Here is a 72089-nt window from a genome sequence, read left to right as displayed (position 1 = left end):
TAGGCGATTCAGGTTCCTCCCCCAACCCTAATATGTGGCCCGGCCCTAATTCTTTGCATACCTGTCTTCATGGTTTCATAAAACTCAAGAGCTCTCTCCACCTTTCTCCCTCTCTCCCTCTCCCTCCCTCCAGCTTTGGCTGGCACAGCCGAGAGGTATTTGAAAAGAACAGTAGCATAATTTGAACAGGCAAATTTGAAGCACCGCGATCAGGGTATGAAACCTATGCTAAGTTCTGCTTGTTTATTTGAGAACGGCTCTGCTGGTGTCACTTTTCATCACTCGACAATACCCAGGTGCTGTCCAGCTGAGCACCAACTGTTCTTTGCAAATCTTTGTGCAGAATTTCTCAGGGTGGTTTGGTTGCCAGGGTTCAAATAGCGCTGTGTTGAGCCCAGATGACACACAGTGGCTGTTCTAACCCACTTCATGAGACAGATTTCATCATGGGCTGAGCATCTGTCCCAGGCGAGGCAAGTCTGTGAGGAGCTGTACATGGATTTACAGCTGTAAGGGGGGGTGTGACACCCCATTTTCTGGTTTGAGGATCTTCTTGTTCCTGTTTTGGTTCAGCCCTCCTCACCTCTTTGTCCGAATGCCTTGACATTCTCTTCCACATATACCATGCTGACCTCTCCTTCTCCATACGACCTGCACTTCCTTTGTCATGCACTTCTCTGCCTCCTGGTCCAGAACTGATTAAGTGACCAGCCAATAACCCCGTATCTGAACAAGGAGAAGAAAAGCAATGGCGAGGACGTACTTTTCCACAGCCTTGTATTGGGAGTAGGAGCCCCAGAGCAACCGAGTTCACGCTGAATGCTTCACTGACTGATGTTAATGAGAGTTTCCTCATATTTTCACACTCCATGAAATCTGATTAGCTTATATTGGGGCTTCCCGGGGCCAGTTTCCTGATGCAGAAAAGCAATAAACAAAAAGGGCAAGGTGGGAGATTGGTAAAGTTCACTCCTGATTTTTACAGCAACTGAACTGAAGCAAGACCTGATTTCACATTACTTCTTAGGCCTCTTCTCACAATCCTTCCCTATGAGAATGGCAATCTCTCACTCTCCCCGCCCCCCCAACTCTGGTCTTGTTGAGAAGATAGGAGTGGTTGAGGCAGACCACAGAGTTTTCAAAATTAAAGTCTATTCTCTGCTAGCGTAACAGGTGCAGGGTCAGCACAAGAAATTATTCCCCCCTCAATCTCTTCCTGTCAGTTTAACTCCACTCATACCCACACACAGAACCATAGAACTGTAGAGTTGGAAGAGACCTCAAGAATCACCTAGTCCAACCCCCTTGCAATGCAGTAATCTTTTGTCCAACGTGGAGCTCAAACCCATGATCCTGAGATTAAGAGTCTCATGCTCTACCAACCAGGCCATCCCAGTAGCTCGATAAATTGAAATTGAAATACTTTATTGTCACTTGTACAACTCGTATACAGTGAGATTACATGAGCATTCCCCACTTAGCTCTCTTAGTCTTAATTCCCCTTGTTTACTGACGCACACCAACCAAACCCGAAAGTCAGTTGCCCTGTTGCTATCTTTTCCTTCAGCAGCCTAACAGCCCATGGATAGAAGCTGTTCTTTACCCTATTGGTGCAACAAATCATGCTTCTACATCTTCTGCCCGAGTGCAGGAGATCAAGAAAGTGCCGGTCAGGGTGTGAATCATCCCTGAGAATTTTCCTCACTCTCCTGAGGCAACGTTCTTCCGCTATTTCATCCAGTGGATTCACGGGACAGCCCATAATATCCTGTGCTGTGTTCACCACTCTCTGTAGGCACTACCTATCAGTTGATGTCAAACCAGCGTACCACACCGTGATGCAGTATGAAAGGACATTTTCTATTGTAGACCGGTAGAAGGAGATAATCAAATGTTGATTGACATCATTCTTTCACAATACTCTGAGGAGATGGAGTCTCTGTTGGGCTATCTTAACCACTGGGTTGTATTGATTTTCCAAGTAAGGTCTTCACCTTAATAATAAATAAATAAATAAATAAATAAATAAATAAATAAATAATACAAAGAGTCTGCTGGATCAGGCCATGAATTTGCCACCCATACGGCTTTAGGAATAGGTTCTTCAAACACACATTTATGGACTTCACTTATTCCATTTAATTTTGTTAATTTTGTATCCCACCTTTCCATTATTATGTATGCTCAGAGAGAAATCACCATTGCAGAAAATGGTCCCAGCAACTCAGCACAAAGCTATAACAAATGCAAAGATTTTAATGAGGAAAACCTGGGAGAGCTGATGGAATCTAGCAGAGCTGGATTTGGCCCCCAGTAGCTGAAGCACTAGTGTTGGAAAACTGAGCACTGGGTTTCACCATTCATTGTTTTGATGACAATGGGTGGTCTGTGCAGCAGCTGCAGCGATTGCAAATTGAGGACTGGGTTGGCTCCCTCCCTCCCTCTCCTCCCTCCCTCCCTCTTGATGGTGATATTTCATTTTCTTTTGTGCCAACTGCTCCTAATCCAATTAGTACTGTTTATTGCAAAATCAAAATGCTGTAATGGAAACCAGGTAATAAAATAGTGTCTAAATGATGAGGTATATCTAATCAGCTTTCCAAGGCTAAGAGCCAGATCCATTCCCTTCACACCGAGTAGCAGTAAAACTTTCTCAGATCTATGCAAAATGTCTGAAATTTGTGTACAGCAAAAACGACGCTTTTAGAATCATAGAATTGTAAGGGAGCCTGAGGATCATCCAGCCCAACCCGCTACAATGCAGGAATATGCAGCTGTCCCATACGGGGATAGAACCTGCAACCTTGCTGTTATCAGCACCACACTCTAACCAACTGAGCTATCATATGAACATTTTCCCCATTGCCTATTTTCTTTCGATAGGTATGGAAGATAGATGATAGTAGATAGAGAGACGTGTCTCTCTGTGTGAATTTTTCAGTATATTGTTTGGTTGGAGAACATCTCAAAATCCCAAAGAAGTGCATTTTTTGAAAACTAGCTGCATTTTTGTTGCTACGATGGTTTCGGAAGTGCAAATTAGGTAGCATCTGACTAAAATGCAAATGAAATTGATTTTCCCTCCATACCTACTTAGTAGTGTATTTGATTGTACTGTGGGAGCTTGTGGTTCAGATCCTCATGGAGGTTTGTTAGCCCTTTTAGCCAGGACTACCACATAGGGCTATGGAAAGAATGAGAGCTCAGAGTGTAGGTTTCAAGCAGTGGGCATGCAATAAAATGTCCTAAAACCAGGATAAAAGCAAAACAAGTCAATATTTCAAAACCAAACAGCTTGTACAACAGAAATGTAAAATAAAGAATCACCGTTTGCAAAATCTTGGGTAAACAGAAAGGTCTCATGTTAAATGTTCGGAAGAAGCTCAAGGCAGTATAAGTTCCTCAACTAAGTTTATTCAACATTTGTCAGTGACAACAGCTCACTCATAGGAACACAAGAACCAAACAAACTGGACAACACGATAATAATCCCAAGCATGAACTGACTGTTGACAGTTGACAGAGCATGTGTGTGCTGGTCCCGAGGGTTAACCATGCAGCGAGGTCCGAGTCCAGTCCGAGGTTGAGGGTGCGGTATGGAGGCTGTCCATCAAAGCTGAAGCGGGGTCCAAGGCACGAAGTCGGGTGAGGTCAGGAACTCCGGCAGAAGAGCAGGACAGGGTGCAGGCAGGAACAGGCTACCAACAATGTTGCTCCTGCAACCTGGGACTGGGGCTGGCTGGCTTTTATCTGCCCCAAGGCATAGGGTGGCCCCAGTCCACAGGTGACTCGCCTCTCCTGGCCTGGAGGTGAGCACTCCTCCTGCAGGAACTTAGTTCCCTCCGCCTCTCTGCCCTGAGCCTCTGCAGCTCAGGAGAGGCTGGAGGATTACCGGACCCAGAGGCAACCTCAGCTTCCTCTGACGGGGCTGAGAGTGGAGCACCTGCAGGCAATGGGTCCTCCATCATCTCAGGAGCCAGAGCAGACTCAGCTGGTGCCTGCACCTGAGGATCCAGCACAGATGAGGACCCTTCAGGCTCAAGCCCCAGCCCCGGCTCAGCTGGTTCTGGAGGCGGGGACTCCTGTGCAGGCTGGGATTCCTCAGGTTCAGCCACCGAGTCCGAATCCCAGGCCATCACAATGTGCTTACTTGCCATTAGAACGTTCATCTACCAACGCTTCTAGGATTGGTTAGAATGTGCCTTTTAACAAAAAAATGTGTTAAACCCAATACATAAGGTCTCAGAAAATATCCTTTCAAGCAATCTATAATATTTGCTACAGTGTGGTGTAGTGGTTAAGAGCGATAGACTCGTAATCGGGGGAACCGGGTTCACATCTCCGCTCCTCCACATGCAGCTGCTGGGTGACCTTGGGCTAGTCACACTTCTTTGAAGTCTCTCAGCCCCACTCACCTCACAGAATGTTTGTTGTGGGGGAGGAAGGGAAAGGAGAATGTTAGCTGCTTTGAGACTCCTTCGGGTAGTGATAAAACGGGATATCAAATCCAAACTCTTCTTCTCCTTCTACTGCTCAGCTCCTGCTTGCACAGTCTCAGACACTCTTACCTTGAACATTTCATTGGGATTGAAACCCTCCCTCACTTCTATTCTAAGTAGAGGACCAGTGCATATTTCCATGAACCTGCTGGGAGCTGATGTAGGTACGTTCCCTCACTGATTAGAGGCTGATATGACAACAGGTCCTGTCTCTTTTTCTGCTACTATGGGTGTGGCAGCCATTTTGTGTTATGCCACACTAGCCACGGTGGCCATTTTGTGACTGGCGCCCATGACGCTTTCTCAAAAAGGTTGGCCACAGATGCCTCGTTCCCTTGCTTGCTTCATGCCTTGTGAGATGTTCCAGCAACCTCCGGCTGGGTGCTATACTTTGGAGAAAACGCTGAAGTAAGCAACTCTTGGTCTGATCCAGCACAGCTTCCATTCTTACAATTCCTTTCACATAGTTTGCTTCTTCTTCTGCCTGAATCTTTTATTCAGTTTTTCTTTAATGCTCCCATCCATATGAATGCTGGAAGCGATTTTGCTTCATAGGTTCAGGCATTAGTCCAAGAACCCATCAAGGCCAAAGTTCTTGATAATAGTGTTGACTTGCCCCGGGAAGCAAGTTTCTAAATGGAACACTTGGGAATCCTACTGTGTAAATAATTTAAACTTGATCTGGGCAAATTGTTGGAAAAATACAGAATAGGGCATATTCACACAATGGAAACAGACAATCTGACCCAACAAGGTCTCATCTCTGCTTATCTTCTGCAATTTCCCCCCCTGCTACCACTCCAAAATAGAAATGAGAAAAGTGACAAGGGAAAGACCTTATGTTTTATTTTATTTCTCCTCCACTTAAAGGAAAAGGCCAGAGGAACCCATCTATTAGCTGAAAAGACAAAAAAAGAGCCTAGCGTGTCATCTTAAAGTGAGGCAGGAAGATCAAACAGACAATTTTAGCACCGCGGCAGCCAAGTCCCTTCAGAGGCTTCTACGTATAATGTATGTTTAATAAAGTGAAGGAAAATTTCTTCTTGTTAAGAAGTGCTTTGAATTGCTAATTTGCGAGGTATGGAATTTTACTATTAAAACCAAGGCCACTTCTCGCTCTTTCATATGCCACCCTTATTTCCCCCCCCCCCAAGTGAATATTTACACAGCTGTGTATATTTTGATTAAAGTTACTGCCAGTTCAAAGGCTCCCCATTGATTAATCATATGCATGCTATCAATGCATTGATTAATCCTATGAACACTTACCTTGGAGCAAATCTCCCACTGAATTCAAGGGGATTTCCTTCTGAGAATGAACCATGATTGATTGACCCATAGAGCTGGGGTGGTGTGCTGGTTGCTAAAGTGTTGAGACAGACCCCACCTGGAATACTGTGTCCAATTCTGGGCACCACAATTTATGAAGGATGTTGACAAGCTGGAAGGTGTGCAGAGGATGGGCTACCAAGGTGATCAAGGGTCTGGAAACCAAGCCTTACGAGGAACGGTTGAAGGAGCTGGGTATGTTTAGCCTGGAAAAGAGGAGACTGAGAGGAGATGGGATAGCCACCTTCAAATATCTCAAGGGCTGTCACATGGAAGAGGGAGCAAGCTTGGTTTCTCCTCCTGTGGAGGGTAGGACTCAAACCAATGGCTTCAAGTCACAAGAAAGGAGATTCCGACTAAACTCTCTAGAAGAACTTTTTGACAGTGAGAGCTGTTCGACAGTGGAACGGTCTCTCTTGAGAGGTAATGGGCTCTCCTTCCTTGGAGGTCTTTAAGCAGAGGTTGGATGGTCATCTGCCATGGATGCTGTAGCTGAGATTCCTGCATTGTGTGGGGTTGGACTAGATGACCCTTGGGGTCCCTTCCAACTCTACAGTTCTGTGATTCTATGAGCCTGGTCTGGAGACAACTTGCTTCAAATCCCCACTGACTCAGTCAGTGGATTGGACATTGCATACCCTCCAACATGTCACACGTGACACATGTCTTGAGCTGTCGTGCTCCCATGTGACTCATGTGAGAGCATAGTCCCCCAAAATAGATGTCTTTGGGGACTCTTGCAGAAGCCAAAAAGGGGCATCCCAGGATCCATTCAGAAGCTGTGATGGCTTCTGTAATTCTGGGATGTCCCACTTAAAGCAGTTGAGAGGTACCTCATTGCCATTGAGCCTAGCCAACCTATGATTTGAGGAGAACAGGAAGTGGAGAGAGGCCAAGCATTTGAAGGTGTTTTCTTCTGATATTTTGTAATATGTATTTTGCATCTGGCACTCTTTGTTTATTTCCAAAAGTACGTAAGTGATGTCTTTGGATGCCAGCACTAAATGCATAGCAAATCACTTCTGTAGATATGCACGGTGTTTCTGATATACTAAGATGTATTTTCACAGACCAGAAAATATGCCAACTTGCTGATTATACAGACCACGTTTGCTACACAGCTGATTATACAGCCTGTAGTCTATCGTTAGGGTGAGTCATTCTTCACAGCTGCTGTAGGGAACTTAGTTTTCAAAACAAAACAAATTCCTTCCAGTAGCACCTTAAAGACCAACTAAGTCAGTTCTTTAAGGTGCTACTGGAAGGAATTTGTTTTGTTTTGACTATGGCAGACCAACACGGCTACCTATCTGTAACTTAGTTTTCAAAAGCATCTTAGAGTCAATAAGGTCTCCACGATAGGATATCAGAAGGAATTTGTACATTAATATGGTGCACCGGAAAAGAAGAACTAGATCTATGCTTATTGTTGGTATATATATATATATATATATATATATAAAAGAATAGACTTCAATAATGCATCAAAGAGGGAGAAAATGATGCTGCAAACAGAGAGGCTTAATTTCTAGACTGAGAGTGGGAAACAGTGAAATTGTATATTGCAGAAAATGATAGAAAATGAATTATTTGGTAGAGCATCTTGCGGTCTTGCTGATAAATGTGAAAGCTTTGCATATGTAATTAATAAGAACCATTATGTGGCCAGAAGCCAATTAAGCCAAAACTCTTGTGTAGAAAGTGCATAGACTGTGGAACTCACTCCCACAAGAGGCAGTGATGTCCAGCAACCTAGATGGCTTTAAAAGAGGACTGGACAAATTCATGGAGCAGAGGGTGATCAAAAGTTACTAGCCACGATGGCTATGTTCTGCCTTCCCAGTTGGAGCCTTCTGAATACCAGTTGCCAGAAACTACAAGAGGGTTTCTTCTTCTTCTTCTTTTGCTCAAATCCTGCTTGCTAGTTTCCAACAGGGGTCAGCCACTGTGAGAACAGGATGCTGATCTAGATGAGCCATTGGCCCGATCCAGCATGCTCCTCTTATGTTCTTATGAAAACTAGGTCCATGACTGTTGCTTGATATATTACATAGGAGTAATATATCAAGCAACAGTCATGATATATCAATAGGAGTATAGCATCTAGATCAAGGGAAGTAATAGTGCCACTGTATTCTGCTCTGGTCAGACCTCACCTGGAGTACTGTGTCCAGTTCTGGGCACCACAGTTCAAGAAGGACACTGACAAACTGGAACGTGTCCAGAGGAGGGCAACCAAAATGGTCAAAGGCCTGGAAACGATGCCTTATGAGGAACGGCTAAGGAGCTGGGCATGTTTAGCCTGGAGAAGAGGAGGTTAAGGGGTGATATGATAGCCATGTTCAAATATATAAAAGGATGTCACATAGAGGAGGGAGAAAGGTTGTTTTCTGCTGCTCCAGAGAAGCGGACATGGAGCAATGGTTCCAAACTACAAGAAAAAAGATTCCACCTAAATATTAGGAAGAACTTCCTGACAGTAAGAGCTGTTCGACAGTGGAATTTGCTGCCAAGGAGTGTGGTGGAGTCTCCTTCTTTGGAGGTCTTTAAGCAGAGGCTTGACAACCATATGTCAGGAGTGCTCTGATGGTGTTTCCTGCCTGGCAGAGGGTTGGACTCGATGGCCCTTGTGGTCTCTTCCAACTCTATGATTCTATGATTCTATGATTCTACATTATCACTTTCATGGGCTTGTTAGGAGACAGATTACTGCATTTATTTTTTTTACATCAGATTTCCTTAAGGGAAGCCCCAAAGGTGTAAGTAGGCGGGGGGAACTCTCTTGTAGGTACAATAGATCTTTGCCTCCTCCTTTGATCACACTCTTTTAACACTGTTCTGTTCTGTTTGAGCCTATGGCCCTTTAGAAGATGTGGAGTAATCAAGGGGAAGTCTCTAGGAGCTTGTACAAAACACAATGGCCCTTTAAAGTGCAACAGCTTCCCTCTGAGGGGATGGAGCCAGAGGCAATCCCTTAGCTGCAGGGCTATTGAAGCTCACAGTTGGCTCCAGGCAGTTGCTGAAGCAACATCGTTTGCTAGTGCTCTGAATGGTTTGAATTCAGGCTCTGCTTCACACAGAGCTGACCAGGGTCCTGAACCCCAGCGGCTAGCATGCCCTGAAGGATGCCACTCCATATTCAACAGGACCTGATCACATTTACCCACTGCAATGATCATGTTACCATAGTCCAAGTTACTTAAAAGATATATACATCTATACACCAGTATATGTCATTTCAAACATCTCTGCAATGCTGCTCATTGCTGCAAACGATCACTATGGCGTACATGGGCTACTAAACTTTTTTAGTTTGTTAATACTTAATTTGTATCACTGCAATGCTTCATTTTCAGTGCATTGAAGACACGTAGTTTGAAAAGATATTTGATACAGGTTTCAAATATGTGATCTCAGCTTGAATGACATTCTAGTTTCATTTCATATTATTTGCAAGACTAAAACTGGAGGATGATTTCTACCAGATAGCTGAAGAGTGTGTGTGTGTATGTTTGTGTATTTTCCCCTTCTATAACTAAGATGATTCAATTGATTTAGCTTTAAGTTCAAAACGATGGAAATAATGCGCAGTTATAGTTTTTGGCAGCTGCATCAACTTTAGGGCGTCAAATAACTTGCACAAATTATTTTACTCTTTTCACAGACCATATATAATGCAAAAATGGCAGGAAAGGTTGCACACACAAACTAATTTCAATTGACAATATATGAGGCAGACAACTCTAGAACGAACCAATGGGTAATTGAAAAAATTGTGGATCTAGAAAGGTCTAGCTATGAAGTATTTCTTTTTATAAAAATATTGTTACATTTCAGAAGGGGGAAATCCTATGGGAAGAACGTCTGGGATGAACAGCTTAGTGTGCAGTGGATCTCTGTCTGAGCCAGGAGGTTCCTTGCTCAGTTGAGCTAGCTCAGCCGGTAGAGCACCAGACGCTCAATCTTAAGGTTGTGGGTTTGAGCCCCATGTTGGGTGAAAGATTCCTGCACTACAGGGAATTGGACTAGAAGACCCTCATGGTCCCTTCCAACTTCCTTGATTCCACGATTCCATGATTTTAAGTTCCTGACCCTGGCTCAGCTGCAGATATGACCAAGTAACTTGCCAAATCTCAGCCAAAGCTGGTTCAGTCGAGACTGAGGGGTGTTGCAGGGCTGGGACCAGGCAGAGGGACTTAAGCAAGCTCCTAACTCAGTTCAGGTCGGTCATGTGACCTGGCAAAGAAATGTATGCCACAACAGCAGCAAGGATACTCATCGCTAAAGGCTGGAAAACCCAAGATTTGCCCACACTGGAAGAATGGCAGATGCAACTGATGGACTATATGGAACTGGCAGAAATGACGGGCAGGATCCGAGACCTCGGAGAGGAACTGGTGGAGGAGGACTGGAAGAAATTTAAGGACTATTTACAAAAATACAGTAAATTGTACGAATGTTAAGAAAGATGTAAGATTTGTGAGGAGAACGTGAGCTTACAGGGTTAAACAGCTCAGAGTGTACGCACTGCCCACTGTTGGGAGGAGGGAGACCCTGCGTCATTTCCGAGTGTCTCCAGTCTTTGTTTTTTTTCTCTACTTTCGCTTTTGAGGAGAGAGGACGTGTTTTTCACGATGCTGTTCGCTGTGATAGATAATGGATAGTCTGCTGTAAATAAACTGCTTCTAGCTGCTAATATCCTGAGTGGACTTTATTTTAGCACACTGAAGAAGCTTTGCAGCTTTCTCTTGCTGCTGCGTAAACTCTGCGTTTTTTGCTCAGAGCCTTTGGAATGTGGCCTTTGAAGTCCAGCAGAGCTGCGTAGCCGAAGTGGGCTGGACGCCAGGACTTATCTGAGCAATAAATCTACTATCCAAAAGATTTGTAACAATATGGCTCCAATAAATTAGTAACAAGGGATATAAATTTAAATGTAATTGAAAGATAAGACAAATTTTGGATAAAAAATATCCTAGAATTAATTTTTAAAGAATAAGAGTAATTTAAACTCTAAAATTTGAGATTCAATATTGGACAATTATATAATATAAATTGAACTAAGTAAATAATTTGCTAGAAAAATTTATGTGTTTAGAGTGCAGGAACAAGAGATGTGAGGAAGTCCAAAGATGAGAATGAAATGTGGTTATTGGAAAAGAACATGTTTTTATGTATGTTGTTGTTTATTGTTTAAAAATTTAATAATATATATATATATATATAAAAAGAAATGGTAGTGTTAAGTCAAACTCTTTTCAGAGGCTTGTTTTCCCTCTGACAGGCTTGGGCTGGCTTAGTTGGCAGTAACATTGCTCCTGAACAGGGTTTGGAGCTGATGTTATTTTATGCCTGCTTAATTTATGCCAGCTTGCTTGTGTATAGGAATGCTTCCTCAAGAACAGTCTCAGATAATCTTCAGCACATTTTCTGGAAGGATGGTCAAGGAAGGAAGGAAGAAAGGAAGCTCAAAAATTCATCAATCCTGCTGGGAAATTTATTGGCAGTCCTCTTCTGTAGTCTCCTTCTATCATCCCCCCCCCCTTTAACTTACTATGCCAGGGAGGAGGGAAATTGGTCATGAGGAGGGATGGGGGAGATATTTGGTGCAGTGTGCATTTTAACAGAAACCAAATTTGCCCTTCCTGAAACAATATGCAAACTGAAATGCATATTCACTTCTTTCGGAATCCACACTTCTCCCAACTTTGTGATGCCGTTTTCCAACCAAAAAACGTGCACAAGAATGTAAAGTGGTACCTTGGTTGTCGAATTGCTTGGCTCCTGAACAAATTGCTTGGCTCCTGAATGCCGCAAACCCGAAAGTAAGTGTTCCGGTTTGCAGACATTTTTGGGAAGCTGAATGTCCGACACGGCTTCCGCTTGAGTGCAGGAAGCTCCTGCAGCCAATCGCAAGCCATGCCTTGGTTTTCAAACAGTTCTGGGAGTCAAGCGGGCTCCTGGAGCAGATTACGTTCGACAACCAAGGTACCTTTGTATATGTTAGGTCATAGGAAGCATGCATTAATGAAAATAACACTCAAATGCATTGCATTAAGAGGAAATTGATTGCAAAAATATGTACATTATGAGAAATCTGCACTAAAACGCTGACAGTTATAAACATATGTTGCAAACTGGTGCAGAATGTGGCAAATTGAATTTGAGACTGGAAAAATGAGAAATTGAGAGAAACTGAGATTACCAGATTCAGTAATTCCTGGCAGTGTCAGGGCTGGAATCAAACGCAGGCCAGAAAGCAAGACGCAGAGTTGGTCAGTGACGTTAACTCTTTATTCAAGAAATGGCATACAACTAAGCAACCCTTCCCAGTAAGTCCTGCCTCTACATAGTGGTTGTCAGAACAGTCCTTTCACCTACTTCTGCCAGATGCTTCCCAAGCAGTCTCAAACTGTGACTGGGGCACCTCTTATCTCTGTCCTGCTCTATGCAACGCTCTGTGTGTCCTTGGAGAGGCAGGCTCCCTGGATTCTTGAAACCACCCCCTCTGCTTCAGCCTTGGAGTCTGAACTGCTCTCTGTCACAAGCTCTTCCTGTTCACTAAATCCTGTTGTCCCTTCAACATTCAACAACTGCTCCCACTCTTCTCCCTCTGACCTCTCCTTGGTGTCCCACCACCATTCGCCTGGCTCTGAGCCTTCCTTCTCTGGGGGTTCCCTTGGGGGTTCCCCAGCTGATGCCTCCCACGACTCCAGTCCCTGGCAGATTGCAAGGAGGGTTGGCAATGTTGGAGGTTTTGTCCTTTAGATCCCCAGCCACAGATGCTTCTGCAGATATGTCCATTCTTGCCACAAGCTCTGGGAGTGGTTGCTCTTCAGTACTTCCTGACATATTGTAAATTGCAGCTTTCAGGATGTATTGACATGGAGGCCTCCACTACTACAAGGTCTTGCCAAAAGTGACATTCCTCATTGCAAGGGTGGGTTTGATATATGGAAGGAATGTTCTGGCACAGAACTGAGCCCATTGGCAACCGAGCCCAGCCTTTGCCTTGAACAAAGGGGCAATAAAATAATGTTGAAATGCACTGCGGTTTTCATTGGGGGGTCGGGGGGTGGCATTGTTTTGCTTAGTGAATTCAGTCTGCCAACAATCAATGTGTTGCCATTTTAATTCTACCTTGGTTTGAATCTGCTGAAAACCATGGTTTTCTGGAAACTTCAAAGTGACTTAAAGCTACTTTGAAATGAATGGGCGTTGTTAACAAGCCCTGCAAGCAAATATCCTAAAGCAGCATTCCCCAACCTGGAGCTCTGCATCTGTTTTGGACTACAACTTCCATCACCCCTGACCCTTAGCAATGCTGGCTTGAACTAATGGAAGTTGTAGTGTCAGGATCTGGAAGGCTGTTTTAATGGATTGAATATTAGAGAGTTGTGGCTTTAAATGTGGGCACTGAGAATAGACACTTTTATCTATATAAAAGACAAATGAAGGTGTTAGCTAAATGATAGTTTCTTGCGTAATTTAATTATACAAAGAAATGATCTTCTCCCTTTTGTTGTTTGCATTCAGATTTGAAACTGCCTTGCTATAAATCTGACTTTAATATTGGAGCAAGTGCACCTTCTGCATAGCTACCCAGATAATTCAAAAGCCTATCTCTTCAAAGTCATTGAGGCTGTCACCACTGGTTGACAAATGTTCAGATCTGCCTTTAACGGAAGGGCGGCATGATATGTGCCACCCCGAGAAGATAGCCAAACATTCGGGAAGGTCAACAGAAGCATCTGGATTTTGCTTGTGAAGTTTTAAGTGGATAGAGATAGAACTCAAACAGATGTCTTCAGAGACTTATAAGTATGGAAGGGATTTCAGAGGTCCTCTAGTCCAAGACCCCCTTGATGCAGGAAACTCACCCCACCATAGACCAGGCTAGGAAGGCCTGAACACATTGAAACTAGAGAAGCAAAACTGAAGTAGAAGAAAGAATAGAGGAGCCCCTGATGTTAGGTTTTCTTGTCTGCAGCCCTAATCATCTTTAGTTGGAAGTAAGAAGCCATGGCAATAGCTCACCTCACCAACCAGCTCTGTCCTAGTCTAAATCATGCATGCAGAAGTCCCAGATTCAGACCCTAGTGGACCTGAAACAGACTCTTGTCTGAAATCCTGGAGAATTGCTGCTGGTCACTGTAGACCAGCAGTGGACAGACTTCAAGTTTGTCATTCTGTTTTGCTTTTTGCTAGGACCCCCAGATCCGCCATCCTGAATCAGGTGCAAAGCACATACAGTTAGAATAGGATTCTTCTGAGCGATGTCTGAGCCTGGCATTTGTCTTCATGTACCAGAACTGAGCTCACAGTCTTTTCACAGATGTCAATTACTGGTAGCTTTCTTCATTTCAGCAGTCTACTATAGGTGGGGAAACTTCCTATTGTTGGACAGTTGGGAGTCTGAAACCCTTGCAGATTTAGTACAAGTCAGCCATTCATCTACAAGTAGATTCCAGTCTACCTTCTCCCCACCTCTCCTGGCTTAGACAAGCCTGTATGGAGTTGGGCCTCACCATCAGCTTGATGAAGACCAACATCCTGGGTCAGGACGTTGTCAGCACTCCACACATCAGCATTGTTGACACATGCTTGAGGTGGTAGACAATTTTGTCTACCTGGGTTCCACCATAACCAGCAAGCTCTCCATCGATGCTGAGCTGAATAAACTTATTGGCTACAGCAATGGCTTGCCTTTTCATAAGTGGGTGGGAGAATGATTGCTAACAACCAGTACCAAGATGAAGATCTACCAGGCTTGTCAGTTTGCATTTCTTAGTGCAGAAAGTATTGATCTGATGTGTAGAGATCTTTCCTATTCTAATTAATTCAAGAGGGTTCTGGAAGCTTCTCCATGTGAAAGAAACAAGCAGGAGGTTCATGAAGTTTGGGTTATTCCTTCAGAGAAGCTGAGTACAGCTGGCTTAAACTGGTTCTGTTATCTCTTCTTCAAGGTCATGCTGACTATAAGAAGAGGCCAGAAGGAGCCTGGGTTTCACTTTCTCTTTCTATCTCTTTTCCTTTTGGTGTGGTGTATATAGTGCTATGGTTTAGACTTTTTATAAGTTATTGTAAGTTTAAGTAAAGTCTGCTGCAACTGGATTTCTTATGGACAGTGGAAGTACTGAATGTATTGGATTTGTGACCATTAAGCTCATTTGCCTTCAGTAGCAGTAAAGTTCTGCTGGATGAAATATTAATGGCCTCTGGTCTATGTTTTGGGAATCCTGCAATGTGTTTAGGTTTTTACTCTATTAACTGTATGCTGGAATCTGCTCTGTCTCCACCCCCATCGTTCTACCCGGACACTGAGGTCCAGCACCGAGGGCCTTCTGGCGGTTCCCTCACTGCGAGAAGCCAAGTTACAGGGAACCAGGCAGAGGGCCTTCTTGGTAGTGGTGCCCTCCCTGTGGAACGCCTTCCCATCAGATGTCAAAGAGAACAACAACTACCAGACTTTTAGAAGACATCTAAAGGCAGCCCTGTTTAGGGAAGCTTTTAATGTTTGATGTATTACACTACAGTGGTACCTCAGGTTAGATACGCTTCAGGTTACATACACTTCAGGTTACAGACTCCGCTAACCCAGAAATAGTGCTTCAGGTTAAGAACTTTGCTGCAGGATGAGAACAGAAATCGGGCTCCAGCAGCGCGGTAGCAGTGGGAGGTCCCATTAGCTAAAGTGGCGCTTCAGGTTAAGAACAGTTTCAGGTTAAGTACAGACCTCCGGAACGAATTAACCTGAGGTACCACTGCATTTTAATATTTTTCTGGAAGCCGCCCAGAGTGGCTGGGGAAGCCCAACCAGATGGGCAGGGTATAAATAATAAATTATTATTATTATTATTATTATTATTATTATTATTATTATTATTATTTATTATTATTATTATTATTATTATTATTATTATTATTATTATTATCAATATTGAGTAGAATTTCAATCACAGCTTTATGGTAGTGAGATGTGGGCAACTTTCACCTGCCAGGAGCAACCCCTCAGCGCCTTCCACTTGTGTAGCGTCAGGAAGACTTTGGGCACCACATAGCAGGATAGAGTCTCAAACAAAGATATGCTCTCACAGCAGGTCTTTGCTGGCATCACTCTGTAGGTGGACGCTGGCAGGGTTGGGTGGAGGTGGGGCTTCTGCATCGTCCAAAACTCCCAGACTGACATAAAGGGGTTTGGATTCCAGTTCCAGTGTTCTAGACAATATACGAATTGAAAGAGGCTTTATCTATTAAAGATGCTTAATGTCAGGCTCGGGAATTCTGTTCCTCCACCGGTGGCAGCAAGAAGCAGAGAAAACAAGGTAGAGTCCTTTTAAATGAGTTTATTCCTTCATAATAGCGAGAGACAAAAAGAAAGCATTATGTCCTAACCATGGCGTTGCTCCAGCTGAGCTTCTCTTTCCTCCTTCCTGGCAACAGTATTTCCCCTTACGGTGGCTGCTTGTGGCCAATGGTCTCTGAGTCCTTTGTTCCTGCACTCTTGACGCACACTGAGTTTTGGGAGAAGGAGGGTCAGAAATACTTTCCAGTGACAATGTGCCAGCTGGCTGCTCTGCTTCTGTCTGCCCTCCTCCTTCTCCTAACACTTCCCAACTCTTCCATTCGTCTGTCTCTGAGCTGTGACCTTCCTCAAGCCCCTACTGTAAATCAATGCTGCGTTCCTCTTCCCCCCATCTTGTCCCCTTTAGTTCAGTCCCTGACACTTACTCTATTGTGCTGGGCCCAGGGGTTAAGGCTAGCAATGCGGTCCAGGTCCGGTCCCGAATCCAGGGATTCCATGAGGCGTCTGTCTGATAGGGCCAAGGCAGGTCACAAGGCAGGAAACCAGGCTAGGTCAGGCACAGGGTCACAGGCAGGTTCTAGAAAACAGCAATGTTGCTCCCGCAACCTGGGGTGGTGCCTGACAGCCTTTTATCTCTGTTGGGGTAATGGCTGGTCCTGATCTCCCGGTGACTTACCTCCCTGCCTCACCCGAAGGCGAGCAATCCTCCTGCGAGTAGTCAGGTCTCTCCTTCTCTCAGATCTTAGTCTCTGCAGCTCGGGAGACGTCGGTGTGTTACCAGACCCAGAGGCTGCCTCAGCCTTCCCTGACCCAACTGGTAGCGGAGCAGCTGTAAGTGATGGCCCAGCTGAAGGCAACGAGGTAATCCCCGCATCTGGAGCCAGGGCAAGCTCAGGCCCCTGACTCGGCCTGGCTGGTGCTTGTTGCAGGGGAACCTGTGCAGACTGGGGCTCTTCAGAATCAGGCCCCAGACTTGGTTCCGACACTGCCTGAGGCAAAGGATCTGGGGTGGACTGAGACTCCTCTGGTTTCGAGTCCGAGCCTGAGTCCCAAGCCATCACATTTATTAAACAGCAAGAAACATGGGATGGAATCTTAGGGGGCAATCCTACTGTAAGATCCACAGGGATGAGCAGTTTTGGATGCTGTGCATCTCTGGTTTTATTCCAGCTCAGCAAGGAAAACCCCAGCTCACACAAAGACAGACTGGCACAGCTTGTTCACCCTGGCTCAAATGTATTCTGGTATCATGGCAAAACCATGTTTTCCTTCTGTCAGGCTGTAGTGCAGCAGTAACAGCTGCTGAAAGGCAGTGTAGAAATGGTTCAGTAAAGATAATGAATAGCTAAACAGAATGCAGTGGTACCTCTGGTTGTGTACTTAATTCGTTCCGGAGGTCCATTCTTAACCTGAAACTGTTCTTAACCTGAAGCACCACTTTAGCTAATGGGGCCTCCCACTGACGCGCGATTTCTGTTCTCATCCTGAAGCCAAGTTCTTAACCCGAGGTACTATTTCTGGGTTAGCGGAGTCTGTAACCTGAAGTGTATGTAACCTGAGGTACCACTGTAATGCCAGTCTATGAATAAATAAATAAATTGGGAGTTCACCTAGAAAGGATTCTCTTTCAAAAACTGATCTAAATGGTTTCAAACTAGGTCTGACCATAAGTGAGGCCTTCGTGCTCAGAAGCTATGCCCCAGATACGTTGCTTTAAATTCATAGTTAAATTTGGATATTGAAAGAAGGTAAAACTCAGAATTTGAATGAACAAAGGAGACCCTGGGCTCTGAGGCAAGACCTTTGCCTTCTACAGAAGTGTGGAGGGGGGGAAGATAGAGAAAAGCATTTGGGCATTGAAGTCTTCAAACTTTGCCAAAGTTTCAACCTGTTCCACTGCACTAATTTTGTTAAGGAATTTAAGGCTGTAATCCAATGAGGCTTACCAGGGAGTAAACCCCATTGAACACAGTGGCACGTGGCACCCAAGTAAACCTGCAGACCACATTGTAAGCAGGAGGAGAAACTGGATTCCAGTTTGCAAACTAATATGCAAACTGAAGCACGACCAGCCTTCAAAATTCACACTCCAGAATTTAAATTTTGCCATGCTGATCTCCATCCATGTAATGTGTACAAAAATGAGCGCACTGGGGCAAAGTGTGCATGGAAATGCACATCTTTCAGAAAATAAGATATGAGAATGCATTATGCCGTGGCAAAAATGTGTACGTTAAGCATAATTGCATAGAAGAAATCTGCACTAAAAAGTTATGAACTTCCATGAGGACAATGCTATATTTTGCTGAAATTGGCTCAACATTGGTTTTAAAGTTGATGTTTTGATATATATATAGAGAGAGAGCTACTCTTGCAAAGGATGCATTCACATACTTATCTACTCAGAAGTAAGACCCACTGAGTCCAATGAGACTAACTTCGCCAGTTAAGCATGTTCAGGACTGCAACCTTAGCTGCAAGAATTGCCATCTATTACTCCTTCAATTTCTGGTTGTCAGGCGGTGAGTGCTGTTGCTTATGTAGACAAAACAGCATCATCCATGCACAAGAGGGTGATACCAGCATGCTTGGGGAAACCACCAAGGTCTGCATAAACATGGAAAATCTTAAGGGAAAAACCCTAAGGGTGAGACACAAAAACAGCCTGTTCAGGACTGAGCAAGCTCAGTGTTGACTCACTGTTGAGAGTGGGGACGGAGAACAGAGAAGAGTAATGGATGGGAGCAGTCCACATTGAAATATTTTGATGATGTTGTTGTTGTTGTTTATTAATTTATATGCCAAAATGACATCTATGTGCTTTACAGCTATAAAATCAATACCTAATACACAGCAACCTGGTATGCCCCGGGGAGGACATTAAGGTCCACAAATGACATTTTGGAGGTCCCAAGTCACAAGGTGGTTAGATTGGTCTCAGCTAGGGCCAGGGCCTTTTCAGTACTGGCCCCGACTTGGTGGAACGCTCTGTCACAAGAGACTAGGGCCCTGCGGGACTTGACAACTTTCCGCAGGGCCTGCAAGACAGAGCTGTCCGGCCTGGCCTTTGGTTTGGATTCAGTCTGACCCTTATGTTTGCCTCCCCTTATGGTTTTGATCTATGGGCTATTATTAAAATGAGGCTGCATTTTAAATTGTATCTTTAGTCTGTATTTTAAATTGTCCCCCCCCCATTATGCTTTTATTGTAATTTTACTGGTGTTAGCTGCCCTGAGCCCGGCTCTGGCCAGGGTATAAATTATTTTTTTATTATTATATTATTATTAACAAATCCACTGTTGTGTTAAAACGCTCTTCATTAAAATAGACAATAAAGCAATAAATTAAAAAGCATAACAAAACAGTCACAAAATAAAATATAATAAATCCAGTAGAAACAATAAAACCAGAAGTTCAGTTCAAGGAAGTGCTTACTTAAATGGGTTGTGTCTTCAGGAACCGGCGGAATGCCAGTACTGATGGAGTATTTCAGCAGGGAGGGGTATTACAAAACACTGGTGCCAACAGTGAAAAAGCCCTGCTTGTCTGATCTTATTAGCAATAAAGGAGAGCATCTCAATAATGTCCTCACAGGGTTCCTGCAGCTACCATGTCCAGCCAGTGTTTTATCCAAGAAAACTTCCAGAAGATTAAACTGTGTGCATATGATCTTATTAGTTCTTGACAGCATAGTCTGTTACTCTCTAATCATCATTATCCTTCATAGAAGTCTCACACCCTGCACCCCCAGTCTTTTTCCTTCAAGGGGTACACCACAGTTTTATCTAGCGCCACAGTTCGATAATCACAATCAATAGCTAAAATCAATGGGCCTATTGTTTGTGGCTGCAAGACAGCTAATTAAAATTTATCCAAAAGGCCATTGTTTTCCTTTAAAAAAGCAGTATTTGCTGAGAAGTGGCTTTGTGCTGCTATAGTTCAACTATACTAAACACCAACATATACTGGCCTGGTCCACTGGGATAAACAGCTTTGGGACTTAAGCTGGATCCTAAGCCTTCTTAGCTCAGTCACGAGACCTGCCAGCCTGGTGCAGAACACTATTTTAAAAGGCTTCTTTTCCCTTTGCCAGGCTTAGACAGAACAGCACTCTCCCTGCTCAACAGGTTTTTAGCTTGTGCAGCTTAACTCCAGCTTAACTTCCACAGCTGTGCCTCATGCTCACTTTTTGGGGGCATAGGATCTCTCCCTTGCAGTGCTGTTCTCTTGACTTCACTGAACAGGCATAATTTAGAGCTGTGTGTGAACTCCTTTTGGTTAATATAGTCTCTAGTCAACTCTAGAGGGTTGATTTCACGGCTTGGAAATATATGTTGCCAGTCACCCTTGGCTTTCAGGACAGGTTAACAACCTTGGGGATTTATTAACGCTTATGGCAGAGCAATAGAACATAGAGAGCCCTCTTGCAGAGATGGTAGCCACAGGCAGCCCAACAGATCCCAACTTCCCATAAGCAAGTGCATCATTTGTACCTGCAACAATTTACATGCGCAGAGGATCATGACCTGTGGTTATCTACATGCAAGATTTGCTGCATGGTAATGACACATTACCATGTGGGATGCGGCTGGCGCTGTGGGTTAAACCACAGAGCCTAGAACTTGCTGATCAGAAGGTAGGTGGTTCGAATCCCCGTGACGGGGTGAGCTCCCGTTGCTCGGTCCCTGCTCCTGCCAACCTAGCAGTTCGAAATCATGTCAAAGTGCAAGTAGATATATAGGTACCGCTCCGGCGGGAAGGTAAACGGCATTTCCGTGCGCTGCTCTGGTTTGCCAGAAGCGGCTTAGTCATGCTGGCCACATGACCCGGAAGCTGTACGCCGGCTCCCTCGGCCAGTAAAGCGAGATGAGTGCCGCAACCCTAGAGTCGGCCACGACTAGACCTAATGGTCAGGGATCCCTTTACCTTTTAATGACACAGCACTACCGACTTGTGATGTATTTTGTGTTTGTTTTACGAAAACAAGTTTATTGTTGATTTTCTGTTGTTCACCACCTTGATATTTCTTCTCAGTGTTGGCAGTACAGACATCTTTGCAAATAAAAAATTTGCATGTTCGCAATGTGTGGGGTGGATTCAACACTATGGTGATAGGCAATGTGTATGTGTTGTTTTCTGATAGTTCCCTGTTTTTAAATCCAGGGACTGCTCCAAGTTTGAGGGAAACATCAGCTGTCTCCTATGCCTGGGATGGGCTCATAGCTGCGGTCTAGCTATGAAGTGCCATTTAAAATTTCCCACAATGCCTCTGGCATAGCACTGCTCCAGAGCACTATGGAAAAATACAAATTGTAGCTTGCAGAGTCAGGGAAAGCATTGATGTCAGAAGGTTCTGCCAGGACACTGGCAGCTGCCTGAGAGTGCCAGCAGTAGGCAACAGACTTGGGTAAGTTGCTGGTGTCGATGTTGTTGTTGTTGTTGTTGTTGCTGCTGCTGCTGCTGGCATCCATATGCCTCAAGAGAGAATGGAATATGCCTCTTCTCTGTGGTACAAGCCTGGGCAGTGTGTATGGAGGTCCTGGGCTCCCCAGGCAACAAGACCCCCTCTTGGCCTCACTGATGTGGGCCAAGAGATAGCAGAGCAATAAGTTTGGCACCAGCTTGGCTGCAAGTGTTGCCAGAAGGAGACATACAAGGCACCATCCAACCATCTTACATGGGATTGGTGTAGGGTTTCAGCCTGGACACTGAGGTCCAGCTCCAAAGGCCTTCAGGTGGTTCCCTCACTGTGAGAAGTGAAGTTACAGGGAACCAGGCAGAGGGCCTTCTCAGCAGTGGCACCCACCCTGTGGAACACCCTCCCATCAGATGTCAAGGAGATAAAAAACTACACAACTTTTAGAAGACATCTGAAGGCAGCCATGTATCAGGAAGTTTTTTAATGTCTGCTGTATTATTATTATTATTATTATTATTATTATTATTATTATTATTATGTGTTGGAAGCTGCCCAGAGTGGCGGGGCAACCCAGCCAGATGGGCGGGATATAAATAATAAAATCATTATTACAGTGGTACCTCAGGTTAAGTACTTAATTTGTTCCGGAGGTCCGTACTTAACCTGAAACTGTTCTTAACCTGAAGCACCACTTTAGCTAATGGGGCCTCCTCCTGCTGCTGCGCCATCGGCGCCCGATTTCTGTTCTCATCCTGAAGCAAAGTTCTTAACCTGAAGCACTATTTCTGGGTTAGCGGAGTCTGTAACCTGAAGTGTATGTAACCTGAAGCGTATGTAACCTGAGGTACCACTGTATTGTTATTTACTCCTTAGCCTTTTCTTCTCCTGAAGATGTCCCACAAGGCAGCGGGTGTCAATGCGCTAAGCAAAATTACCAGCGTTACCCACACATTCCCTTATCCTGCACTCTTTTGCTTTTTCTTCTGTGAGAACAGGGTGCTGGATTAGATTGGCCCATTGGCCTGATCCTGCAGGCTCTTCTTCTGTTCTTACAAACACCATGGAGACTACTTCTTCTTCTTCTTCTTCTTCTTCCTGCTTAGATAATAAGGTTAATGAGAAAAGAAACGAGGCGGAGCTGCTTTTGCTGCATGCTAACGGAACTAAATGACAGCAATGAAGAAACAGATGCTTTGGACGCCAGCCGAGGAGTTGATCAGCAGAAGGGGAATATCTATTAACGAGTGGTTTTTAGTGGCTGTACCTGGCGGGGCGCAACCCCCACCGGGCGCCACACGACAAGCCATCGGTTGCGAGCACCGTGCATGCAAATCACTTGATGGATGGAACGGAACCAGCTTGCTTCTCCTTAGTCTCCTGTGGGTTGTCATGCACTGGGACACCCAGATCTGTTTATGGAAACGAAGCCGGATTCTCTGCTATGCAAACCATAGGAAGCATTTAATTAAAACCACTGTTGGGGTCTTTGAGAGTAAGAAAAGCTGACCGGAAAAATCAGAGGAGCCCCAAATCAAAAAATATTTAGAGAATGGAGACTATTCAAAGAATATATAAGATTATATTGTAAAAACGATGTTATCCTAGCAGAACTGAATGGTACTTGTATATAATAAACAAATGGAATGAATATACTAGAAAAATATACAAGAAAAGTTATAAAACAAACTGTGCAATAAAATTAAGACAGTAGAAAAAGTACGAGAATGATTGGAAGTTTCTTTCAGAAGACTTCATTAGAAAAGACAGGATGTTATAGCCAATGTTCATCTCTTATTGTTAACTCTTCTTTGCTTTTTTATTTTTATTTTTATTTTCTTTTTCTTTTTTCTTTTATATTTTTGTGTTTAATTTTGCTGTAACTATTTGTAATGTATATGTAAGATGATATTTTAAATCAAGAAAGACCATTTAAAAAAGAAATGAGAATAAGAAACACAAGATCTTGCCTCTCATTCTCTCCATCTCCAAAAATGTCTTCCCTGCCCATATATCTTCAAGCATCATCTGACTGGATCGGGGGTCAGATGTTTATCCGGATGTGAGGAGCTTGCTCTGGGGGAATGCAGAGTATGAACGACATTTTATTCGCACCAGCTAGAGGAGCGGCTGTGCATAATTAAAACTCACCAGACCCATTCCTCCTCCTCCTCCCTTTTAAAGCCCATCACATCCTAAAGTTTGCTGCTGGCATTCGCCGCAGGCGCAGCTCACGCTCGTCTTGCCACGCTCACTTATGCGACATATTTTGCCTCTCTTAATTAATTCATGCTGACTGCTGAGTCACCCTTTTCCAGGCCAGCCAAGGCTGGAGCAGTTGCAAAAAGGAGCACTGCGGCCCTCCCCCGTCTGTCTCGCAGAGATTTGTGGCTTTATTTATTGAGGGCCCCAATGCTAATAGTTTACATTTATTAGCAGTTGTACTGTTTTTATTGCAGGCCATGTTGGCAATTTACTGCTGCCATGTATCAGTGCTGCTTCCACTCTCCCGGTAGTTTATTAGCTGCCAGCAGAGCTCATTTATTTTATTTGGATGGCCCCATAACTTTCCCTCACTTTCGCATGGAGGCGGAGAGGGTGGAGCTCTTTTCAAGCCTTCTTTCTCTTTTCCAGATCCAGAGTTCTACTTTGCTTGTTTGCCAGGCCCAGCCCTTCCTAGTGTCCCTGTTTTGCATAGACAGTCCCGGATTTACAGAAGCTGTCCCGGTTTCTGATTTGGTTCCTGAATGTCCCACTCTTCCTTAAAGGTAAAGGTAAAGGGACCCCTGACCATTAGGTCCAGTCGTGGCCGACTCTGGGGTTGCGGCACTCATTTCGCTTTATTGGCCGAGGGAGCCGGCATACAGCTTCCGGGTCATGTGGCCAGCAGGACTAAGCCTCTTCTGGCGAACCAGAGCAGCACACGGAAACGCCATTTACCTTCCCGCTGGAGTGGTACCTATTTATCTACTTGCACTTTGATGTGCTTTTGAACTGCTAGGTTGGCAGGAGCAGGGACCGAGCAACTGGAGCTCACCCCGTCGTGGGGATTCAAACCGCTGACCTTCTGATCGGCAAGTCCTAGGCTCTGTGGTTTAACCCACAGCGCCACCCGTGTCCCACCGCTCTTTCTTAGGACATCCCTATTTTCTTTGGAGAAGTGTCGGAGGGTATGGAGTTATGTGACCCCCCCGAGCCAAGGAGACAAGTAACGATACCAATTTTAGAAGACATCTGAAGGGAGCCCTGTATAGAGAAAGTTTTTTTTATGTTCATTTTTTTAAATGTTTTTATATATGTTGTAAGCCACCCAGAGTGGCTGGGGCAACCCAGTCAGATGGGCGGGGAATAATAATAATAATAATAATAATAATGGAATAGGGCATCCCTATTTCTTAAGGAAATCAGCCCTGAGTGCTCACTGGAAGGACAGATCTTGAAGCTGAGGCTCCAATACTTTGGCCACCTCATGAGAAGAGAAGACTCCCTGGAAAAGACCCTGATGCTGGGAAAGATTGAGGGCACAAGGAGAAGGGGACAACAGAGGAGGACGAGATGGTGGGACAGTGTTCTCGAAGCTACCAGCATGAGTTTGACCAAATTGTGGGAGACAGTGGAAGACAGGAGTGCCAGGAGTGCCCTGGCCCATGGGGTCACGAAGAGTCGGACACGACTAAACAGCTAAACAACAACAACAACAACATTTTCATCAGAGAAATGTTGGAGGGTATGCAGGCTCAGCGTTGAATCTGTGCTAGAGTAGAGTTTCATCATGCAAGGCTGCTCCTGCGACATCTGGGGCACCAGTAGAGCAGTGGTGGGAAGACTTCTCCAGCCTGAGGGCCACATTCCTTTCTGGGAGACCTTCTGAGGGCCACATGTGGGTGGAGCCGGAGGGAAACGTAGGTGGAATAGCAGATGTGAATCTTACCTCCATACGAGAGACTGGTCTCTACACACAACCAGGCACCTCTCTCTCTCTCTCCTTAATCCAGACAAACAAGAGGATTGATCAATTAGAGCACAAGGGCACACTCCAGCCAGGCAAATGAAAAGAAAAAAAACCCATCCAGGTGTGGCCTGGGGAGAGTTCTGAGGCCCACATGAAAAGGCTGGAGGGCGCCATTTGGCCCCATGCCTGAGGTTTCTCCATCCCTGCTGTAGAGCCTCTAAATGCCAGTGTAGACATTGCTAGATGGACCAATGGTTTGGGGGCTCATCCACACTTTTTTTGCCCCACATTTTCTAGGCACAGGTCTGTGGTTTCCTGAGCTGTCTCCAAGTGCTTCCCCCCTTTCTTTTTGCATCATCGCTCGCCCCATGAAAACCCGATCTTTATGGCTGAATCGGAGCAAATGGCAATTCAGGTTCTCTGCAGGTTGCTGTTTGCTCCAATTCAGTGATAGAGAGTGGGTTTTCCGGGGGGGGGGGGGCGGCGATGGGGCAAAAAGAAACAAACAAACAAAAACCAGCCTTCTGGCCTCGACCTGGAAAGCCCAGACCTGTACCTAGAAATGCAGAGCAAAGGTAGAAGGTGGGATCCTTTCCTCCTATGTGTTTGATTTTGCCGATTGTCTAAGCTGGCCCTTTCATCCTGCCCATCATCCGCCCCTTCCCTTTGAACCCCTCCCTCTCCCTCTTCCCTCTTTTCCATTCTTCAGCTAATCAGAGCATACCTTTGAGCTGTAAGGATCTTTCATTACGTCGCACAGTGGTTCATTTTGTCTGGCTGTGCAGAGGGACAGTAACTGTTTCTAAAATATGCCTCACCTGTAGCCAACACAGTGAGGCTATTAATTAGGGGATAAATGCAGACTGATAAATAAAAGTCTTCATTAGGCACAAAACAATCTTTGGGATACATCCTTCTGGCCTCTTCTGGAATGTCTGGCAATCTCCTGTCCTTAAGAGAATAGTAAGGGAGTCATTCTGATACGGCAAGGGAATAATAGATTGTGTGACTCTGAGCATGTGCAGAAGGCCACTAGGTTGAGACACGGCGGCAGCAAAAACAAACTGAAGATTGTGGGAATACAAAATGTATTTCCAGGCAGGAATGTTGTGCAGATGAATAAGTGAAAGGTTATTCAAAAAGCACTTTGGACATTGTTAAGTTGTGGGTGAACATATCAGATGACATAGTGATTCTTCAAACAGCTCTTGTTTATTCACAGGCCCAGAATAGAACTGAACTGAAGGGTTCAGCCAAGCTGCTTATATAGAACTCAACTACAAAGCAACAGTAACAACTTTCTGTAACTATCCAATCACTGAACGTCACTTTCAATTCCTTATTTGCATATGTGGACCTGAGTGAAAACTATCTACAGAATCCCCCTGCAGGCCCAGGGTGAGAACATAACAGACATTAAAAACACAGCAGTGGGATTGGCAGCAAAATGTTGCCGTCTATCTACACCTTGGGATGTTTGGGGTGTTAGGTGCTCCTTTTGGGGTAGTTTGTCCACCTTTGGTCCCCACCCTGCACTCAGCTCTCACCTGTGGCTCCTAGAAGTTGTCCGCAGGCGACAGCAGCCACAACCCGGGACGGCTTCCACTGGCCGGCTGAACCAGTTGAGGATAGCCAATGGGTTTCACCCTGCAGGCGAAGACAAGCACTGGTGGATTGAGCAGATGAGACAAATAGTGCAGAAATGGGGCTAACCGAATTCAACATTGGAAAAAACACACACACGAGAAATTTGGAGAACCATTCTCCAAATCTTAAACCCAAAGATGGAGGGAGGAAGCTTGCGAGGAACGAAACATCAAAGCCCAACCCTCATCCCTGATCTTCTTTAGCAGAACAGTGAGACAGTTGCATTTGATCCTCCGGTTTCAGCGACACTCCTGAAACTTGAAATGGAGAATATGGAATGATGGTCACTGCCCTGGCTTTCCTTTCATTTTAAGAGAACATACACTTCACATTTGCAATTCTCTATGAATAATCCTTCCGGGTTCTGCTATAAGTCTAATGATCTTAAAGTCGTTCTCACCCCTGACGCTTAATGATTTCTCATCTGATGTGAACACGGCAGAATTTTAAAAGCTTGATGAGGAAAATTAAGGTTGGTGGGGTTTTCGGGGGGGGGGGGGGTTGGAAGGAGAAAATATATTAGAGATCCACACTGGATGGCGTCTTCAAAGCAATAAGACCTGACGCATTGAGCCATTGACAGTTGCTGAAGGGCAATAAACACTCTCTCCTATAGATCATCTGTATGGCACAGAGAGAAGGGAAAGTCAAGATAGCTCTGAGATTTATGTGTCCACTCCCAAGGATTTTCCTTTTTGACTGGGGTGGGGGGTGTGGTGGGGGCAATGCTGCAAGAAGCTGCTTGAGCAGAGCAGTCCTGCCAGGGAACAGTGGGGTGAGGTGGGGCAGAGCAGCAGATTCACTGCCACATGCAAAGCCCTGCCTACTTGTGACAGCCAGGGTTGAAGGTGGAGATAGAGTAGGCATCTTGTGGGAGGGGGAGGACATTTGCCCTGCAAATGAGCCACAACCCCTAGGTTCCTAGCTTTCATTTTAACAAACCTAAATTCCTTGCACGTCATTGAAAATTGGGTCTTCTAGTCCAACCCCCTGCAATGCAGGGATTGCAGCTAATTCCTGTGCGGAAACTGCCATATGAAGCAAAAAGCACGGTCACAATAATTCTCATTTTTATTGTTGTTAGGCACTGCCCTGTGTTTTACTTCCTATCCGCTCCCTGAAAAATTCACGTGAATGACTAGCATGTATGCATAAAAAGGTAAAGGACCTCTGGGTGGTTAAGTCCAGTCAAAGGCGACTGTGGGTTTGAGCCGCTCATCTCACTTTCAGGCTATGGGAGTCGGCGTTTGTCCACAGACAGCTTTCCGGGTCATGTGGCCAGCATGACTAAACCGCTTCTGGCGCAATGGAAACACCGTGATGGAAACCAGAGCGCATGGAAATGCCGTTTACCTTCCCGCCACAGAGGTACCTATTTATCTACTTGCACTGGCGTGCTTTCGAACTGCTAGGTTGGCAGGAACTGGGGCAGAGCAATGGGAGCTCACCCTGTCATGGGGATTTGAACCGCCAGCCTTCCGATCAGCAAGCCCAAGAGGCTCAGTGGTTCAGACCACAGCGCCACCCACTGTGTATGTGTGTGTGTATGTATGCGTGTGTGTCACAAGCAGCCCCGTGTGGTGGTAAAGGTGGGGCACCTCTGCTCTTTTGGCTTCTAACCATAGCACATCCCTGGTGCTTACTGAAGGAAGAAGGGCAAGGCATAGGGGTGGGTCTCATTTCCTGCTGCATCAGCTCCAGGCTGGTGCAGCTAAGAACCCTTTCAAGATGCATGTCTGTTTGGATCCGCCCCCCCCCCCATGGGCCTGTGTTGATGATGGTCCAAGTATACCTGAAGGAGTGTCTCCACCCCCATCGTTCTGCCCGGACAATGAGGTCCATCTCTGAGGGCCTTCTGGCAGTTCCCTCACTGCGAGAAGTGAGGTTACAGGGAACCAGGCAGAGGGCCTTCTCGGTGGTGGCACTCACCTAATGAACGATTTCCTGGGAAAGCATTGTCTTCAGTAAGTGGGACCTGTTTGTATTATCACTTCTATGGCATTTTTTCAGCTCCCATCAAATAACCCTGGGAACTGTATGCAATAGAAATCCCTTCTTTGCACAACTACAGATCCCATCATCCTTTGAAAGGGCAGTCTGTTAACTCAAGTTTACTCTGTCCTGCAGATATGCCCCCAGAGTCAGCTTTCCTCATTCCCTTTGGATGCTGTCAAAGTACAGCTCCCATCAGCCCCAATCAGCACGTCCAATGGTTGGAGAGTATGGGAGTTGTAGTCTGGAGGGCGCGCCATGTTGGGGATGGCTGCCCTAAGTCATAGGAAACGGCAGGCTGAGATGCAGCCAACTGTCGTTGATGATCTCAGTGTCAGAGGAAAATCTGGCTAGGCTTCGTTTGGACAATTCAGGCCCCTGCCTTGTTTGCCTCCACAGAGATTCTTTGCCGAGTCCCGAGACATTTCCTATTAGTTATTAAAAGAAGTGACATAAGGAAGCTAATGAAAGAAATGAAGGATTATTCGCCTTAGCAGGAGCAGCTGTTCTCTTTTCATGGACACTTAATCCTCAGTAGCCTAAGCTCCTTGTACTTTGCGGCGTTCAAGGAGTGTGATTTGTGTGCTTCGGATATGGGAGGCTTGAAAGGCAGTGAGAATGTGTGTGTGTGTGTGTGTGTGTGTTGTGTGTGTGAACCAACCCAATTCCATTCTTCCCATCACTAAAATATGATGCCTTCCATTTAGGAAATGGGGAAACGTGAAATTTGCTGCCCATGCATATGAGCGGCAGTGTGGTGCAGTGGTTAGAGTGTTCGGACTAGGACCTGGGAGACCAGGTTTCAAATCACCGCTCGGCTATGATGCTCACTGGGTGACCTTGGGCCAGTCACTATCTCTCAGCCTAATTTACCTCATATGGTTGTTGAGGGGAATTAAATGTGTACGGGGAGAACCAAGTCTGCTACTTAGAGCAAAAGGTGAGATATGAATGCAAGAAACAAACAAACAAAATGTTGAGGTACATTATTAGAAAACGTTTGGCTGCTAGATAGTGGGTGGGTGAATCTGTCAGGGTTGGTTTCTCTCAGCTTCTCCCAGTTGAAGTTTTCCACATTTCCACATCAAGTTTCCTCTCCAAAGAATCCTGGGTAATGTAGTTTGTTAAAGGTACAGTGGTACCTCAGGTTAAGAACTTAATTCGTTCTGGAGGTCTGTTCTTAACCTGAAACTGTTCTTAACCTGAGGTACCACTTTAGCTAATGGGGCCTCCCGCTGCTGCCTCATGATTTCTTTTCTCATCCTGAAGCAAAGTTCTTAACCTGAGGTACTATTTCTGGGTTAGCGGAGTCTGTAACCTGAAGGGTCTGTAACCTGAGGTACCACTGTGCTGGGAACTGTAACTCTGTGATGGGTCCCAGGATAATTGGGTATTTGTGTGTGTGCACATGCTTTAAGTGCATTGTGTGTGCATGTACGCCTCAGTCAGGCTCTCTCCCAAGTCCTGCCAGGAGATGCAGAGGGTTGAACCTGTGACCTTCTACAAACACAGACTCTCCAGGTGTCTCTATTTTCCAGGGATGTCTCTGATTTAGAGAAGCCATCCTGTTTCTGATTTGATCCCGGAATGTCCCACTTTCCCTTAGGATGTCTCTGTTTTCATCAGAGAAGTGTTGGAAGGTATGGAGTTATCCGACCCCCGAGCCATCTGAAGGCAATCCTGTATAGTGAATTATTAAAAATGTTTTACAGTGGTACCTCGGGTTACATACACTTTCGGTTACAGACGCTTCAGGTTACAGACTCCGCTAACCCAGAAATAGTACCTCAGGTTAAGAACTTTGCTTCAGAAATTGTGCTCCAGCGGTTCAGCGGCAGCGGGAGGCCCCATTAGCTAAAGTGGTGCTTCAGGTTAAGAACAGTTTCAGGTTAAGAATGGACCTCTGGAACGAATTAAGTATTTAACCCGAGGTACCACTGTGTTATGTTTTTATATATATTGGAAGCCCCCCAGAGTGGCTCGGGCAGCCCAGTAAGATGTGTGGGGTATAAATAGTAAAATTATCATTATGGAATGGGACATCCCTATTTTCATCGGATAAATGTTGCGGGGTATGCAATCAAAGCAGATTCTCTTCTACTGAGCCATGGCCCATTCCTAAATCTGCAAGCTTTTCATCCTGAAATGATTCATTCAGCGTAATGGAGCTTTCTCTACTTACCCTCAAATTAGGGTGACCTTTCTGTGTTCTGTGCCGCATCCTCCCTGTGTTGGGAGGGCAATTAGGAAAGAGCTTAAAAACACCACTTGAAGGACTGAATGGTTGTTCCATGGGAAAGAGCAAGGAGCCGAGGTGCAGGGGCAACCCTGACAAATGAACCCATATTTCACCAAGTGGTGGCACAAAGACGGAGGAGGAGTCGGAGGAGTCAAGGGCATCCGCCGAGCACACAAAGCGATGCTCGTGGAGTGCGGAAGAATCGCAGAGCCTCTTTCCTTCCTCTCAGAATCAGAGCCTCTCTCTGCCAAATGTGAAGGGTCTTTAATGAAATGTTGAAATCCCATTTGGAGGATCACCACACAGTGCCTTAAAAGAGCATTCAGCTCTGAGAGCCTGCTGGGATTATTCAAGGTGAGCTCTGCATCAAGAAGGCTTCCTTCGGCCGGGTCTCAACGCCAAGCAATTATTGCGAGGCTTCAAATGTGCCCTGTTGTGGTTGTGCTGGAAAATGACACCAGAGCTGATTATTGCAGAGGCGCAGCTTAAAGGATGATTCTAGCTAGCACAAGGGTGGTGGCGGGGGGGGGGGGCAGATTAATTTATTTTTTAATTGATTGTGTCCCAATGTGTTTTGAGCAACACTAGTCCTGCACTGCTTTTAAAAATCCCTTTACACTTTCTATTTATTTTTATTCATTTCTTGCATTGGGGTATATGGGGCATTAGGCGAGGGGTTATACCTCTGCTGGGGGACACGGCCGTGCTCCTTCTGGGGTAGCTTGTCCACAGGTGGTCCCCACCCTGCACTCAGCTCTCACCTGCGGCTCCTAGAAGCTATTGACATGTGACAGCAGCCACACACTGGGAAATGGCTTAGACTGGCTGGCTAAACCAGGTGAGGATGGCTGGTGGGTCTCTGTTCCTTGGTGAGTAAGGGTATTATAAGAATTTAAGGTCTCAAATATATAAATTAAATGTACAAGGCAAACATGTACATAAATATATACACCACACATCTGAAACAGTACACGAAGACAGTCTTGAAACCATTTTGTCTCTCCCCAAATTACCAAATGTTTCTTTGCAAGGAGGGAGGAAATGAAAAAAAACCTCCCCATTGTCTCTGTGCTCACAAATCCTGCCTAAGGGCACATTTAAGGCATGACTAGGGTGAGCCTGTGACCTGGCTCAGGAATTACCAGTAAGTATTTATCATTACAAAATAATGTCCAGGTTGCCCGGGTGATCCAAACTGTGACCATTGACAGGTTTTCTGCCAGACAGGATTTTGTATGATATATTGGGGTGGTGGTCTTGGGCTACACCCCTTCTGTGATTTATGTATGATGTTTCTGGGCATAGCTGTCAACTTTTCCCTTTTCTTGCGAGGAATCCTATTTGGAATAAGGTAATTTCCCTTAAAAAATGGGAAACATTGACAGCTATGTTTCTGGGGGTGGTTTTGAGTTTGAAGGTGGACAATTTCAGAAGTCTATATAAGGGCTGGCACACCTCTGTTCTGTGTCCTCTTCCTCTCCTGCGTGTGAGGGGAGAACCCTGTTGCAACAGATCAATAAAGATCAAGCTTACTAGCTGCTTTGCTTCTCAACATTCTCTGGTTGGCCTCTGTTATTTTCTCCTACCAATAGGGAACCCACTTAAGGACTCTATACAGGCTCTTGAATACCCCATAAGGGGAAAAGGGCAGATTTTGTTTACAACAAGGGACTTACTCTACATGTGAAGACAGGTTTGGGCGGATTGAGTGGGCAAGGCCCATAGTGGGTCCAAAGGTCAACAAGGCAGTTTCTGCATGTGCTGTAGAAGGAAGTGAGAGGCAGATGGGGCCCGTTAACCTGGTAAGGGAGCCCATCTAGAAGGAAAACTCAGACCCCAAATATCTACTACCTTGCAGAATATCTTCAGGAGAAGAAAACTCTAAGGAGTAAACCTACACAAATCTGGAGTGGAGGCCCTAAGATGGTTGGATATCGCCACATATGGCTCCTTCTAGCAACTCCTGCAGCCAAGCTAGTGCCAAACGTATTGCTCTGTTTTCCTTTGGACCACATCAGTGAGGCCGAGACGAGGGGTCTTGTCGTCTGGGCAGCCCAGGACCTCCAGACACACTTCCCAGGCTTGTGCCCCAGGGAGCTCAACCCTTTCTCATTCCCCTCACTCTGGCATCAGGGAAGCAGAAAACTTAAAAGCACACAAAGTCATACCTTGGCTATCAGCAACAGGGAAGACTGCATCTGATAACAAAATGTTTCACATAGCAGACATTGTGTTCGAACGGATGAGTGGAAGAAAAAGTAATTGGAGCCTTGCCAATGGTTTGTTTAGAGAAATTCCGACCTGGGAAGCCCTGAGTCATAAGTGTAACAGTCCCACTCAGACAAATTAAGCCCATCTGATGAAGCTTTTTTGGGGCAGCAGCAATTATGCATCGGTCTACAAACAAATAATGTAAATTGCAAAGCAATGGGTGTATCTATTTATGTAGTATTTGTGCATGTTAAAAATGCAACAGCTTTCATTATAGAGAACCAAGTCAGAAAGTATTCATGGCAGGAGTCTTTACTGTGATGGGAGTCAGTCGGGTTTGATGGTCCCTTTTCAATGGATTCCTACACATTATCTGTGAAATTGCTCCCAGAGCTGGAAAAGGGGTATGCCCTTTTATCTGGACATAACACGAGAAGTTGATAAACATCCACTACAACATATAAAATGAGAAATGGCGAGCTACATAATTCAGAACTAATTTGGCTTTGAGTGTGTGTAGCTGATTTTGAAAGTCGCATTTTAGGTGAATCGCAGATTCACAGCCTTCCACATCCCTGTAAATAATTTCATTAAAAATAGAACTTATTATTCCCTAGATAACATTGCCTTCACTTGAAATAGGATGATGAAGAAGATTTTGCTGCTTTTTCCAAACAGCAAACTGGATTTATGACCCTACTGTAAATGTTGCCACAATCAGACGCACTATTGTTTTCCAGAAGCGCTAAGAATAGGACACAGACATCCATTAAATCTAAATTTTTAATGGCACGCCGTGTGTTTTTCCTCCATTTAATGATCACTTCTGCTCTGCTGCCAGATTTCTCCATTGCTTGCTGGCTGGCTGGTCACCTATTCAACTTTTCTAATGGGTGCCATTTGTCTGAGTGGGGCTGTTAAACTCAGACTCAAGGCTTACCAGGTCGGAATTTCTCTAAACAAATCATTTGCAAGAATCCAGCTGCTTTCCCTTCCTTTCAGCAACTCAAACACAACCCCTGCTAAATGAAACGTTTTGTTTTCAGATGCCACCTTCCCTGTTGTGATCATAAATAATGGCTGATTGGGAATGTAATCTATAAATATTTTACCAGTCCAGAAAACTGACAGTTCTTTCTCCCCCGGTATGTTTTGGAATTAATTGGATGCACACAAGATTACTGAATATGAATTAATTCTTAGTGGGTTGTTCAATACTCTCATTAGACTATGGAGGAAACTGCAGGGATGTACTGTATGTTGTGCATCTCTGTTTGCATAAACAAAGTTCATAGATTTATGAAGTCTTGCTGTGGCAAATGTATGTCACAGGACCATAGAAAGATGGTAGCTTTATACTATGTCAAGCTATCAGTCTATCTATCCTTGTTTGTTTCTTTTGAAGCTTCCCAGAGTCTCAGGCAGAAGATCTTTCCTCTCATGGCCTTCCTGGTCCTTTCTTGGCTGAAGATGCCAGGAATTTGGGACCTTCTGCTTGCAAAGCTTTGGGAGAGAGAGAGAGAGAGAGAGAGAGAGAGAGAGAGAGAGAGAGAGACTCTTTCTCACTTCCTCTTTTAGCTCTATGTGCACTTTAAGGCCCAGATTAATTCTGTTGGATCTGACTTCTCTCGTTCTCTCTCTCTCTCTCTCTCTCTCTCTCTTTCTCTCTCTCTCTCTCTCTGTGTGTGTGCTGATCTAGGTCAGGCTTCCTTAACCTCAGCCCTCCAGATGTTTTTGGCCTACAACTCCCATGATCCCTAGCTAGCAGGACTAGTGGTCAGGGATGCTGGGAATTGTAGTCTCAAAACATCTGGAGGGCCGAGGTTGAGGAAGCCTGATCTAGGTGGACATGGCGCTCACTCAAAAATCCAAATGTGCTCACAATAGACTAGTACAGTGGTACCTTGGGTTACATACGCTTCAGGTTACATACGCTTCAGGTTACAGACTCCGCTAACCCAGAAATAGTACTTCGAGTTAAGAATTTTGCTTCAGGGTGAGAACAGAAATCATGCGGCGGCAGTGGGAAGCCCCATTAGCTAAAGTGGTGCTTCAGGTTAAGAACGGACCTCCGGAACGAATGAAGTACTTAACCCGAGGTACCACTGTAGTGACTCCTGTATTTGACAAATGGGCAGCTCTGCTCTTAGGGAATGAATAGGCAGCAGCTCCCCCCACCTCTTGTTGCAATGCCCCAAGGGATATATGAACGCTGCATGCTAAAGTTCTTCCCACACAGCGTCGCAATAGGTGCTCGTTCCTGTTCCCTGATGTCTCGGTCTTCCAGACTGTGCGGTAGCTGCGGAATTCAACCTACACAAGCCATTTAACGAACAAAAGCAGGTGTGCTTCAAAAAACCCCACAGTGAATTCAAAAGTGATACAATGCATCAACAAAAAAGAGACGAAAGAAAGAGGAGGAGGGATGGCATCACTGGTTAAATAAAATAACCATAAAAGTAGCAATTGCAAATAACAATGTCATTCATATGAATACCCGCCAAAATTCTGGGCAGAAGGTATCAGGACAGTTCTTGTTGTCCTACAATTGTGAGCTTCTCTTGGGCATCCAGTTGGCTACTGTTTCAGAAAGGATTCTAGATTGGCTGGACCTGATCCAACAAGTCCAATCTTCTGTTCTGGGAGGTTGTGATGGAGGAATGTCAGCGCTTAACAATCTAATCCTATTATGTCAAACATGAGGTTTAATGCAGAAGCATGAGTACTGAGTGCCAAAACTCTTAGCCCAGACACATACAAGGACGCTACAAAGCTGGCTGCTTGCTGACATTATGGGGCACTACCATAGATCTCGATACCTACCAGTATCTTTGAATCACAAATGAGGAGAGGTAAATGAAGTACAGCAAGCTGCAAGCCAGAACACTATTCATTTACTCTTTCTGGTGAATGTTGAGGTAGGTGTGCATTGGGGCACGATGTTCACTTACTGCAATCCTACCTCTGAAATGTTTGGCCTATTGCTCAACATCCAAAAAACCAAAGTGCTGCACCAACAAGCACAGAACAACCTCTCTGCAGCACCACAAATCCAACTCAGTGGTGTAATGTTGGGAAATGTCGATCACTTCTCCTACCTGGATAGTTATCTTTCCACAAAGGCCGACATTAATGCCGAAATCCAGCATCACCTGAGCTCTGCGAGTGCAACTTTCTCTCAATTGAAGTGCAGAGTGTTTGAGGATTGGGACATCCACAGGGAAACCAAAATGCTTGTTTACAAAGCTATTGTACTACCAACCTTACTGTATGCTTGTGAAACATGGACTACTTATAAATGCCATCTCCAACTCCTCGAGAGATTCCATCAACGGTGTCTCCGAAAACTTTTACACATCACTTGGGAAGACAGGGAAACTGGAAGAAGCAAAGATCACCAGTGTTGAAGCAATGATTCTTCAACATCAACTTGGTTGGACTGGTCATGTTGTTCAGATGCCTAGTTATCTTCTTCCAAAGTATGTAACTACTCTATCCTGAACTTAAAAATGGAATGTGTAATGCTGGTGGTCAACAAAAGAGGTTTAAAGACTCTCTCAAGGCAAATCTAAAAAAGTAGTATTAAAAAATATAGTATAAACACCAATAACACTGACCTGCAAGCACTCCAGTTGGAGAACAGCTTTTACCAAAGGTGTCATGGGCTTTGAAGATGCTCGAACTGAGGATGAAAGGGAGAAACGTGCTAAGAGGAAGGCATGCTTGGCAAATCCACACCGTGATCAACTCCCACCCAGAAACCTATGTCCCCACAGTGGAAGAATGTGTGGATCCAGAATTGCCCTCCACAGTCACTTACAGACTCAGTGTTAAGACCGTGTTCATGGAAGACAATCTTACTCAGCTACAAGTGATCACCAAAGAAGAAGAAAGAAGACCTCTGAATGATAGTTGCTCGGAACGATAGGTGGGGAGAGTACTGTTCTGTTTAGGTTCTGCTTGTGGGCTTCCCACAGGCATCTTGTTGACCACTGTGAGGATATTGGATGACAAGCTTCTGGTCTGATCCAGCAGGCCTACCTTTATTCCTATCGTGGTCACTCTGGTGATGAAGGAGAAGAAGAAGAAGAAGAAGAAGAAGAAGAAGAAGAAGAAGAAGAAGAAGAAGAGGAAGAAGAAGAAGAAGAGGAGTTTGGATTTGATATCCCGCTTTATCACTACCCGAAGGAGTCTCAAAGCGGCTAACATTCTCCTTTCCCTTCCTCCCCCACAACAAACACTCTGTGAGGTGAGTGAGGCTGAGAGACTTCAGAGAAGTGTGACTAGTCCAAGGTCACCCAGCAGCTGCATGTGGAGGAATGGGGAAGCGAACCTGGTTCACCAGATTACGAGTCTACTGCTCTTAACCACTACACCACGCTGCTGGTGGCAATCATGTTCCCCTCTCCTGCACGGCACCATTTTTTTATTTCAGCTTCGTCAAAGTGACAGGTGGGGGAGAGCATTGCCTTCACTCTGATATGATTCCATGACAATGCCATGCAGCCGAATTTTGGGTTTATTTTGGTGTGTGGAGAAAAGCATTTGCCTGATGTTCAGAAAGTCCAATCCCCAAAATCTCCAGGTAGATCTGGGAGAGACTCCTTGTCTGAAACCCTGGAGAGCCATTGCCAGGCACTGTTGAAAGTCCTGAGCTGAATGGACCAATGGTCTGACTTGGTATAAGGCAGCTTCCTATGTCCCTAGTCTAAGACTCATCATTTTGATGAGAGAAATGGGTGATGGAAGGGGCCATTAATCACAGGGATATAGTCACAGAGTCTTGACAGAATAGGAAGGAGCATGGAATGGGGAATCACTTCACTACTCAAGCATCGGACACCAGGATAGCCATGTGCATCTCAGGTACATATATCAATGGATCATAAGCACCCCAAATATATATCATACCTCTGAAAAGCATTTATTATGCCTGTATTAATTCTGAAGCAGTAGTGGAGAAAAGTAGTGGAGAAAATTATTCACATTAAAATATGAACCAACCAAATTTGCACGTCCTGGACTAATACCGGAACTGAAATGCAGCTGTCCTTCAAAATTTGCACTGCTTTGAATTTTGGGGTGCAGTTCCCCAGACGAAATGCAAATAGATGGAGGGAGGGTGCACAAAAAGATACCTATTCATAAAGAGGGATGTACAAAAATGTGTTACGTTAGAGGAAATGGCTTGCCAGAACGCACATTGCAAGAGAAACGCATGCAAAAAATGCACATGAGCTTTCCCGTGGATGTTTCAAATCTCAAACGGATGTGGAAATGTGTTGAACCGAATGCAAGATTGGAAAAATGAGACACTGAAATAAACAAATTTGTCCATCTCTCCTAGTCTGAAGCTCAGCAACATATTAGAAAAGAGATGGCTTATTCCCATCTCAAAAGAAGAAAGTTCAGATGTGATATATTGTTATGAGTTTGTGGGTGCCAGACACTGAACCCCTGGAGGTAAACACCTGGGATGATGGACCATTAAAATAACATAAGAAAGGTGATGGGGCAACAGGAAAGCCAAGGACAGAGGGCTCTGTGCCAGATGGCAGAGGGTGGTGCTCCTCCTCCATCTCTTAGATAGTTAGAGGACAATAGCCTTGAGTTATGAGCTGTGAGTTGGCTGTGATGTAATCTGGGGCATAGGGGAGGTTGAAGGCTGGGAAAGGCAGGGAGAGAGAGAACACCTTATTTGATTTCTGCTGGAATCCAGGGCTGTTCCTATGGGAGAAACAAGAACCTTTTAATGCTGGCCACCCCTCCATCGAGATCTCAGGTTATATATATGTGCAAATAAACCTTATATCATAAAGACACCACAGTCTCCGCCGTGACTCATTTCCAAAAGGAAACACAAACCGTGGGATAAGTGGCCAGAACCCCTGGAATCTTGCACCATTCAGAGATGAGTGTGGCATTCAACAATATTTTAGCTGTCTAGGAGCTTAGTTTGCAACATATAATGTATAACAAGCAAGGGGCAGGGAAATCTGATTGGGCTTAAGACATGAAAAAAGGACCAAACTGGAAGTAATTTCCATAGTGGAAGAAAGATGGTGCTGTTATAAAATATGACAGACAGCAGTGCCTTCTTGGGGAGAGAATGGATACACTGTAAAATTGATATCAGTTTTACATAGGAAAAAGCCTGCTTAATAAATAATAATAATAATAATAATAATAATAATAATAATAATAATAATAATAATATATTTATACCCCACCCATCCAACAAAAAATTAAAAATACAATGTTTGCATTCTAAAAAGATTAAACGTGATCTGGGCACCACCATTATATTCAAGAAAGAAAAGCCTTGACGAAAATAATATTTTCCCCCCAGCGCAAGAAAGTGCTAATGATTTATTATTAATTTTTTGCAAAAAAATGAAAATAAAAACTCCTTGCCATACTGTATAACAGGGGTGAGAAACCCTTTTCAGGGCCATATTCCCATGGTGGGCAGGGCCAGGAGCAAAAGTGGGTGGAGCAATGAATGGAAAATTTAACTTTGTACGCCACATCCAAAAAGGGTTTGTAGCAAGGCGTCTGTCCTAGGGAGAATCTTAGATCTAGCTAGAGTCCCAGGCTTGACCTTCCCTACCCCTGATATTTATTAAATATTTTATTTCTTTTTCTGTTTTCTTTTCTTTTTTTAAGGGAAGATACAAACCAAAACATCGCTGTCAAACGGAGCTGGCAAATGATTATCTATTGCAGGAATAAAAAGGGCGGCTGCTACAGCGAGAGACGGAAATATACAGTTTTCCATAAAACCCAAATTACAGCGTGTTTTGTTTTATTTCATTTGCTTACAGTATTTATAAATCATTCATCTTTTGGTACAAGTTAGCGTTCATCTGTCTTGTTACTATATTTGCGTGTCTCTATTTATTTTACGACCGCCGTCACCGAGTGAAAAGTTTCCGCGAAACTGCGCATCCATGTGTCACTTTCAGTCTCCCTTTGACTTTCCAGTCCCTGTTCTCTAGCATTGTGGGATGGGATCATGTTTCATCAAACAGCATGCGTCCCACATGCCAAAGATGCTATCTTGGGTATTTATGATGGCATGGTTTAGCTATCAGGCTGTGCTTGTGATCTTTCAAAGGAGAGGAAGGATGCTGTACAATTTGAACTGCTGTTATGTTCTCAATTGTGGCCATTTAGATAAAGCTAGCCGTGGCTAAACACCCTATTCAGTAAAATAGCCAGTGTGGTGTAGTGGTTAGAGTGTTGGTCTAGCACCTGGGAGAACAGGGTTGAAATCTCCACTCTGCCATGAATATCTCTTTGGGCCAGTAACTGCCTCTCAGTCTAATCTACCTCTCAGGCGGGCCAGAATGGTTTTCGGCTAGTGGCCCAGCTACGCCCCTATCTGGACAGTGATAGCCTAACTACTGTTGTCTATGCTCTGGTAACCTCAAGGTTAGATTACTGCAATGCGTTATACGTAGGGCTGCCTCTGAAGATGGTTCAGAAACTTCAGCTGGTGCAGAATGCAGCGGCCAGATTGCTCACTAGAGCAAGATGGTTTAAGCATATTACACCGATTCTGGTCTGACTGCACTGGCTACCAATTAGTTTCTGGGCCCAAGTCAAAGTGCTGGTTTTGACCTATAAAGCCTTAAATGGCTCAATACGTTTCCGAGCACAATTCAAAGTGTTGGTGCTGACCTTTAAAGTCCTAAACGGCCTTGGTCCAGTATACCTGAAGGAGCATCCCTACCCCCATCGTTCTGCCCGGACACTGAGGTCCAGCGCCGAGGGCCTTCTGGTGGTTCCCTCACTGCGAGAAGCCAAGTTACAGGGAACCAGGCAGAGGGCCTTCTTGGTAGTGGCACCCACCCTGTGGAATGGCCTCCCACCAGATGTCAAAGAGAAAAACAACTACCAGACTTTTAGAAGACATCTAAGGCATCCCTGTTTAGGAAAGCTTTTAATGTTTAATAGGTATTTTAATATTCTGTTGGAAGCTGCCCAGAGTTGCTGGGGAAACCCAGCCAGATGGGCGGAGTATAAATAATAAATTATTATTATTATACCTCAAGGACCGCCTCTTTCCATATGAACCTACCCAGATCCTGAGATCATCTTCTGGGACCCTTCTTCGTTTGCCTCCTCCTCGAGAGGTCCGGAGGGCGGCAACATGAGAACGGGTCTTTTTGCAGTGGCTCCCCATCTGTGGAATGCTCTCCCCAGGGAAGTTTGCCTGTCGCCTTCATTGTACATCTTTAGGCGCCAGATAGATATGTTCCTTTTTAACCAGGCCTTTGGTTGATCTGATTGACATCCTATGCCCTTTTTAAATGTGGATCTTATTTTTGGGGTGTGTGTGTGTGTGTGTGTGTGTGTGTGTTATTGGGTTGTTGTTTTTATTTTGATTATATATTTTGTGGTTTTATATTTTGATTTTGTTCCATGAATCGCCCTGAGACCTCTGGGTTTAGGGCGGTATATAAATTCAATAAATAATTTTTTAAAAATCTGGGACCGTCCTTGGAAAATTGGGACATTTGGGTATGCCGTAGGCTAGAGCAGGCTTCCTCAACCTCGCCCCTCCAGGTGTTTTGAGACTACAGTTCCCATCATCCCTGACCACTGGTCCTGCTAGCTAGGGATCATGGGTGCTGTAGGCCAAAAACATCTCGAGGGCTGAGGATGAGGAAGCCTGGGCTAGAGGCATGTAAAATGCCTCAACACTGTATCACTCATAACTAACTCGCCATGTTCACCCCATTGATGTGAGCTTGCAGTGAAGTGTTCTTTGTGCCTCTCCTCCACGCGGATCAGCCAGCCTGCATACTGATAAGTTTAGAGAGGCTGCACAGAAGTGGTTTTTAGTCAAGCTTGGCTTGTTCAGAGGCTCAATTTGTTGATTACTGTCAATGGGCCGACTTGATTCAGAGCATTAATGCGGAGCTGAAAGGGTATGAGAAGAATCTTAGGTCCTGGTTCAACAGGGTCAGAATTTCATGCTCCAAATCCTTAGAACCAAAGATGCTCTTCAGTTTATAATTTGCTGTTTTCCAATGAGTTGCTGAAAGGCTGTGTACACATGGAAAAGGGATGGCTTGTGTCCTGAAAGCATGTTCAGAAAACGCATTACCATGCAGAGTTTTGCATTTTATCGGTTGTTGTTGATGATGATGATGGTTCACAGACATGGGCTTTATGGAGCCCCCCTCCCCCCCGAGTCAAAATATGCATAAAGTTTTTGTGAGTCTGAATAAATGTTTGTTTATTCATTAATTTGATTTTACCATAATAATACCAACTCGAGGTGGCTTTTAAAAATAATAAAAATCCCGAATCAAATTTATATTTCTAGTAGTTAACCAAATTAGAAACCAAAAAAATACAAAGTTTATTAACGATTGGAATAAATTTATGATTTACATTGAAGGGAACTATAAGAACCTAAAAACTACAGCAGGACTGATATAGATCTTACGATGTGCAAATCATTATAATCATCAACTGCAGGAGAAATAAACTACTTATATTAAGAAGCCTGATACCAGGAGGGATGGAAGTCAATAGGTGTGTAGAAGAATGATTTAAACATTTAAAGATATAAATATATAAATGAGAAGACAAAGAAACGTAATGGAAATTGATATTATTTACATGTTATGTTTAGATATTTATTTAGTTTTCTTTTTGTGTTTGGGTGTTTTTTGCAACTGTTGTAACTGTTGTTTTGTTTTTCTTTTTGGTGATTCAAGTGAAAATTAATAAAAAGAATAAAAAAAAAATAAAAAAATAAAAATAAAAATCCCAAGCATCTTAACATCTACAATGAAAAAACTTATCGAAATAGCAGAAGACAATCTGTTCTTAAATGGCTCTTTAAATAAGAATATATTCTAAACAGGAAGTGATATGGTGCACTTTCCACAATAAGAGTACAACGTCAAATGGCAAAACCATTCGTCCTAAAGGCCATGCATACATAACAGACTAAAGGGGCAATCCTATGGCAAGATGTCCTGGGATGAACTGGTTAGCATCCAGTTCCCAGCACAGTTGGGCTATTCTGGCTTAATTCACACATCCTCAGCTCAGCTATAATTAAGACAGCTTACCTCCCCCATTGCGGCTCAGTTTGGGACCCAGACAGCTGAGACGAGCCTGGTGGAACTCAAGACCCAAAAGAGGTGTGGTGGGAGCAGGGCCAACCAAACAAAAAGGATGGCATAACTCAAACACTATTTCAAAAACTTGCCAGGCTTAGGTCAGGTCAGCCAGGAGTAGCCATGCTGCTGAATGGAGTTTGGCTCTAGTGTAACTTTACGCCATCTCAGCTTGCACTAGCTTCCTTTATGCCAGCTTCTTGCATACAGGATTGCTCCATTAAACTGGTTTAACAGTCAGTTCATCTCTTTAGGGAACTTAGGATATCATAGGTTAATGGAGGTGGAGTTGGGGTATGGGTAGGGCTAGGGATCTCTAACAGAATTTTAAGCAGGCCATTATTCCCAGGGTTCTGTGAGGGACGCCAGCATGATCAAAGAGAGATGCACACACAACTTGCATGCATCTCTAATTTATATAAAGTCTAAAATGCTACAAAACCTTTCATTTGGTACAGTCTGAATGGCTAGCAGATAGCTGAACAAACAACTTTTCTGCTGTTGGGAGTGACATCTGGCATTGCTTTCTTATTTATTTATTTTGAAATAAAAACCCTGAGGAGAAAGGATTGCAGCTCTCTCATAGTCTGCATTTTGGGAAATATTTTTATTGAATATGTAGATAATAGTCTCCATCTACCAACTACCTTAGGATGTGCTTATGTGTCCTTTGGCAAACGAGCTCAGTGACTCACTTTCCTCAAACGTATGGAGGGATTGGCCTTTACTTCATGGTGTCAGATAGTCTTGTTTTCATAAACCCTGTATAATTACTGTAGCTGCAGTAATCCTAGAATTAGCAAACCAAATGTCTCATTTACGGTGCAGAAAAGAACATTCTGTTTAACAGACACCTGCCCGTCACCAGTTTTTTTTTTTAAAAAAATATTTAAATAGAGTGCTCCTTTGGCTACTTCAAATCAAATATTGACCGATCCAACCTTATTATGACATTTTAAGGCATTCCTTTAAAATGGGGAACATTGTAGCCCAGTGACAGAGCTCATTCTTTGCATGCAGAAAGACCCAGGTTCAATCCTCAGCATCTCCAAGTAGGGGCAGGGAATGACTCCCATGTGATACCCTTGAAAGCTACTGCGATTCAGTATTGACACTAGTGAGCAATATGTGTTGCAGATATTAATTTTGTGCAGTTTGAAGTGACTGGAAGCTTAAGTACTGACTACTTGGGGAATACATCATTGTCCAGACCCATAAAAATATTATTCAAACTTTTAGTGGCAGAAATCTTTAAAATAAAACAGAATACAGCAAAGGATATGTCCAAAATATCCATACAAAGTCCAGCACAGGCTCAGCATGTTATAAAATATGAAATAATGCAAAGAGACCTCTCTCTCTCTCTCTCTCTCTCCAGCCTGCATTTCAGCCTCCAGGCTGTTTGCTCTCCCTTCAGGAGAGCTTCATTTTACATCTTCATTCCACTGAGTTTGGGAGAAAAGGCTCAAAGGCAACTCCCTTCAAAATGGAGATTTGCAACCCAATACCTTCATCACATGATCTAAGCTTACAACACTCACATGTTAGCTTCCAGAAAACAACAATCAGTTAGCTCATCATTATCTTAGCAAGAGCTCAAAGTGCTCTCTTTGGCTTTAATATAGTCCCATGGAAAAACCCCATGTTAAACCTTCTGCTATATACATTTAGACATTTTTCACTTCTGTGTCAATTAAACCATTGCTTTGGGGGTTGTTGCTGTTGTCAGTGGTTTTTTTAAATCTTTATTTTGTATATTACGATTTATTTGCAAATTGTTCAATTTGGTTGATGCTTTTGATGTTTTGTTTATTGTCTTTGACTACTTTTGCTATGTTTGTAATTATACAATTTATTATATGCTGTAAGCTGCCTTGAGCATGGTTTTAACTCTTGCAGATAAAATGATTGATGCCAGACTCAGAATAAAGCAGCTCCACATGTACCTTCTTTTCACTTCCCTGCACATGAAGAAGTGCTATTTCCTGCACCCATTTTCAGTCTGAGTTGAAACTCTCTTTTGAAGGACGTCCAACTTTCTGACAAATTGCTAGGCTCTAGTCATTCCTCCATGTTCTGTTTAATTGAGCTGGAGACGGAGCGGTGCTACAGCTTCTGGTGACCATGCTGTTCCCTCTGCCATCTTGTCAAAGGTCAATGGTGGACCATCACGCCATCCATCTCAAAAGCCACTTAGAGCACATTAGAGCGATGATGGGCTGCCAAGTAGATATGTGCTTTGTCAACCTTTGTCAGTGAAAAGTATTCTTCGGAGACAGATGTGACTTTCCAATCTCCCTGAGCACCGTTAATGCACGGTTGATATTCATTTGTTGCAGGTGAACCCGATGCCTACCCTCAAGACGATGCATCTGCTGTGGTCCTATCACATTTTCTGCACCACCCAACCATTAGGAAGGACCATACCTCAGTGGTGGAGCCTGTGCTTCTCATGCAGAAGGTCTCAAATTCAATCCCTGGAAGATTTCTCTTTGAGATTGTAAGAACATAAGAAGAACCTGCAGGATCCAGGCAATGACCCAGCATCCTGCTGGCCAACCAGATGCTTGTGGAAAACCTGCAAGTTGAGCACAAGAGCACAAGCGGTCTACCTAGGATAGCTCAGTCAGTAGAGCATGAGACCCTTAATCTCAGGGTTGTGGGTTCAAGCCCCACGTTGAGACTGAATCTAAGAGAATGAGGAAAGCGGGGTTGCATTTATTTGAGCTGCACCAGAACCAGGGGTGACCCCCAAACCAGCTAGGGAGACAGCTTTCTATAGTGGTGAACGTGAGCATTGTCAAACCAGCATCTGTTGAGGGCTGCCTTGAGACACCAGGCAACTTACTGTAACAACTTCATGGTAAGTTCCGGCACCTATTTTTCCTGGGGGTGGGGGGAGCAGCACTGGGTATAACTTTACACTAGCTTAATTTGAGATGGTGTAAACTTCGCTGGTTGCCCATAGTTAGGATTGTGTGCTGGGCCCAGGGGTAACCAGAGAACCGCGGTCCAGGTCCGGTCCAGAATCCATAGGTTCCTCTAGGAGTCAGTCTGACAGGGCCAAGGCAGGACATGAGGCAGGAAACCAGGCAAGGACAGGTACAGGCTCTCAGGCAGGGTCTGGCAAACAGCAATGTTGCTCCCACAACCTGAGGCGGTGTCTGACAGCCTTTTATCTTTGTCGGGGTAACAGCCGGTCCTGATCCTCCCTGCCTCACCCAAAGGTGAGCACTCCTCCTGCGAGTACTCAGGTCTCTCCTTCTCTCAGACTTTAGTCTCTGCAGCTTGGGAGACGTCGGTGGGTTACTAGACCCAGGGGCCACCTCAGCCTCCCCTGACCCAACTGGTAGTGGAGCAGCTGTAAGTGATGGCCCAGCTGAAGGCAATGAGATAATCCCCACATCTGGAGCCAGGCAGGCTCAGGCCCCTGACTCGGCCCAGCTGGTGTTTGTTGCAGGGGAACCTGTGCAGACTGGGATTCTTCAGGATCAGGCCCCAGACTTGGTTCAGACACTGCCTGAGGCAAAGGATCCGGTGCAGACTGAGACTCCTCTGGTTCCGAGTCCGAGTCCCAGGCCATCACAGATTGCTCTCTATGACTCTCCAAGTTAAAGGCCCAAACCATTTTGCCTGGTGCCTAAAAGTAGTCAGTGGGGTATCTGATGTTTTCCTTAGGAAAACTTGCACTTGAAAAAAAAAAGCTGCTGGCAAAAATAAAAATAAAAATGGAAAGCTGGGAGTGTGAATATTAAATAAGCAAGTAAGACTTTCAATAGCCTGCAGCCAACAAGTGCATCTCTCATGATAGATTCCTCCAGAGAGGTTTTCTGTGCCTGCACATATGCTCATATATTTCTCTTCAAAATGATCCCTAAGAAATGGATTTGGGCAGAGGGGTGCGGCAGGAGGAGCTGGTTGGATTCTCAATCAACTCCAGGGGAAGCCATGGGATTCAGGTGCCAGAATCCGAACAGATGTGAACTTTAGAAGACACTCTTGCCAAATTGCATCGGTGGGGAAGGTTTTATCACTCCTCCAGCATGACCTTGTAAAGTCATCTGATAGAACAGATTGCAGTCAACTTTGGGGATTTACCTGCGTGCACATGGAGGAAAGCAAACAATATGCATTCCGTATTCAAGGGACGATATTGCTGATTATCCTACTTCACCCTCTTTGGCCTGCTTCAAATTGAAGGGAACGTTTCATTTTCATTCATTTATTGTATTTCTAGGTCGCTTTTCACTCACACGGGTCACAAAGTGTCTTGCATGCAATAAATAACAACACAGTAGAACGTCAAAATTGCAACATAAATTATATAAAATGATTAACAAATCATCAATAATACAACCACCTTCTGTAAAACACTATTAACAAATCAACTTAAAAACAGATTAAAACCACAAGAAAAGCCATATTATATCTTTTACAAAGCATTGCAGCACTCATAATCCACAAAGCAATATTAACAACATGAACAAACTAGCAACCAAAAAACAAACTAAGCACTGCTGAATCTGTGCACTCTTCCTGGACGAACAATTTTCCTGATCTCCCTAGGCTGATTCCCACCCCCCCATCCCATGAATGTTAGAAGCTGAAGATAAGGGGTTGGCTATTTTCTGGACTTGGCAACTAATACTGCCCCCACAACCACATATATAATCAGTTGCCTGTCTCCAGTTTCCTTTGGTAAATGGGCATTTCTACATACGAACAAAACATTGGGGCATTCCTTTAATACCACTGCTATGTTGTCATTATTTTGTTCCCTAAACACACACACACACACACACACACACACACACACACACACACACCCCTTCAGGGCCAAATGAAACATCAAATGAAACATGATGTCAATTTGCACATAAGCAATGCAGCGTGCCTTTAAAACAAACAAACAAACAAACAAACAAACAAACAAACAAACAAACAAACAAACAAATTGCTGGTGTGCTGCCATCCCCAAGAAAGATGAGAACTGGGGTGAGTGGGTGTGATGGCCTGGGATTTGGACTTGGATGCTGAACCTGAGGGATCCCAGCCTGCACAGGATTCCCCGCCTCCAGAACCAGCTAGGCTGGGGCTGGGGCCTGAGCCTGAAGGGTCCTCACCTGTGCTGGATCCTCAGGTGCAGGCATCAGCTGAGTCTGCTCTGGCTCCTGAGGTGATGGAGGACCCATTGCCTGCAGGTGCTCCACTCTCAGCCCCTCAAAGGAAGCTGAGGTTGCCTCTGGGTCCAGTAACCCTCCAGCCTCTCCTGAGCTGCAGAGGCTCAGGGCAGAGAGGCGGAGGGAACTAAGTTGCCGCAGGAGGAGTGCTCGCCTCCAGGCCAGGAGAGGCGAGTCACCAGAGGATCAGGGCTGTCCTGTGCCTCAGGGCAGATAAAAGCCGGCCAGCCCCAGTCCCAGGTTGTGGGAGCAACATTGTTGGTTGCTAATTCCAGCCTGAACCCTGTCCTGCTTTTCTGCCAGAGCCCCTGGCCCGCCCTGGCTCCCTGCTTGCCTGCCTGTTCCTGACTTCGCCCAACTCCCTGCCCTGCACCCAGCTTCAGCTACTACGGACTGCCTCCACGTTGCACCTTTGACCATGGATCGGACTTGGCCTTGCCTCTCGGGTAACGCACGGGACCAGCACAGTGGGGATGTGGTAGAGCTGGCCCAAGACATTTTGCTATCTGAGAATGGTGCTCCCTGCCTGGCCAGGGAAGCAGGGGTGATGTCAGGCTTCAGGGGATCTGATCCCTCCCACGGTGGCAGCCCAAAAAGCAGATAAAAAATAAAAGTTCTTAGTAAAGGTAAAGGGACCCCTGACCATTAGGTCCAGTCGTGACCGACTCTGGGGTTGCAGCACTCATCTCGCTTTATTGGCTGATGGAGCCGGCATACAGCTTCCGGGTCATGTGGCCAGCAGGACTAAGCCGCTTCTGGCAAACCAGAGCAGCACACGGAAATACCGTTTACCTTCCCGCTGGACCCTATTTATCTACTTGCACTTTGACATGCTTTCAAACTGCTAGGTTGGCAGGAGCAGGGACCGAGCAACGGGAGCTCACCCATGGCGGGGATTCAAACCACTGACCTTCTGATCGGCAAGTCCTAGGCTCTGTGGTTTAACCCACAGCGTTCTTACCAAGCAATTTATTCAATAATTCACGGAGAGCGACAAAGGAATTCAGTCTCCCTGCAATAATGGCATTGCTCCGAGTAAGTTCCCCTGTCTCTCCTATTCTGCATTACCCCTGAGTCGGTTAATCTGAGCTTTCTGTCTCTGAGCTTTCTGTTCAACTACCCTCAATGCTCGCCTGGTCTTGGGAGAGTGGGTTGTGGTGGTGGTTCAGGAATGCTTTCCAAGGACACTGAGTCTGCCAGCTGTCTCTCCCCTGGTGTTTCTTCTTCCTGCTGCTCCTCCTCCTCCCAATATTTCCCAGCTTCTCCCCTCTGCGGGCTCTGAATTATGACCTTCTGCAAACCGCTGTTCTAAATCTATACTGTCCTCCTGTTCTCAGGAAGGTTCAGGAGAAGGAGGGGTGCAGTTCCCACCATTCCTCCTCATTCCAGCCCCTGACAGGTGATTGAAGACCTACATTAGGGGGCATAAAAATGTTTATTGGGAACGAGGGGGTGGGGGGAGACCAGCTGTGCCTCCTATTTGCTAAGAGGCAGCACTGGGATGGAATGCCAAGGAGGCAGCAGATCTGACCTGCAGCTGTATTCCTTGGAGGCCAGATGTGGTGCCCCATGGATCCTGCTGCCTGAAGTGGTTGCCTCACCTTGCCTCCTCTATGGGCCGGCCCTGGGAGGTGTTTTAAGCCTCCCTTCTGATCTAGACAGACCAGTGATGGGACTCGGTATGGCAGATTCCTGTGTTCCTATTGTCCTGGTTAAAATCATTCTGAAATATTTTGGTGGTCTTGTGGTAAGCTTACTGGGAAATGATATATAATGAATGGAAAAGAATGTTCAAAATAACTTTTATAAATAAAACTCAGAAGCTTTTCTTTTGGGAATTATGAGGACAGAACAACCTAAATTCTAGAGAAATTTATTTATGTATGCAGCAAGAATGTTACTTGCCCCAAAGTGGAAAGAAGCAGAAGTCCCAGCAAAGGAAGAATGGATACAAAAACTCATGGGATATGCAGAAATGGCGAAACTTACCAGAAGAATAAGAAATCAAGATAACAAACTTTTTTAAAAAATAAAAGAATGGAAATGGTTTATTGAATATTTACAGATAAATTGTAAACAGATAAAAACATTAGCAGGATTAATGTAATAACCTGCAGTTTTATAAAAATATGTATTTACAGCATATAAATAAATGAGCAAGTTAAATGAACTTGGATATGCAGAAGATATTAAAAAAAAAAATTTAAGGAACCGCAGAAAGAGGGGGAAGGAAGTCAAACTTTGAAATGTTAAATTGATTGTAAAACTCATGAAATATATAAATTTGAATAGTATATATATTAAAAAACCATCATTCTGAGATATTAGCCCTGTTGGGGAAGTGGGGAGATTCTGATGTTGGGATCACTGGGAGCTCCGCTCCTCTGCTCAAAGTTTTGGAGAGAGGAACATTTTTATGGGATGTAGTAGCAGAGGGGAAAGGATTTAATGTTCCTACCCACAAGATGTGGTCCCAGTTCTGCTCAACTCTATCTGTCCTGTGGTGGCTATTTCAAAGATGTTAAAAATGTGCTTGTTAATTGCTTACAATGTCACACCACGGCCTAAGATGATGTAAGTTATTCCTTTTGCTAGGATTTGTTTGTGTGTGTGTAATATAAAGATACTATTGCAAACTGCTTTGATATTTTTTATAATATAAAAAGGTAAAGGTAAAGGTACCCCTGACCATTAGGTCCAGTCGTGACCGACTCTGGGGTTGTGGCACTCATCTCGCTCTATGGGCCGAGGGAGCCGGCGTTTGTCCGCAGACAGCTTCCGGGTCATGTGGCCAGCATGACTAAGCCGCTTCTGGTGAACCAGAGCAGCACATGGAAACGCCGTTTACCTTCCCGCCGGAGCGGTACCTATTTATCTACTTGCACTTTGATGTGCTTTTGAACTGCTAGGTTGGCAGGAGCAGGGACCGAGCAACGGGAGCTCACCCCGTCACGGGGATTCAAACCGCCAACCTTCTGATCAGCAAGTCCTAGGCTCTGTGGTTTAACCCACAGCGCCACTCGCATCCCTTATTTTTTATAATATAGTAGAATATAAATAATTCAAATAAATGACAGCCATTTTAGCTTTAGTCTTTCCTGTCAGTCGCCTGTTTTGTTTTGTTTTTTTAAAAAAGGAAAATAGCGTTTTGCTACAGAAACAGGCATTTCCAGGAAAACAAGGAACAAATGACTTGTATGCAGCTAATACGGTTGAGGGAGAAATTTGGTTCCGTTTGCATTTTAATGAGAATCTACCCAATTTGCACTTCTCTAAACACAGCTGTTGGATTCTGTTAGCTTTGAGTTTTTAAGAGGTTTGCCCTGAGAAGCACCCAGCAGAGGAGGGAGAAATGTGAGGAGGGAGAAGAAAGAGGCAGTGAGGATATGCAGAGAATGAATCTGGAGGTTATGAATAAAGTTCTGAGTCTTATTACAATCTATTTCTTATAGGTAAAGTGGTAGATACAAAAGCAGCTGTGACAGTTTTCTGAATTTTGCAATGCGGCATTCCCAGGCAAATAATGTTGTTGTTGCTGTTTTTTTTTAAAAAAAAGAATATATGATGCATATATTAGCGAAAGTAACATAAAAATGCATGATATATGAAAAAAAAATGCTTTCAAAAATTAGACAAGATTGCATACAAAACCCCCTGAATATTAGGAGAAATGTGTATTAAATTGCTGATTGTGAGTACTTTTTAAAATGAATGATGCAGAAATATGGGGAACTGAATTTGAGATAAACTGAAATAAACAGATTAGTATTACCCTAGCAGCTAAAAATGATTTCCACTGTTACATCAGCTGAGCAGTACAAATCACTGCCTGTTCAGTGGAAATGGGGAAAGAAATGGCTGGTATTCACTTATTCATCCTCCTTAGGAACCGAAATCAATGTAGCAAATGCAAATGATATTCACTGTTGTTGTTGTTGTCAGCCCCAAACAATATGAAAAGATTCATAATTGATGGTGTGAAATAAAGTGAAGATAAGAGAGTTGATTGCATCAAATTTAATCATAGTGGATAATGAGACAAATGAAGTTCTTTTTGCTGGAAGTTGAACTGCAGCAGAATGGAAGCAGCACTGCATGCGACAAATACAAGGTGGTACACCCCCCTACCTGTCACATATCATTTTTAGAATGTTTCCAAGGGCATATTCTGGGGAATGGTTTGAATTCATTGCAATCCATTACAGTGGTACCTCGGGTTACGTACACTACAGGTTACATACACTTTATGTTACAGACTCCGCTAACCCAGAAATAGTACTTCGGGTTAAGAACTTTGCTTCAGGATGAGAACAGAAATCGTGCTCTGGAGGCAAAGCAGCAGGAGGAAGTGGGAGCTGTGATGCATCCAAGAAACGACAAAACTGAATGACAGGAGTGCTCAGAAACCCAGGGGCTACGGCCGTCTGCCAGAGCCCTCCAGCCTTCTTGTTTGCAACCATTCTGCAAAACTTGCAAACTGTTTTTCCTTAAGATGCTGCATACCTTGGGTTTCTCTCCTGTACATTTTCAACATGCAGCATGAAGACAGAAATCAAAGCTGGTCTCTCTTTTGAAATAAAAGGCTGCCCCCTCCTCACCTTGCTTCAGTGCTAAGGCAGTCTGCGTTGGCATCCTGCGTTGGCATGCGCCACAGCTGTGCCGTGCTGGTCCAAACCGCTTGTACCACTTCACTGGATCCAGCTGAGGAGGTGCAGTCAATGATGTCACTGAAAAAATGCTGTCAGGTGAGCTGCAATCCAATGGAAAAACAAGACGTATGTTTTTTAAAAAAACTGTTTAGAGTGCTCGAGAAGTAGCAGGGGAAATGAATCATAGAATCATAGAGTTGGAAGAGACCACAAGGGCCATCGAGTCCAACCCCCTGCCAAGCAGGAAACACCATCAGAGCACTCCTGACATATGGTTGTCAAGCCTCTGCTTAAAGACCTCCAAAGAAGGAGACTCCACCACACTCCTTGGCAGCATGGTAATGGTAATACTGAGGAGGAGGGACACAAAGGAGGGCCTCAGAAGATGATCTCAAGATGATCTCAAGGTCCAGGTAGTTTCATATGGAAAGAGGAAGTCTTTACTGGAGAGATGAAACATTCCATGTCTCAACTGAGCCTCCATGGCAACAGCTAAGTGATAGAGCACATCCTTAGCATCCCTGGTTCAATTCCTTACATCTCCATGTTAGGCTACGAGAGTCTCCTGTCTCCACCTCCCCTGTAGAGCAAAAAAGTTATTTAGTCCAGACCAACAATGTTTTGCCTTGGCAGCTTCTCTCCAGCTGAATCTGGCAAGGAGCAAGGAAGTGATGGATAAAACGGTTGTTGAGAGCATCCTTGGAGCCAATATTCATGAGTTGATTCAGCTGACATAATTGGAAAGGCACAGGGAATGAGAAATACAACAAAATTACTTGATTTTAATAAGGAAGATCTTGAGACACTAATGAAGATAATTAGCAAGGTATGCTGGAACGGGGACCCATGTCTCTGAATGCAAATGAAAATGGATTTTTAAAAAAATCTTGACAGTGTATATCAGTCGCAATGCCCATAAGCAATTATTTTCTGCAGTAAAATCCAAGGAGAATAAAAAATGTTAAGAAGTCCCCATTCTAATAGGATGAGTAAACTTCTTAGAGCTGAGTCTTTTGATGGAGTTGTCCTTGAACATTAAGATGAATCACAGAATCACAGAACTGTAGAGTTGGAAGGGATCCTGAGGATCACCTAGTTCAACCTCCTGAAATGCACGAAAATCAACTAGATCATACACGACAGATGTCCATCCAACCTCTGCTTAAAAACCTCCAAGGAAGGAGAGTTCACCACCTTCTGAAGGAGTCCATGTTGGAATTCCTGCTCCATGATTGCAGTCATGGGATTGTTGTCTTTCACATGATGTTTTGACTCCACAAAGTGGGAAGTGATGGAAACAGGATGTTTGTGTTACTGTGTTCCATGAAGTGGAACTATTGTCCTTTGTTCTTTCTCTTTGCTATCTGATGCTAGAGAGAGAGGGAGCCATGTTGCAGTGCTCCGTGTGTGTTTATATGTAAATAAAAGTAGATTAGCCAAAATGCTGAGTTGCTGAGGTCTGTTACTCAAGCTGCGAAGACTCTGCGGATCCCTAAGTCTGTTGGCATCGGTCGCTGTGATGTTCAGGCAGAAGAAAGCTTTTGAAGCTCCTGAATGATCGACCAGGAGGGAGGGAACATGCCAGTTGGGCATGTGTCTCTACCAGGGTCCTACTCGAGTGTAGGACAATCTCTTACCATCACAAAGTTCTTCCTGATGTTTAGTCAGAATCTCCTTCCTTCCTAAACTTGATGCCATTGGTACAGGTCCTACCTTCCGGAAAAGGAGAAAACAAGCTTGCTCCATCTTCCGAGTGACAGCCCTTAAGATATTTGAAGATGGCTATTATATCTCCTCTCAGTCTCCCCTTTATTAGGCTAAACATACCCAATTCTCAGGCAGAGAATGGGCGGCAGCAGCTGTCTCCAGGTGTAACATGTAGCTTGGACTGGCCCTCAGATGTTTCTCTGCTCACATACATCAGCTACTTGCACAAGTTTTTAAGTGTGCAAGTGGTGCCATTTCCCAACACATTAATCAGTTCCATGAGAAAAGCACCTCTTCAGAAGAAAAGTGCACTTTGATTTGGAAAGGGGCCGATGGAGGGTTTTGATTATTTGGTGATAATAAAAGAGCTTTCATTTTAATTAATTCTGCAGAGCTACTGACATTAATTGAAGAACTCCAGTACTTTTAAAATAGGCCACCACATACGCAAATCCTTCCAATTATTGATTGTGAATTTCTGAAGCTCTAAAACGATTCATTTCTACTGTTTTTAATAATTCGTTCTGGAAGGAGGGGAAAAAACCCAAAGGAAGCAATTTTCCATTTTTTTTCTAATGAAATCTCTTGCAAGTGGTTTCTTTGCAAATTAATTGCAACTTTTATTTTGAGAGCTGATTGCTGAGTGTAGGAGATGTTCGTTGGAACCAATATTCTAAACTATACTTCTCACAAGCATTTTTTAAATAAGGTATCCTCTGCAAAATATTCAAATACCTCTATGGGACAGAAACAATAGCATTAAAATCAGGAAAACTAATGCAGTACTCCTTCAAACTGCTTTATAAATAGATCAAGATTGTGTGGTGATGGTGATGATGATGATGATGATGATGATGATGATGATGATGATGATAATAATAATAATAATAATAATAATAATAATAATAATATATTATTTATACCCCACCCATCTGGCTGAGTTTCCCCAGCTACTCTGGGCGGCTCCCAATCGAGTGTTAAAAACAATACAGAATTAAATATTAAAAATTTCCCTAAACAGGACTGCCTTCAGATGTCTTTTAAAAATAGGATAACTGTTTATTTCCTTGACATCTGATGAGAGGGCGTTCAACAGGGAGGGCGCCACTACCGAGAAGGCCCTCTGTCTGGTTCCCTGTAACCTCACTTCTCGCAATGAAGGAACTGCCAGAAGGCCCTCGGCGCTGGATCTCAGTGTCCAGGCTGAATGATGGGGATGGAGACGCTCCTTCAGGTATACTGGGCCGAGGCTTTAAAGGTCAGCACCAACACTTTGAATTGTGCTTGGAAACAGAGGAAGAATTGGAGCCTGCAACAAACTGTTGCAGCATGGAACAGTCCTTGTTCAGAAGTCCAGACACTCTATTCCCTCCCCATCTGCCCTGGTTTCCCATTTTTCACTCCAGGAGCCAGCCACAGCATTAGAGGGCCGCTGAGCAGACACATTCTTCATTAAGTTTGTTTTTTTAGGGTGTGGGGTTCCCCCTTAATGATGCTGACACCTCTCTTGTGTGGGGATGGTGCTGTTTTGGCTACAGTAGGACCACCACTCAGAGAACTGTAATCTCTATTAGTACAGCCATACCTTGGTTTTTGAACAGCTTAGTTCTCGAACATTTTGGCTCTTGAATGGCACAAACTTGGAAGTAACTGTTCCAGTTTACGAACTATTTTTGGAAGCCGAACATTCGACAGGGCTTCTGCAGCTTCTGACTGGCTGCAGGAGCTTCTTGCAGCCAATCAGAAGCCACACTTTTGTTTCCAAACGTTTTGGAAGTCTAACGGACTTCTGGAATGAATTCTGTTCGACTTCCAAGGTATGACTGTTCTGTATATGATGGTTGATGGAACAAAGCACGTGCCACACATTCAGGTCCTTCCTCAAAAGGGCAAAGCTTAGAATAAATATGTCTGCTTGTTCTCAAAGGGCAAAGCTTGAATTCTATAACGTTTGGATGCGGCTCATGCAGCAGGAAAGCATGTACCAAGAGAAAATGCAAGCTTTCTTTTAGTTTGGGGAAACAGGGATTGACAATAGCCCTAGGATGGATCTAGACACGGGGGGGGGGGGAATGCTGTAAGTAAGTCAGAAATTAGATCGTTATAACAAAAGAAAAAAAATCTCTATGGAAAACAGAGCTTTAAAATTCCCTGCTCTCTTGCGCCACCTGGTGTTGCATGTTTATAGTGCACTCAAATTGTTGTTTCTTTACTGATGTAGCTGAGTCCTTAGTCATGTATTCAGGACAAGTACGTAAGTGGGGCAAGTGTGTGTGTGCTTGTCTCTCTGTGTGCAAGTCCCACCCACAACATCCCAAAATATCCCACTGCATGCCTCGGTTCAGCACCAAAACCTGAAGGGGGATACTAAGCCTGCTCAGGTTAAAGTGCTTACACACCTTCCCCGATCAGGGATGCTGATCAGTGGCGTAGCGTGGGTTATCAGCACCCAGGGCAAGGCAAGTAATTTGCGCCCCCTAACCCATGGATTTGCGCCCCCTAACCTGTGGATTTGCGCCCCCTAACCCGTGGATTTGCACCCCCTAACCCGTGGATTTCCCTAACCCCCAGATGTTGCGCCCGGTGCGGCCGGCCCCCCCTGCACCCCCCACGCTACGCCACTGATGCTGATAACCCAGATGTTTCCAAATGCATTGAATTGAACACTGTTAGAATTACCCTTCAAACCTTCAGACTCAGCATTCATGCATTGGTCATGTGGCTGGCACATGCAAGGGTGTGGGGAGCAGGGCTTGCACGTATTGTCTGCCCCCTCCATGCTTTCAGCTGACACCAGTTTACCCAAAAACATGAATAGGGTTATTATGGCCATTGTAATCAAGACTGCAGGGTCCAGAATGGATGCAGCATCTATCAGCGGTTCCATCATGTCTCTGCCTTTCATCATCATCATCTGTACTGGGTTAAGGCATGTCGAGGTGCAGTCTTGACTGGCTGCAATGGATCAGAATGTTCAGTTTCTCAGGAAACTAAGCTTGCAGTCCAACTTCTGTGAGGGAAGGGGAAAGTGCCAGTTTGGGTAAACTTCCTGGCAATGGAAGTGTGGAGATCAGGAAAAGCAAGCAAAGGCACCGAGAGCCTAAATATAAGGAAGGAATCACAGAGATGTCAATGAGAGAGGGGAACCTGAAGGGTAGGATGGATGGCCAATGAGCTTTGAGAAAGAGGGCAGGAGAGAAAGGGATCTGAGAAGGAAGGGAATGCCTAGGAAAAACTTCACAGTGTAAGAGAGACTTTGTGGAAGGGATTGCCAACATGGAGCCTGTGGGAGCCAGAATGCCCTCTACTACCTCCTATGGTGCCTGAAAAAGGTGGGTTTTGTTGTTGTAAATATCCATTTTGTGGTTTTGCTCTGCCCCCAAGCCATCCATTTTGTGGCATGCCGTGGTCCCACGGCATCCATTTTGTGATGGGCACCCACAGCACATTCTGAAAAGTCTAAAGATGTCCACCGGCTCAGAAAGGTTGCTTGCTGAACCTTATGTATACAGTGGTACCTCGGGTTACATACGCTTCAGATTACATACGCTTCAGGTTACAGACTCTGCTAACCTCGGGTTAAGAACTTTGCTTCAGGATGAGAACAGAAATCGTGCTCCAGCGGTGCAGCGGCAGCAGGAGGCCCCATTAGCTAAAGTGGTGCTTCAGGTTAAGAACAGTTTCAGGTTAAGAACGGACCTCCGGAACAAATTAAGTACTTAACCCGAGGTACCACTGTATATTAGGTAAAACAAAATGGAAAAAAATGTGTATATTGGGTGACATTTGCACTAAAATGCTGACACATTTTCATTTGAAACTGCAAGAAACCAAAACTGGTAGATGTGCCTATTCCTAGCATAGACCCAGCATGCCTCTGGAATGCTTACTGTGAGGAACCAAGTCTTAAATGGAGAACAACCTTTATTAACCCAAGCCACACTTCTTTGTGGGCCACATGATCAAAAGTTTTCTATTTGAAAGCTACCTTCTTGCAGTGGCATAGCGTGGGGGGTGCAGGGGGGGCCAGCCGCACCGGGCGCAACATTTGTGGGGGGGGGCGCGCTCGCACTCGCAGCTCTCTGCCCCTACCTGGCTCACTCATTCTCTCTCACTGCAGTGCTGGCTGTGCGAATCCGATCCGAGCTGCCGGGTCGCCGCCCACTGTGGAGGGGGAGGGTGCCAGGCGTGCGTTTCAGTGTGGAGCGGAGAGAGAGCAAGGGAGGGACTATCTGGGGGAGGGACAGTGCAGCGGCCGCCCAGCGCAGCGCTGAGCACGGGAGAGAACCACGCCCGACCAGCCCAGGCAGCAGCAAGAAGAAGCTGGCAGCGGCGGCAGGTTAGGGGTTAGGGGCACAAATTACTTGCCTTGCCCCAGGTTAGGGGGCGCAAATTACTTGCCTTGCCCCGGGTGCTGACAACCCATGCTACGCCGCTGCCTTCTTGTGATTTGCGTCCATTTTTCTCACACCACAGTGCAGCACCTCTCTGCAGGGAGAATCCTGGACTGGTGCAACAAGGAAGATTTGTCTATCCTGGCTGCTTTAACCCAACAAGCAATTAGAGCGGGAGCTGCAGTGTGGAAGATAGAAATGACGAATTCCTTCATGCGAGATAAAAGCAAGGAATGGCCTGCAGCAGGGGTTGAGCTTTTTTTTTAAGGATTTGACCCCCCAAAATAAACTGCCACAGGGGCCAGATTAAACCTGCCAGGGGGCCACATTAGGCCCCCCAAATGGACTTTGGACATGCCTTGCCCACAGTGTCTCCCAGTCATGTGAGCAAAAGAGACAAAAGAAGGAATAGTTCAAGACTACTGTAGTCAAATTGGTTCCCATGGAAAATGACTGTGAGGCCCCCATCCTCTACTCCTCTAAAAGGTAAAGGTAAAGGACCCCTGGATGGTGAAGTCCAGGCTAAGGCGACTCTGGGGTTGCAGTGCTCATCTTGCTTCAGGCCAAGGGAGCCCGCATTTATACACAGACAGCTTTCCGGGGTCATGTGACCAGCATGGCTAAACCGCTTCTTGCGCAGTGGAACACCGTGAGGAAACCAGAGCGCCTGGAAACACCATTTACCTTCCCTTTGCAGCGGTACCTATTTATCTACTTGCACTGGTGTACTTTCTAACTGCTAGGTTGGCAGGAGCTTGGACAGAGCAACGGGAGCTCACCCCATCGTGGGGATTCGAACCGCCAACCTTCTGATTGGCAAGCCCGAGGCTTAGTGGTTTAGACCACAGTGCCACCCGCATCCACTCCTCTACAACAAACTCTGAACAGGACTCAGGAAGCACAGTGGAGCTGTCTGTGAACCTCCCAATCACATGTGGGCAGCCTGCTTCCCCAATAGGATGGCTCTTCTGTGCATCACCGGATTTGCATAAAATTTGCACATGCTAATCTATATGTAGGTGTACATTTAGGAATAATGACTATAATTTAAGTAGAAACGCAGTACATCTCGCTGTGATTAAAATAAAACGTATAACTAAAATAGAAATGCAATACATCTCTTGGCACGTCGGGAAGACTGTGTCCAGGCACACTGCGTCTTTGCTCAGTCTGCTGTGCAGGTGCTAATGGTTGTTGGGCAACTTCTAGGCCTGTCCTCTCTCTCCTTTAAACCTGGCTAGGACAGGGCCAGACTTCAAATGGAGAGTTGTCCTCTAGCAGCCCTTCAGAGAGGGGACTCTCCTCTGCAATGTGAGAAACATGGCTGCCGTAGTTACCACATTTTTAAGCACCTAGGCTGTGGGTGTTTCATCTGCTCTTCAGGCCTTGTCATCCTCAAGCTATTTTGTGCCTGGGGTTTTGCTGGTCATGTGCTCTGAGCAGAGTGGAGGAGACAGCAAGACTCCTCTGCCCCATGAATGAGAAGGGATCACCTCGGGCCAGGGTCATGAGCAAACCTGTCCCTTTCAGTTTCTCTCAACTTCTCATTTGGCCAATGTTAAGTCCAGTTTTCCACATTTCCAAATCAATTTGTGAGATATTGGCCTCATGAAAACGCATCAGCATTTTTTGTGCAAATTTCTCCTATTGTACATATTTTAGACGTGTTTTTGTCTAATCTGCACATTTTTGCAAAGCAATTTTTTTTAATAGAAAGCACTTTTGTATGTTATTTTCATAAATATATGCATTTATGTGCACACTTAAACACACAGCATGCATTTTTTTGTACACCTTACCTGGCTGGAAAAGTGCACTGCAAAATTCAAAGAAGTGCAAATTTTGAAAGATGCCTGTATTTCAACTCACATATGATTTCAGAAAGTGCAAATTTGCTAAGTTTACCTTTCAATTTCTTCCCCATACCTCTCTCAGGCTTCCCCCCCCCCACTGTATTCTGTCTGTGTGGAAAGTGAATTATTAGCCTTCAGATTCCCTCATCTTGGATATTTTCACGTTTGCTTCAAGTGGGTGTGCCCACAATCCATACCTGCTGTTTTCCTATAAATATATGGTAGGACAAAAATAGCAAATGTGGTTCTTTCCAAACTCTGCTGGCCTTTAGCTCCCATCAGCCCCAGTCTCTCCCTCTGAGAGACAGCTGTTGGAAACCTCTGTGGTATGATCTATTGACTCAGTTATGTGTCTCTAGAGAAGGCTTATTGCATTTTTCTCCTGCACTTTTATTGCACATAGCTCCATGTAAGCCCTGAATCCACGCATTTTGTGTAGCTATGATGAACGGCTTAGCATCATATCCACATGTGATCTGACAAATCTGCTTCTTTTACAGAGATACAAAACTCCCTGGCTTTATGCCAATGAGACAACATGGGCAGAAAACTCCTTAATTCTACTCGTTAAATGTTCTGCTAAAATATTATAATCTTCTTCATGCACATATTCTTCAACTGTGGACTGATAATCTAACTGTTTAATCAACACTTATAAAAGTCAATTGGAGAAGAACAGTGGGCTTAATGTTGCATAAAGCATACATTTATTCCTCAGGATTGGTTCGTTCTTATATCTTATATCATTTAAATATTTTAAAGGATTACACTTAAAGCGGAAGAATCCCCTGTGACTTTGAACTTTACCTACCAACACTGAAACCACCTTTAAGAATTTGGGGACCTCCAGTGAAGCTGAGTGTTGGAAGATTCCAGACAAGCAAAAGGCAGTGCTTCTTTTTTTCTTTGCAGAGGAGTGGAGCCAAGATGATCAAGAGTCTGGAAACCAAGTCTTATGAGGAAGGGTTGAGGGACTTGCGTATGTTTAGCTTGGTAAAGAGGAGACTGAGAGGAGATGGGATAGCCACCTTCAAATAGCTCAAGGGCTATCACACAGAGGATGGAGCACACTTGTTTTCTCCCACCCTGGAGAGCAGTACCCAAACCAATTGCTTCAAGTTACAAGAAAGGAGATTCTGACTGAACATCTGGAAGAACTTTCTGACAGTAACAGTTATTCTAGGGTGGAATGGACCTTCTTGGACTCTCCTTCCTTGGAGGTTTTTAAGCAGAGGTTGGCTAGCCAGAGGATTGGATTTGTTTCCCCTTGGGTGTTCCGTCCAACTTTACAATTCTATGATTCTATGTGTATTCGGAAGAATGTCCCATTAAATCTAATAGTGTGTGCTTGCAATGAAGTGCAATGAAGTGCAATAAAATAGCAATAAACTGATTTATTTTATTTTTTTAAAAGGTTAAACATCATTCAAAACCATGAGTTAAAAACCAATTCCAGCATGTTTACAAATCAACCTATGGGCCAGATTGTTGCCTATGGAATGACAGGCATTATGCAATCTTATAAAAGTGCATTGTCAGGTCAAGGTAGGATTTGGGAAATATATATTGCAACTGCATATCAAATCTTTGGCTGTTTTTCCTTTTGTGATGTGAAGGATAGTCGCTTCTGTGGGTGTCAAGATCGACTGAAAAACGAGTGGGGGAGAAATACTCTATGTAATAACCTCATCCTGAAATAATGCATGTTTGATATGACACATGCCGACAGAAGATGCTAAATTGAAAATTATATGGTTGACACTCCATTGTCCTTGGAGATTTGCAATACACACACTTCAATCAGGCTCCGTGGCGAGAGCCCAGAAACTGTTGACATCCTGGTGAGAGGTTGGGATGAAAAGTCATTCTTTTGTTTCACTGTGTGACACCACCTTTATGCTCTTGAAGGGGGAAAGAGAACAATTTTTCATAAGTGCTTGGAGACCTACAATAAACATCCTTTCCATTTGAATCATATCAGTGCTCAGTTCTTATAAATAAATTGTCGCGCTCTGACACCTAAACCATCCCTCTCCAGAAGCCCTTAGGACAAGTTCTGACATCCTTTCTCCTCTTCCATGACATCTTACTGTACAAATTAGGATCAAACAGTTGACATTAGGACCTAGCAATTGAGAAGTCCCCTGCGTCTTCATGGACTGTTGCAGAATGTCTGGATGCAACTGGTGAAAAATGTTAAGCCAATGGGAACAGGCGTACCACAGCCTTCAAGATATGAAATGGCTCCAGACAGCTAATTCCCAGGATGCCAAATTAGCTAGCTCAATGGTAGAATTCACGCTTTGCATGCACACAGCCCTGGATCGAGCCTCTGGAGTCCTTGTCCCCCTGGATTCCAGTCTTTAGTTAAAGGATCATGGGTAACATTACTTGTAAAAAAAAAAAAAACTGTTCTTCCTGAGACTCAGGAGAGTTGCCATCAATCAAATTAGACAGGGCATGGACAGCTGGGTGGTCTGAAGCTGCATTTGGGCATTCAATTTATCTGAGTGTAAATGAAAATGTAAGGGGGAGCTGCCAAACCTTGCCCAAGCTGGTATATCCATTTAGTTTAAGAATAAATGTATCACGTAGGGAGCTTTCTCTATTCGTGGAGATTCCCTATGCAATAATAATAATAATAATAATAATAATAATAATAATAATGATGATGCCACCGTTCTTCTAAGGATCACAGGGCGATTTACAGTATAGAAACACAAAAATACATAACATAACAACAAACCAAAGAATACCCCCCACAGTTTAAAAGGCAATAAAAAGGTAAAGGGACCCCTGACCGTTAGGTCCAGTCGTGGCCGACTCTGGGGTTGCGGCACTCATCTCGCTTTATTGGCCGATGGAGCCGGCGTACAGCTTCCGGATTATGTGGCCAGCATGACTAAGCTGCTTCTGGCGAACCAGAGCAGCGCACGGAAACGCCGTTTACCTTCCTGCCGGAGCGGTACCTATTTATCTACTTGCACTTTGATGTGGTTTCGAACTGCTAGGTTGGCAGGAGCAGGGACTGAGCAACTGGAGCTCACCCCATTGCGGGGATTCGAACCACCGACCTTCTGATCGGAAAGTCCTAGGCTCTGTGGTTTAACCCACTGCGCCACCCGTGTCCATTTATAAGGCCATAGACTGTTTAATTAGCCAAAAGCCTGGAAAAAGAGTATCAGCCTAGTGCCTAAAGATATGTAAGGAAGGTGCCAGGCAAGCCTCCCTGGGGAGAACATTTCACCAACAGGGAGTCACTACAGAAAAGGCTCGTTTGTGTATCCCTGATTAGTCTGAGTTTTGAATCCTGATTGTGCAGGCGCTCTAAATCACATGCACAGCCCCCCACAAGTTGAGGAGTTTCCCTCTTTTGGTTGGGTGGAAGGTAGGAAGACCAGCAGCAGGTGGAGCTAGAGGGAGCTAATTCAGGTTTAGCCCACATATCCTCCTCCTTGCTGAGTTCTACAAGGGGCCACACTTTCTGGGGAGGCAGAAACTGGCAGGCAGTACCAATAAGGATGTATGGACTATCTGAGGGCCGCCGAGACCATATAACACCGGTCCTGAAAGACCTACATTGGCTCCCAGTACGTTTCCGAGCACAATTCAAAGTGCTGGTGCTGACCTTGAAAGCTTGAAGCTGCTATAAAGCCCTGTCATTCAGCCCGGACACTGAGGTCCAGCTCCGAGGGCCTTCTGGCAGTTCTCTCCCTGCAAGAAGTGAGGTTACAGGGAACCAGGCAGAGGGCCTTCTTGGTGGTGGCGCCTGCCCTGTGGAACGCCCTCCCATCAGATGTCAAGGAAATCAACAACTATCTGACTTTTAGAAGACATCTGATGGCAGCCCTGTTTAGGGAAGTTTTTCATGTTTGATGTTTTGTCATGTTTTAAATATTCTGTTGGGAGCTGCCCAGAGTGGCTGGGGAAACCCACCCAGATGGGCAGTGGATAAATAATAAATTATTATTATTATTGTTCATGGAGTTTTCTTGGCAGGGATACTGGAGTGGCTTGCTGGTTCCCCCTCCAGGTGGATCACGTTTGGTCAAAACTCTCCACTATGACCTGTCCATCTTGGGTGCCCTGCTCGGCACAGTTCATAGCTTCTCTGAGTTATTCAAGCCCCTTCGCCACGGCAAGGCAGTGATCCATGAAGGGGGGAAAGTGAGAGCTGGACCATAAAGAAGGCTGATCACCAAAGAATTGATGCTTTTGAATTATGGTGCTGGAGGAGACTCTTGAGAGTCCCATGCACTGCAAGAAGATCAAACCTATCCATTCTGAAGGAAATCAGCCCTGAGTGCTCACTGGAAGGACAGATCCTGAAGCTGAGGCTCCAATACTTTGGCCACCTCATGAGAAGAGAAGACTCCCTGGAAAAGACCCTGATGTTGGGAAAGATGGAGGGCACAAGGAGAAGGGGACGACAGAGGACAAGATGGTTGGACAGTGTTCTCGAAGCTACCAGCATGAGTTTGACCAAACTGTGGGAGGCAGTGGAAGACAGGAGTGCCTGCCGTGCTCTGGTCCATGGGGTCATGAAGAGTTAGACACGACTAAACGACTAAACAACAAATTATTATTGTTACATAGGTTCATAGGGCAGTGCCTCATTTGCCCTAATGGACCAGCCGCCACCTTCCACTGGCTGTGCGTAAGGTGCTCCTTTGAAATACCTAGCTCCTCCCTTTGCAAAACCAATTCCCAAGCTATCTCTTCTCTTGCAAGAGGGAAATGGATTGGGAAGCATGGCAAGGTATGACAAAAGCTTTCCTTTGTGATTCCGAGTGGCTGGCCTCCGACTTTGGGGGTTTCTCTGAACAGGCTCACCTTGCTGAAAGGCCTCCTGTCACAATGATGAGCGCTCTCCATGGTACCAACAGCTTTGTATTCAAACATCTACTCCAGCTTTATGCCCTTGCTTCAAAGGCTTAATGACACTTCAAGGGATTCTGCCTCTTTTTATATAAAAAAGAGGAAAAAGAAAACTTCTTGTCACGGTGAGGACTTTCATGTCCTGTCATCGCCATCTTTTGAAGATTATGGTTAATGCAGGTCACCTTTGAAGGCTTCCAAATCGCTGAAGTGGTTCTCCTCTAAGTTCTCCATGAGACTGAAGAGGCTCTCTGAAGTTCTTTTCAGCATTCCTCCAGAGAAACTTTTTCCGACTATAGGAGCATCGCTTGAAGTGCATCCTTTTTTGGTTTGTGGCTTGCTTCTGTGGGCAGCTGTACATCCTTGATGTCTTTGTGGAAGTCCTGTCGTACCGGGCATCTTCTGGGGATGAGACTTCCTTGTAATGAAGATAGTCACACGGAGGACTTGCCCTATCTGAGCATTGCAGTGGCTTTACTCTCATGACAAATGGGTGCCTCTCGGAGTCCAGAGGGAAATGCCAACAGAGTAGCAGCTACTGCAACAAGGGGCTGGGCTGGTTGGGTACGTTTGGTTGCACCTGTTGATCTGATGGAGAAGTCCATCATAGGAGCTCCTCTTCCTCTATGTGCCACTCAAGACATTGAGAATGTTCTTATGGTGGCATCTCCTTCAGAGGTGCAGGAACTGATGGCCTGCAAAAGAGCCTTCTCTGTAATGACCCCAAACTGAAGAAATCCCTCCCTATTGATGTGCCCTAGGCACCATCCCTCCACAGCTTTAGGCAACCACTGAAGTCTAAAGATGGGTGAATCTTGCCAGGTGTCAGAGACCAGGCTGGGGAGTACAGTTCTGACAAGGAATGGTGGGAGCCTCTCTTTCCCCCTGCTTCTGACCAGGATCTTGAAGCTGCCTAGGAGCAGTGGAGCAGTATAGATTTGGAACAGTGGTTTGCAGAGGGGCATCGTTCTGAAGACAAAGGTTGGGAAGAACTGGGGGGTGAACAGCAAAGTGAAGAAGAACATTAAGAGAGAGAGCTGACAAACTCTCTCTCTTGCTGGAAAGTATTCAGCATATCAGTCCAAGGTCACATCGCACAGATAAGGTGGCTGCACAAAAAGCAGGGTGGTTGTGATATCAGGTTGCAAGACGGAAGTGACTAGGGGGCACGTGGGTGGAAACCTTAATTGGGAACACCTTCATTCCAAGAATGGCTGCTTTGTTCTTTTGCTGTTAAATTAAAGACTCTTTAAATGGTAAGGGACTCTTTTCGCTTTGTCCTGCTTATCTACAGCCAAATGGGGGGGGGGAGCCAAGTCCCCGGAGCCTATCACCAGGTCATGTGACTGAGGTGAATGGACATAGGGTTCAGCCTAAGTCTCCTCTATCTGGTCCTGCCCCCACCATGCCCTCAAAAAGCTCATTTTGGGGATTTGAAGGAGCGTCTCCACCCCCATCGTTCTACCCGGACACTGAGGTCCAGCGCTGAGGGCCTTCTGGCGGGTCCCTCGCTGCAAGCAGCCAAGTTACAGGGAACCAGGCAGAGGGCATTCTCGGTAGTGGCGCCCGCCCCGTGGAACACCCTCCCACCAGTTGTCAAAGAGAAGAACAGCTACCAGACTTTTAGAAGACATCTGAAGGCAGCCCTGTTTAGGGAAGCTTTTAATGTTTGATGCATTAGTGTATTTTAATATTTTGTTGGAAGATGCCCAGAGTGGCTGGGGAAGCCCAGCCAGATGGGTGGGGTATAAATAAATTATTATTATTATTATTATTATTATTATTATTATTATTATTATTTGCACTGCCCTCAGCTCAGCCAGCTGTGCCCAAGTTGAGCCAGAATGAACAAGCTATGCTACATATATTTGGCTGAGCCAGGGGTCAGGGACATGTCGCCTGGATTGTTCAGTTTGGTTAGGACATGGTGCTGATAACACCAAGGCTGCAGGTTCAATCTCCACATGGGACAACTTCATATTCATTCCTGCATTGCAAGGGGTTGGACCAGATGGTCCTCAGGACCCCTTCCAGCTCTACAATTCTATGATTTTAGGATGCTGGATGAGCTAGGGACCAGCTGCCTGGGCTGGATACCTGCTGCACCGTAAGCTGCTCATCCTAGCAAATCTTGCTATAGGATTATGTATTTTCTTAAGACAAAATTCCATCACTCCTTTCCACCACAAGAACCTTCATGGCTGCTTACAAGCAGCCCTTTCAAAAAGAAAGATCCCAACAGTAAATAACAAATGATGGAAATGAAACAATTGTAAAAAGAAAATGAGCAGTACAGACCAGCAATGTTCATCTCAGTAAAGGACAGTTAAAAAGCAGAGACATCACCTTGCCAACAAAGGTCCGTATAGTAAAAGCTTAATCTCAGGGTCGGGATTCCAACAGGAATAAAATATTGGGGGGCAGGTAAGCCAGTGATCTTGGGCTCCATGATCACTGCAGATGGTGACAGCAGTCACGAAATTAAAAGACGCCTGCTTCTTGGGAGAAAAGCGATGACAAACCTAGACAGCATCTTAAAAAGCAGAGACATCACCTTGCCAACAAAGGTCTGTATAGTTAAAGCTATGGTTTCCCCAGTAGTGATGTATGAAAGTGAGAGCTGGACCATAAAGAAGGCTGATCGCCGAAGAATTGATGCTTGTGAATTATGGTGCTGGAGGAGACTCTTGAGAGTCCCATGGACTGCAAGAAGATCAAACCTTTCCATTCTGAAGGAAATCAGCCCTGAGTGCTCCCTGGAAGGACAGATCCTGAAGCTGAGGCTCCAATACTTTGGCCACCTCATGAGAAGAGAAGACTCCCTGGAAAAGACCCTGATGTTGGGAAAGATGGAGGGCACAAGGAGAAGGGGATGACAGAGCATGAGATGGTTGGACAGTGTTCTCAAAGCTACCAGCATGAGTTTGACCACACTGCAGGAGGCAGTGCAAGACAGAAGTGCCTGGCGTGCTCTGGTCCATGGGGTCACAAAGAGTTGGAGACAACTAAACGACTAAACAACAACAATACCAATCACTCTTAAAGACTCAGGCAGCATTAACAAATACATGTTTCAAGTTAACGTTGGCTTTAATTCTCCATCAGCCACCCTTTACTGCAATAAACTATCCCTCTCGTATGTGGTAAGGGGATATGAATATGCATGCTAACTAAAGAATAGTAATATTATAAAAAGGTGGATATTTTAACTGAATCAGCTTGGCATTGTGTTTGATTCAAATATGCACCTTGTGCGTGTGTGTGAGAGAGAGAGACAGAGAAAGAGGGAGAGAGAGAGAGAGAGAGAGAGAGAGAGAGAGAGAGAGATGTAATGCAAGGTTATTAAAACACTTCTCTGGCTCATTGTCATGTAGTAATTTTCTGAAATGCTGGTAATTTAATGTCAATGAGTTTTCCAGGAGTTTTTTTCTCTCTGTGTCTCTTTCTTTTTCCTTAAATCAACCATCAAGTTCTGTCCCCTGCTCCTCTAATAATCCTTTAAAAGCTGCACCAGTGCACTGCTGTTTATTTAATTGTTCTCGCAAACCACAGTGACAGCAGACAAATTGCATTACATTGTAATTTACTTAACATAAGCTTTCCGCATATTCAGTCTCTTAACCTCTTCCAGCCATACTTGTTAAAATTCTATTTTTAAACTCAGTTTTAGTAAGTTTTCAACGTATTACAAAAGCAATGATAAAAATTAAAAAAGAAAACATGAAAGAGAAATAAAATAAAATAAAAGTCTTCGGATGTTAAAACATACATATAAATAATATTAATAGAGAGTTATCAAAAATTAAAGATCATAAAGAAGGTAATATAGATATTAAAAAAAGAAAAGAAAAAGAGAAATTTCTATTTCTATTTGTTAAAGTTCTAGATGTGCAACTGGGATCTCTGATGGCCCAAACTGAACTTCCCAGATCCTGAAAGCAAAGAGTTGTATTTAATGTATAGCTAAGTGACTAATTCCATCAGTGTCAGAATTGCCTTTGCACAAGAAAAATACAAATTTACGGTGCCAGATTATCAGAGTTTTGGGGATTCAATACAACCTTATTTGGGCTTCCACATGCTTAATTTTTTTTACTGTTTTGCTTGTTAACTTCATTGCACAGTTGCTCAGTAAAGATTCTCCTGCTGTGCGTTCCATGTATTGATATTGTGAGCTCAGCTGATTCCTTACTGCTACGAAATGCTCCTCTGTATTTCAGCAATTTTCCTGAGAGCTGTAAAATACAAAGGGTTGTGTGAGAGAGTTTGAAAAAACAGAGCAGGAGGGATAAGAGTTAGAATAATAGAATCAGACAATTGCAGAGGTAGAAGGGACCATGACTGTCATCTAGTCCAATCTAGCAATACAGGAATCTCTTGCCCAATGTGGGGGCCAAATCCACAACTCTGAGATTAAGAGTTTCATGCTGTCCCAAATGAGCTATCCCAGTTTATATAGGAGTAAGAGAGGTATTTTTTTAAAAAAAGGTCTCATTTATTTATTTATAATTGTTTTATTTCATAAAATTAATACAGCAGTTGATCGTAGAAAAACAACAACCCTCAAATAAGTTTACAAAATGATGATGATAGTTCCCACCTTTCCTCCATAGATGACATACTTGGTTTTCTCCCTTTTCATTCTATTCTCACAACCACCGTATGAGTTAGGTTAGGCTGAGAGACAGTGGATGGAATTAAAAGTGGTGCAAAGGAAATTGCTGCGTCCATGAAAGCGATTCTGCTCTGAGCCACTCATATAAATCAATTTGGTGTTGTTGTTTAGTCGTTTAGTCGTGTCCGACTCTTCGTGACCCCATGGACCAGAGCACGCCAGACACTCCTGCCTTCCACTGCCAATTTCAGTTTGGTCAAACTCATGCTGCTAGCTTTGAGAACACTGTCCAACCATCTCATCCTCTGTCGTCCCCTTCTCCTTGTGCCCTCCATCTTTCCCAACATCGGGTCTTTTCCAGGGAGTCTTCTCTTCTCTTGAGGTGGCCATAGTACTGGAGCCTCAGCTTCAGGATCTGTCCTTCCAGTGAGCACTCAGGGCTGATTTCCTTCAGAATGGAGAGGTTTGATCTTCTTGCAGTCCATGGGACTCTCAAGAGTCTCCTCCAACACCATAATTCAAAAGCATCAATTCTTCAGCGATCAGCCTTCTTTATGGTCCAGCTCTCACTTCCATACATCACTACTGGGAAACCATAGCTTTAAGTCTACGGACCTTTGTCGGCAAGGTGATGTCTCTGCTTTTTAAGAGGCGCCATGGACTTTGAAGAAGCACATACTCAGGGTGAAAGGGAGAAACGAGCTAAGAGGAAGGCATGTTTGGCAAATCTTGACCCTGATTGACTCCCACCCGGAAACCTATGTCCCCACTGTGGAAGGACGTGCGGATCCATAATTGGCCTCCACAGTCACCTACAGACACACTGTTAAGACCATATTCATGGAAGACAATCTTATTCGCCTACGAGTGATTGCCAAAGAAGAAGAAGATCTAGTTTTAGACAGCTTATATAATGGAGAAGCATGCAGCCTTGCAACCTCTCACTGGCAGACTGAATGGATATAATCAAGGTTGGCTCTGCCAGTGCATTTGCACTGCACCAACCACCTTGCTTCCTCATCCTCCTAACCCCTCCTAGTAAGCAACTATTGAGGAGGTCATGTCACCGACCCACCACACCAA

This window comes from Podarcis erhardii, assembly GCF_964252035.2.
Source record: "Podarcis erhardii genome assembly, chromosome: 8".
Classification (NCBI taxonomy): Eukaryota; Metazoa; Chordata; class Lepidosauria; order Squamata; family Lacertidae; genus Podarcis; species Podarcis erhardii.
The sequence above is the reverse complement of the archived record's forward strand: the minus strand, read 5'-3'. Positions refer to the sequence as shown.